This window comes from Pleurodeles waltl, chromosome 4_2 (genome assembly GCF_031143425.1).
Source record: "Pleurodeles waltl isolate 20211129_DDA chromosome 4_2, aPleWal1.hap1.20221129, whole genome shotgun sequence".
NCBI classification, from domain to species: Eukaryota; Metazoa; Chordata; class Amphibia; order Caudata; family Salamandridae; genus Pleurodeles; species Pleurodeles waltl.
Genome location: NC_090443.1, coordinates 175429056 through 175501144, shown reverse-complemented (window position 1 = coordinate 175501144; position 72089 = coordinate 175429056). Strand labels below are relative to the sequence as shown.

The 72089-nt window shown below is 42.2% G+C and overlaps 1 protein-coding gene and 1 non-coding gene across 2 annotated transcripts; both read right to left on the bottom strand.

Annotated features, from left to right (window-relative positions):
- Positions 1-15733: 15733 nt before the first annotated feature.
- LOC138294296 (U5 spliceosomal RNA) lies at positions 15734-15847 on the bottom strand. The gene has a single exon (XR_011203335.1). It is a non-coding gene; the product is annotated as a U5 spliceosomal RNA (small nuclear RNA).
- Positions 15848-45862: 30015 nt separating this feature from the next.
- LOC138292444 (twist-related protein 2-like) lies at positions 45863-48821 on the bottom strand. The gene has a single exon (XM_069231041.1). It carries the CDS (start codon positions 48718-48720, stop codon positions 48091-48093), a length of 630 nt encoding a protein of 209 aa, XP_069087142.1. The 5' UTR covers positions 48721-48821; the 3' UTR covers positions 45863-48090.
- Between the last annotated feature and the right edge of the window lie 23268 nt (positions 48822-72089).

Below are 72089 nucleotides of genomic sequence, written 5' to 3'. Positions count from 1 at the left end.
TACACTAACTTTATGCTTAGCACATCCCATCTCTACAACCTCATAACCTCATAACCTGATGCATCTTGAATTTCATCCCCTCCTACCTCACATGGCTGCTCAATATCAATCCCTAACTAAATGTTGGAAATTCTCTGTTTCTCGGTCTTCCCAAACACCTATTCTCTCATTTCCATGTGGTCCATAATATCTGGCAAAACTGGTGGGTGGGAAGAAACCAGTGGCCCGCAGTAAGCATTCAGGTCATACTTAAGTTCCCATAGAAAATCAGCGATACACTGTTCCAATAAAACAAAAAATATATAGTGACCAGGGTCCTAAATTCTAGGAGCAAGAGGCCTCACACACCCATAGGGTGTCATGCTTCATCATAGGCGCTGCTCCTCGTCAGACTGGCGCTGCAATGTCTGACGGGCACCACCCCTGATGGGGGGGCTCTTTGCCGGAGATCTTAATATATGGTGGTGCTGTGACCCCAAAGGTGACTAAAGAATCAACGGAGATCAGAAAAAAAAATTGTGGTTAAAATTGACTCTCAAAAACGCCACTGGGACTGTAGATTTTATTGGACCCAATGAGCGGTCAGGGCCAAGATTAAAAATTAGAATCAGAAGAGTGAATCAAGAAGTTAAGATCAATCACTCTTGTAAATTAGAACATATCAAGGAGAGGAGTCTGGGAATTCTCCAAAAACTAACCCCTCATGGGTCAACATGTTTGGCATCCTGGTGGTCCAAACGGATCCAGTGATGCTTCATCAGGACCTTATGTGACTATATGTATTTCCTGAATAATGAGGGTCACATATATTTGCAAGGAAGTTAATACAGATACCTCTCGACCAGCAATTAGTGGGGAGGCGTAATAATCACTTACATGAATATGGAATAAATAATTCCTAACTCGTGCCCTGCAAAAAAGAAGTACATAGGTTATACCACAATAGGGGCGAGTCATAGCATTGTACATATCATGGGAAAACAAGGCGGCCGTGATGTGCAGTGCAAGTATTACTTCGTGAGCAACACACATGCAAGTGCTTGTGGGTACAAGCTTACCGTCCTAAAATTGAAGGCGAGCATCCTAGGAATACACGGACCAATAGTCCAGCGCTAAACAACGTCTAAACATGGGGGAATATGAAACAACAGAATCAATTAAAAGAAAGGTCAAGTATCCACTCAAGTAACGTATATGTGTGTTGTCATAGGGGTCTCAAATGTAGTAATCATAGGTTCATAATTGGTATGATCACAAGAAGCATGGAAAACCAAAAATAATGAATGAGGCAGTGAATGTCAGTAAAATAGCTGTGGGACAGAAAGGTCCATAGGAGTCAATACAGGTAGCAGACTACATAGTGTGGCTAGACACAAAATGCTGTCTAACAGAGAACACTGGACGGTACATGGAGTAATAAGTATCAATAACTATCTAAATGAAACTTTTAAATGTAGAGTCCATCCTCACGGAAAACCGAGGCACAGGAAGAAGTCAGAGTAGAGGAGTAATTCTGGTCTCCTCGATAAATGTACTGTATTTACAGCAATGCGGCCAAAGGTCGCCGATATAGCAGAGTAAGGTGCTGGTGGATAAAAGACTCCATGTTGACTGTCAAATGGCAGAACAACGTAGGAAGAGGAGTCCGCAAAAAACACGGGTCCCGAAAGGGGGAACGGGACCTGTATAGTATAAACCGGGGGAGAGCGGCAGGGCACTTACTTGTTGAAGCAATGCTGGCCAGGCGGAGACCTACCCCGGTCCGTGGTTCCCGAAGAATAGTGGAACCCGGGCCGCTACGCTTGATGTACGTAGCGTGCCGGAAATTGGAGATTAAGAGTTTCCGGTCAGGCAGTCAGGCAACGCGGAACGCGTTGATCTAGGAGTTCCAGAAAGAGAGAAAAGACTCGGAGGAGGTCCCGGAGTCAACATAAAAAGATCTAAAAATAAAAAACAGCAATAAGCGTTAATCTGACAGTTTCAGACAACAAAAATAGGACTCCAAATAAATGAAAAATAATAAGAGGATAATAATCGTCTGCACATGGCCTCGTGGGGTAAGGGATGGTATCTTGAAGAGATACTGGATGTCCCAAAATCAAAATTATTGATCATAAGAGAAAAAAATTATTATAAATAAAAATAACAGAATCATGCTGGTTAGCTAATCACTGAGAAGACTGCACAAAAAGGGGAAAAGAAATTCAAAATGAATCAAACTCTAGGGAATTAGCAGTAGTAACTGCAACACTCTAAAAATACAGTGAAAAATCATTTTGAAAGACAATTCCAAGGAATCTCATCATTCAAGCCATTTAAGTGGGTGCGTAATTTAAACACCCATTGTTGTTCTAACTCAAAAAGTGAGTTCGGTGTGTTGCGTGAGTCAATTTGTAGCACGACCCACCACATGTGGTTAGGGCTATGTCTTTTGTCAAGGAAGTGTAAAGCCAGTTTGGTCGTGGCACGGCCACATCTGATGTTGCTGCGATGTTCGTTAATCCTAAGTTTCACTGCTCGTGTGGTCATACCTATATATTGTAAATTGCAGGGACAAGTGATCATGTAAACACAATTTTTTGTGTTGCAATTCGTGTGTCTGAGTAGATGCCAAGGGCCTATGGAGTCAAATTCGATGGATTTTAATCGTTTAGTCAGGGTGCAAACATTGCACGTGCCACAAGGAAAATGACCAGTTACTGGTGGTAAACCCCATAGTGTTTGTAAATGGGGGGGTGATAAAGTGGGGCGGGGTCTAGTATGGACGAGTAAATCCTTTACATTAGTGGTGCGTTTAAAGGCAAATAGAGGTTTTGGAATCTGCGCCCCACCAATACAGAGAATAGACCATCTCTTATTCACAACTTTTTGGATAGTGTTGGAAAGAGGAGTAAAGGTCGACACACATGTGAGTTTAGGCTCTGGGTCCACCGAATTAGTAGATAGTAAATTGTCTCTGTTACAGGACTTGGCCCGTTTATAGGCTGTCCTGACCACCTTGTCTGGGTAATGGCGATTACTCAGTCTGGTGGTCAAATCATCAGCTTGGGAGGAGAACATACGGGTGGTACTACAGTTCCGTCGGAGTCGGAGAAACTGACCGTACGGAAGATTGTCTCTTAGTGCCTTAGGATGGTGGCTCTCATACATAAGGAGACTATTGCGGTCTGTAGTTTTTTGGTAAGTATGAGTGTGTAATTTCCCATGTTCAATGCAGATCATGAGATCCAGGAAGGGTATCTCTGTATTAGAGACAGAAGATGTGAATTTCAAAAAAGGGTTCAATGTATTAACCCAAGTAGTAAAAGCTTGTACTACAGAAAGGGGACCTTGCCACACGATCAAAATGTCATCGATATATCTACGCCAGAGTTTAATGTTGGTATGAAAAGGATTGGTGTCAGGGAGTATAAACCTTGATTCAAAGTCAGACATGTATAGACACGCAAGGCTTGGGGCGAAAGTACTACCCATTGATGTGCCACGAGTCTGAAGAAAGAGAAGATCCTCGAACTGGAAGAAATTTTCTTTCAGGGCTAGAGATGCACAATGCATAATGAAATGTACAGGAGAAGTAAGTATCTGACTGACTGAGTGAAGGGTAGTTTCAACAACTTCCAAAGTGGCCTCTTGTGGAATATTTGTATACAAGGCTTCAACATCAAGGGTAATGAGGGCATGAACTTCAGTCGTTGAATTGATAGCTGAAATCAAGTTGAGGACATCTTTGGTGTCCTTCAAATAGGTGGTGGATGTCTGGACAATCGGTTGTAAGAATTTGTCACAAAAAGTAGAGAGGGGTTCCAGGATGGACCCTATGCCTGAGACGATTGGACGTCCCGGGGGAGGTATTTTACCCTTGTGGATTTTGGGGAGGCAGTAGAAGTAGGGGATACGCAGGCTTGTAGTATCCAGAAAAGAGGCCTCATTGCGTGAGATCCAAGTGTTCGTTAAGGCTTCCTCAATCATACCTCGTATTTCGGTTTGTAACCTCTTCGTTGGATCTGTGTTGGTCTGTGTGTAATAGGTCGAATCCCCCAATAGATGTAAACATTCTTGTCTGTAATCAGATGAATTCATTATCACCGTGGCTCCCCCTTTATCCGCAGGTTTGATGACAACACTCAAGTCTGTAGATAGAGCTTTTAGGGCATCTCTCTCAGCATTGGAGATGTTGGAAAAACTCAGTTGGGGTTGTAAAGCAGATAAATCACTTAGTACTGCTTTTTCAAATGCTAATACTTCGTAGGGCATAGAGGAGGTAGGGGGCATGAAAGTGGATGGTTTTCGAAGGCCCGTGTCAGTGGGTTGATCAACACGAGAGCGGTCCTCAAAGAAGAATTGAAGTCTAATCTTCCTGAAGAGATGAGACATTTCACAGTGGAGGCGGAAAGGGTCTTCTCTGGGAGTAGGGACAAAGCCCAGTCCTTTATTCAAGACTTGTAGTTCAATAGGGGAAAGTGATCGTGATGATAGATTGATCACTAGATCCGATTTGGTGGATTCTTCCCTTGACTGCGTGTCACCATTTGTGGTTCGTCCTGTGCCCAGTGTACCCTTCTGCCTCTTCCTCTCCTTCTGCCTCTTCCCCTGCCCCGGCCGCGGCCTAAAAAAGTCATGTATGGGAGCATGGGGCATGGTTGATAGAAGGGAAATGGTTGTTGCCATGCTAAGGGTTGTCCAGGTGGATAATGGGGGTGTCCGGGGGGATATTGGGGGTAGTGGTAAAATTGGTGGGTCCCATCATCATCAGTATTCCAACCGTCGGAAGAGGAACTGTTGCTATATTTCCGTGGTTGTTTTCTTGATGTGGAGGATTCATCAGAAGAGGAGGACAGTGTCTCAGTAGTGAAGTCATCTGTGATGTAAGGGTAGACTTTTTCACGGTTAAATCTTGTGATGTCTTTTTGTAGTTTCGTAATTTTCTGTTGGGTTAAGAACTCCCTGTTATCATTAAGTTCAGAGTTGATTTCTGCTAATCGGTTCTTGAAAGCAGCAAGTGAGACTGTAGATTTAAGAGCACCTTCCATGAGTGTAATCTGAACCGTGATGGAATCAGCCAAACGTTTGGAAGTATTGATAATGAGAACCAGCCAGTCTCTGGTGCATTTCCATGCTACTTGGGCCCAGTCTTTTCTGAAGGCTAAGTCTTGCAGAAAAATCCTGGGCATATTTGAGACGAGTAGACCATTAGGGGCTATATTCGCCCTCAGATATTCGGTCATAATGGTGCCGTGTAAAACAGTTTTAATCAAGTCTCTTTTGAGTGCAGACAACTTGTCCCACTCTTCTTTAGATGGACCCGAGGGTCCAGCGCCATCATTTCCCAAAATAGAAGGGGTCTGTAAAATAGTAGATACTATATCGTCATCAAAACTCAACCCTTGGAAATTATCCATATTGGGGGTGTTTTGAGAGGTAATGATAATCCCACAGCTAAGCTGCTGTACTGATATATTGAGAATAAGGGAGGGATCAGGAGGAATTATGGTCCAGTGTATATCCTCCTTAAGTGAACATAGAAAATCAGCGATACACTGTTCCAATAAAACAAAAAATATATAGTGACCAGGGTCCTAAATTCTAGGAGCAAGAGGCCTCACACACCCATAGGGTGTCATGCTTCATCATAGACACTGCTCCTCGTCAGACTGGCGCTGCAATGTCTGACGGGCACCACCCCTGATGGGGGGGCTCTTTGCCGGAGATCTTAATATATGGTGGTGCCGTGACCCCAAAGGTGACTAAAGAATCAACGGAGATCAGAAAAAAATGTTGTGGTTAGAATTGACTCTCAAAAACGCCACTGGGACTGTAGATTTTATTGGACCCAATGAGCGGTCAGGGCCAAGATTAAAAATTAGAATCAGAAGAGTGAATCAAGAAGTTAAGATCAATCACTCTTGTAAATTAGAACATATCAAGGAGAGGAGTCTGGGAATTCTCCAAAAACTAACCCCTCATGGGTCAACATGTTTGGCATCCTGGTGGTCCAAACGGATCCAGTGATGCTTCATCAGGACCTTATGTGACTATATGTATCTCCTGAATAATGAGGGTCACATATATTTGCAAGGAAGTTAATACAGATACCTCTCGATCAGCAATTAGTGGGGAGGCGTAATAATCACTTACATGAATATGGAATAAATAATTCCTAACTCGTGCCCTGCAAAAAAGAAGTACATAGGTTATACCACAATAGGGGCGAGTCATAGCATTGTACATATCATGGGAAAACAAGGCGGCCGTGATGTGCAGTGCAAGTATTACTTTGTGAGCAACACACATGCAAGTGCTTGTGGGTACAAGCTTACCGTCCTAAAATTGAAGGCGAGCATCCTAGGAATACACGGACCAATAGTCCAGCGCTAAACAACGTCTAAACATGGGGGAATATGAAACAACAGAATCAATTAAAAGAAAGGTCAAGTATCCACTCAAGTAACGTATATGTGTGTTGTCATAGGGGTCTCAAATGTAGTAATCATAGGTTCATAATTGGTATGATCACAAGAAGCATGGAAAACCAAAAATAATGAATGAGGCAGTGAATGTCAGTAAAATAGCTGTGGGACAGAAAGGTCCATAGGAGTCAATACAGGTAGCAGACTACATAGTGTGGCTAGACACAAAATGCTGTCTAACAGAGAACATTGGACGGTACATGGAGTAATAAGTATCAATAACTATCTAAATGAAAATTTTAAATGTAGAGTCCATCCTCACGGAAAACCGAGGCACAGGAAGAAGTCAGAGTAGAGGAGTAATTCTGGTCTCCTCGATAAATGTACTGTATTTACAGCGATGCGGCCAAAGGTCGCCGATATAGCAGAGTAAGGTGCCGGTGGATAAAAGACTCCATGTTGACTGTCAAATGGCAGAACAACGTAGGAAGAGGAGTCTGCAAAAACACGGGTCCCGAAAGGGGGAACGGGACCTGTATAGTATAAACCGGGGGAGAGCGGCAGGGCACTTACTTGTTGAAGCAATGCTGGCCAGGCGGAGACCTACCCCGGTCCGTGGTTCCCGAAGAATAGTGGAACCCGGGCCGCTACGCTTGATGTACGTAGCGTGCCGGAAATTGGAGATTAAGAGTTTCCGGTCAGGCAGTCAGGCAACGCGGAACGCATTGATCTAGGAGTTCCAGAAAGAGAGAAAAGACTCGGAGGAGGTCCCGGAGTCAACATAAAAAGATCTAAAAATAAAAAACAGCAATAAGCGTTAATCTGACAGTTTCAGACAACAAAAATAGGACTCCAAATAAATGAAAAATAATAAGAGGATAATAATCGTCTGCACATGGCCTCGTGGGGTAAGGGATGGTATCTTGAAGAGATACTGGATGTCCCAAAATCAAAATTATTGATCATAAGAGAAAAAAATTATTATAAATAAAAATAACAGAATCATGCTGGTTAGCTAATCACTGAGAAGACTGCACAAAAAGGGGAAAAGAAATTCAAAATGAATCAAACTCTAGGGAATTAGCAGTAGTAACTGCAACACTCTAAAAATACAGTGAAAAATCATTTTGAAAGACAATTCCAAGGAATCTCATCATTCAAGCCATTTAAGTGGGTGCGTAATTTAAACACCCATTGTTGTTCTAACTCAAAAAGTGAGTTCGGTGTGTTGCGTGAGTCAATTTGTAGCACGACCCACCACATGTCGTTAGGGCTATGTCTTTTGTCAAGGAAGTGTAAAGCCAGTTTGGTCGTGGCACGGCCACATCTGATGTTGCTGCGATGTTCGTTAATCCTAAGTTTCACTGCTCGTGTGGTCATACCTATATATTGTAAATTGTAGGGACAAGTGATCATGTAAACACAATTTTTTGTGTTGCAATTCGTGTGTCTGAGTAGATGCCAAGGGCCTATGGAGTCAAATTCGATGGATTTTAATCGTTTAGTCAGGGTGCAAACATTGCACGTGCCACAAGGAAAATGACCAGTTACTGGTGGTAAACCCCATAGTGTTTGTAAATGGGGGGGTGATAAAGTGGGGCGGGGTCTAGTATGGACGAGTAAATCCTTTACATTAGTGGTGCGTTTAAAGGCAAATAGAGGTTTTGGAATCTGCGCCCCACCAATACAGAGAATAGACCATCTCTTATTCACAACTTTTTGGATAGTGTTGGAAAGAGGAGTAAAGGTCGACACACATGTGAGTTTAGGCTCTGGGTCCACCGAATTAGTAGATAGTAAATTGTCTCTGTTACAGGACTTGGCCCGTTTATAGGCTGTCCTGACCACCTTGTCTGGGTAATGGCGATTACTCAGTCTGGTGGTCAAATCATCAGCTTGGGAGGAGAACATAAGGGTGGTACTACAGTTCCGTCGGAGTCGGAGAAACTGACCGTACGGAAGATTGTCTCTTAGTGCCTTAGGATGGTGGCTCTCATACATAAGGAGACTATTGCGGTCTGTAGTTTTTTGGTAAGTATGAGTGTGTAATTTCCCATGTTCAATGCAGATCATGAGATCCAGGAAGGGTATCTCTGTATTAGAGACAGAAGATGTGAATTTCAAAAAAGGGTTCAATGTATTAACCCAAGTAGTAAAAGCTTGTACTACAGAAAGGGGACCTTGCCACACGATCAAAATGTCATCGATATATCTACGCCAGAGTTTAATGTTGGTATGAAAAGGATTGGTGTCAGGGAGTATAAACCTTGATTCAAAGTCAGACATGTATAGACACGCAAGGCTTGGGGCGAAAGTACTACCCATTGATGTGCCACGAGTCTGAAGAAAGAGAAGATCCTCGAACTGGAAGAAATTTTCTTTCAGGGCTAGAGATGCACAATGCATAATGAAATGTACAGGAGAAGTAAGTATCTGACTGACTGAGTGAAGGGTAGTTTCAACAACTTCCAAAGTGGCCTCTTGTGGAATATTTGTATACAAGGCTTCAACATCAAGGGTAATGAGGGCATGAACTTCAGTCGTTGAATTGATAGCTGAAATCAAGTTGAGGACATCTTTGGTGTCCTTCAAATAGGTGGTGGATGTCTGGACAATCGGTTGTAAGAATTTGTCACAAAAAGTAGAGAGGGGTTCCAGGATGGACCCTATGCCTGAGACGATTGGACGTCCCGGGGGAGGTATTTTACCCTTGTGGATTGTGGGGAGGCAGTAGAAGTAGGGGATACGCAGGCTTGTAGTATCCAGAAAAGAGGCCTCATTGCGTGAGATCCAAGTGTTCGTTAAGGCTTCCTCAATCATACCTCGTATTTCGGTTTGTAACCTCTTCGTTGGATCTGTGTTGGTCTGTGTGTAATAGGTTGAATCCCCCAATAGACGTAAACATTCTTGTCTGTAATCAGATGAATTCATTATCACCGTGGCTCCCTCTTTATCCGCAGGTTTGATGACAACACTCAAGTCTGTAGATAGAGCTTTTAGGGCATCTCTCTCAGCATTGGAGATGTTGGAATAACTCCGTTGGGGTTGTAAAGCAGATAAATCACTTAGTACTGCTTTTTCAAATGCTAATACTTCGTAGGGCATAGAGGAGGTAGGGGGCATGAAAGTGGATGGTTTTCGAAGGCCCGTGTCAGTGGGTTGATCAACATGAGAGCGGTCCTCAAAGAAGAATTGAAGTCTAATCTTCCTGAAGAGATGAGACATTTCACAGTGGAGGCGGAAAGGGTCTTCTCTGGGAGTAGGGACAAAGCCCAGTCCTTTATTCAAGACTTGTAGTTCAATAGGGGAAAGTGATCGTGATGATAGATTGATCACTAGATCCGATTTGGTGGATTCTTCCCTTGACTGCGTGCCACCATTTGTGGTTCGTCCTGTGCCCAGTGTACCCTTCTGCCTCTTCTTCTCCTTCTGCCTCTTCCCCTGCCCCGGCCGCGGCCTAAAAAAGGCATGTATGGGAGCATGGGGCATGGTTGATAGAAGGGAAATGGTTGTTGCCATGCTAAGGGTTGTCCAGGTGGATAATGGGGGTGTCCGGGGGGATATTGGGGGTAGTGGTAAAATTGGTGGGTCCCATCATCATCAGTATTCCAACCGTCGGAAGAGGAACTGTTGCTATATTTCCGTGGTTGTTTTCTTGATGTGGAGGATTCATCAGAAGAGGAGGACAGTGTCTCAGTAGTGAAGTCATCTGTGATGTAAGGGTAGACTTTTTCACGGTTAAATCTTGTGATGTCTTTTTGTAGTTTCGTAATTTTCTGTTGGGTTAAGAACTCCCTGTTATCATTAAGTTCAGAGTTGATTTCTGCTAATCGGTTCTTGAAAGCAGCAAGTGAGACTGTAGATTTAAGAGCACCTTCCATGAGTGTAATCTGAACCGTGATGGAATCAGCCAAACGTTTGGAAGTATTGATAATGAGAACCAGCCAGTCTCTGGTGCATTTCCATGCTACTTGGGCCCAGTCTTTTCTGAAGGCTAAGTCTTGCAGAAAAATCCTGGGCATATTTGAGACGAGTAGACCATTAGGGGCTATATTCGCCCTCAGATATTCGGTCATAATGGTGCCGTGTAAAACAGTTTTAATCAAGTCTCTTTTGAGTGCAGACAACTTGTCCCACTCTTCTTTAGATGGACCCGAGGGTCCAGCGCCATCATTTCCCAAAATAGAAGGGGTCTGTAAAATAGTAGATACTATATCGTCATCAAAACTCAACCCTTGGAAATTATCCATATTGGGGGTGTTTTGAGAGGTAATGATAATCCCACAGCTAAGCTGCTGTACTGATATATTGAGAATAAGGGAGGGATCAGGAGGAATTATGGTCCAGTGTATATCCTCCTTAAGCGAACATAGAAAATCAGCGATACACTGTTCCAATAAAACAAAAAATATATAGTGACCAGGGTCCTAAATTCTAGGAGCAAGAGGCCTCACACACCCATAGGGTGCCATGCTTCATCATAGGCGCTGCTCCTCGTCAGACTGGCGCTGCAATGTCTGACGGGCACCACCCCTGATGGGGGGGCTCTTTGCCGGAGATCTTAATATATGGTGGTGCCGTGACCCCAAAGGTGACTAAAGAATCAACGGAGATCAGAAAAAAATGTTGTGGTTAAAATTGACTCTCAAAAACGCCACTGGGACTGTAGATTTTATTGGACCCAATGAGCGGTCAGGGCCAAGATTAAAAATTAGAATCAGAAGAGTGAATCAAGAAGTTAAGATCAATCACTCTTGTAAATTAGAACATATCAAGGAGAGGAGTCTGGGAATTCTCCAAAAACTAACCCCTCATGGGTCAACATGTTTCGCATCCTGGTGGTCCAAACGGATCCAGTGATGCTTCATCAGGACCTTATGTGACTATATGTATCTCCTGAATAATGAGGGTCACATATATTTGCAAGGAAGTTAATACAGATACCTCTCGACCAGCAATTAGTGGGGAGGCGTAATAATCACTTACATGAATATGGAATAAATAATTCCTAACTCGTGCCCTGCAAAAAAGAAGTACATAGGTTATACCACAATAGGGGCGAGTCATAGCATTGTACATATCATGGGAAAACAAGGCGGCCGTGATGTGCAGTGCAAGTATTACTTTGTGAGCAACACACATGCAAGTGCTTGTGGGTACAAGCTTACCGTCCTAAAATTGAAGGCGAGCATCCTAGGAATACACGGACCAATAGTCCAGCGCTAAACAACGTCTAAACATGGGGGAATATGAAACAACAGAATCAATTAAAAGAAAGGTCAAGTATCCACTCAAGTAACGTATATGTGTGTTGTCATAGGGGTCTCAAATGTAGTAATCATAGGTTCATAATTGGTATGATCACAAGAAGCATGGAAAACCAAAAATAATGAATGAGGCAGTGAATGTCAGTAAAATAGCTGTGGGACAGAAAGGTCCATAGGAGTCAATACAGGTAGCAGACTACATAGTGTGGCTAGACACAAAATGCTGTCTAACAGAGAACACTGGACGGTACATGGAGTAATAAGTATCAATAACTATCTAAATGAAACTTTTAAATGTAGAGTCCATCCTCACGGAAAACCGAGGCACAGGAAGAAGTCAGAGTAGAGGAGTAATTCTGGTCTCCTCGATAAATGTACTGTATTTACAGCAATGCGGCCAAAGGTCGCCGATATAGCAGAGTAAGGTGCCGGTGGATAAAAGACTCCATGTTGACTGTCAAATGGCAGAACAACGTAGGAAGAGGAGTCCGCAAAAAACACGGGTCCCGAAAGGGGGAACGGGACCTGTATAGTATAAACCGGGGGAGAGCGGCAGGGCACTTACTTGTTGAAGCAATGCTGGCCAGGCGGAGACCTACCCCGGTCCGTGGTTCCCGAAGAATAGTGGAACCCGGGCCGCTACGCTTGATGTACGTAGCGTGCCGGAAATTGGAGATTAAGAGTTTCCGGTCAGGTAGTCAGGCAATGCGGAACACATTGATCTAGGAGTTCCAGAAAGAGAGAAAAGACTCGGAGGAGGTCCCGGAGTCAACATAAAAAGATCTAAAAATAAAAAACAGCAATAAGCGTTAATCTGACAGTTTCAGACAACAAAAATAGGACTCCAAATAAATGAAAAATAATAAGAGGATAATAATCGTCTGCACATGGCCTCGTGGGGTAAGGGATGGTATCTTGAAGAGATACTGGATGTCCCAAAATCAAAATTATTGATCATAAGAGAAAAAAATTATTATAAATAAAAATAACAGAATCATGCTGGTTAGCTAATCACTGAGAAGACTGCACAAAAAGGGGAAAAGAAATTCAAAATGAATCAAACTCTAGGGAATTAGCAGTAGTAACTGCAACACTCTAAAAATACAGTGAAAAATCATTTTGAAAGACAATTCCAAGGAATCTCATCATTCAAGCCATTTAAGTGGGTGCGTAATTTAAACACCCATTGTTGTTCTAACTCAAAAAGTGAGTTTGGTGTGTTGCGTGAGTCAATTTGTAGCACGACCCACCACATGTCGTTAGGGCTATGTCTTTTGTCAAGGAAGTGTAAAGCCAGTTTGGTCGTGGCACGGCCACATCTGATGTTGCTGCGATGTTCGTTAATCCTAAGTTTCACTGCTCGTGTGGTCATACCTATATATTGTAAATTGCAGGGACAAGTGATCATGTAAACACAATTTTTTGTGTTGCAATTCGTGTGTCTGAGTAGATGCCAAGGGCCTATGGAGTCAAATTCGATGGATTTTAATCGTTTAGTCAGGGTGCAAACATTGCACGTGCCACAAGGAAAATGACCAGTTACTGGTGGTAAACCCCATAGTGTTTGTAAATGGGGGGGTGATAAAGTGGGGCGGGGTCTAGTATGGACGAGTAAATCCTTTACATTAGTGGTGCGTTTAAAGGCAAATAGAGGTTTTGGAATCTGCGCCCCACCACTACAGAGAATAGACCATCTCTTATTCACAACTTTTTGGATAGTGTTGGAAAGAGGAGTAAAGGTCGACACACATGTGAGTTTAGGCTCTAGGTCCACCGAATTAGTAGATAGTAAATTGTCTCTGTTACAGTACTTGGCCCGTTTATAGGCTGTCCTGACCACCTTGTCTGGGTAATGGCGGTTACTCAGTCTGGTGGTCAAATCATCAGCTTGGGAGGAGAACATACGGGTGGTACTACAGTTCCGTCGGAGTCGGAGAAACTGACCGTACGGAAGATTGTCTCTTAGTGCCTTAGGATGGTGGCTCTCATACATAAGGAGACTATTGCGGTCTGTAGTTTTTTGGTAAGTATGAGTGTGTAATTTCCCATGTTCAATGCAGATCATGAGATCCAGGAAGGGTATCTCTGTATTAGAGACAGAAGATGTGAATTTCAAAAAAGGGTTCAATGTATTAACCCAAGTAGTAAAAGCTTGTACTACAGAAAGGGGACCTTGCCACACGATCAAAATGTCATCGATATATCTACGCCAGAGTTTAATGTTGGTATGAAAAGGATTGGTGTCAGGGAGTATAAACCTTGATTCAAAGTCAGACATGTATAGACACGCAAGGCTTGGGGCGAAAGTACTACCCATTGATGTGCCACGAGTCTGAAGAAAGAGAAGATCCTCGAACTGGAAGAAATTTTCTTTCAGGGCTAGAGATGCACAATGCATAATGAAATGTACAGGAGAAGTAAGTATCTGACTGACTGAGTGAAGGGCAGTTTCAACAACTTCCAAAGTGGCCTCTTGTGGAATATTTGTATACAAGGCTTCAACATCAAGGGTAATGAGGGCATGAACTTCAGTCGTTGAATTGATAGCTGAAATCAAGTTGAGGACATCTTTGGTGTCCTTCAAATAGGTGGTGGATGTCTGGACAATCGGTTGTAAGAATTTGTCACAAAAAGTAGAGAGGGGTTCCAGGATGGACCCTATGCCTGAGACGATTGGACGTCCCGGGGGAGGTATTTTACCCTTGTGGATTTTGGGGAGGCAGTAGAAGTAGGGGATACGCGGGCTTGTAGTACCCAGAAAAGAGGCCTCATTGCGTGAGATCCAAGTGTTCGTTAAGGCTTCCTCAATCATATCTCGTATTTTGGTTTGTAACCTCTTTGTTGGATCTGTGTTGGTCTGTGTGTAATAGGTCGAATCCCCCAATAGACGTAAACATTCTTGTCTGTAATCAGATGAATTCATTATCACCGTGGCTCCCCCTTTATCCGCAGGTTTGATGACAACACTCAAGTCTGTAGATAGAGCTTTTAGGGCATCTCTCTCAGCATTGGAGATGTTGGAAAAACTCCGTTGGGGTTGTAAAGCAGATAAATCACTTAGTACTGCTTTTTCAAATGCTAATACTTCGTGGGGCATAGAGGAGGTAGGGGGCATGAAAGTGGATGGTTTTCGAAGGCCCGTGTCAGTGGGTTGATCAACATGAGAGCGGTCCTCAAAGAAGAATTGAAGTCTAATCTTCCTGAAGAGATGAGACATTTCACAGTGGAGGCGGAAAGGGTCTTCTCTGGGAGTAGGGACAAAGCCCAGTCCTTTATTCAAGACTTGTAGATCAATAGGGGAAAGTGATCGTGATGATAGATTGATCACTAGATCCGATTTGGTGGATTCTTCCCTTGACTTAAGTTCTTAAGTTCTCATACTTAAGTTCCCTCCACCTCACCTACAAGTGTATCCATGGAAAAGCTAAAAATGTGTTGCCAACAAGTGAGAAGGTATTCCACTACAGATCTGATGCTCATTATTGAACAGGTGCAGTGCATAAATAAAGCACTTGCATTGATCTCCATTTGCCTCGTCCATTTGCCGTTCACCGGATAACCCTTAATAACAAAGTCTTCAAGAAAAAAGTGTATACTGACCGATTGACATTTCCTTCTCCAATTAGATCACCTTATTGTTTTGCTTATAGTTCCTTTTGATGTCTAAGTTGAAAAAAATATTTAATCACAAAACTACAGGTTAATGTGTTCATTTATCCACTGTGGTATCAAATAGAGCATATCAGGCTACAGATAACTGACAGCACCACAGCCTTTTAAGGAAGGAATGGAGGAGGTTTTGCAAATATTCGAAGCTAGCTACAGAGCTACAGTACTTACCATATGTAGGAAGTTGGCTCTGTATATACTATTTCAAAGTGAGAGATAGTATGCACAGAGTCCAAGCGTTCCCTTTAGAGGTTGATAGTGGCAAAATTAGATAATACTAATGCTCTATTTTGTGGTAGTGTGGTCGAGCAGTAGGCTTATCAGAGGGTAGTGTTAAGCATTTGTTGTACACACACAGGCAATAAATGAGAACTTACACTCAAAGACTTAACTCCAGGCCAATAGGTTTTTATATATCAAAATATTAATTTCTTAATTTATTTTCCACAGAAATCCTTAATAAAAGGCGAAAGATTTATTCGTTTTGAAGAGAAACCCGAGTGTGTTAAATTTATTTTAGAAGCACAAGATTCAGAAGTTAGGTAAGTACATAAATTATAAGGTACTTCACACAGGTAAGTCTGGAACTTTGAATTAAAACAGTAATGTACACAGTTTTGGCAAAGATGGCAATAAGCTGTATAAAAAGTGGACACTGCAAAAATCAACAGTTTCTTGTGGAGATAAGTATTGGTTAGTCTCTCATGTAAGTAAAGCACTTACAAGTTCAGTCTCCTGGACATAGGCAGCCCACCATTGGGGGCTCAAGTTAACCCCCAAGTGAACTGTGGAGTTCATGCTTGACAAACTCCCAGACCATATACTCTTTATGGCTACCCTGCACTTACAATGTCTAAGGATTTGCTTAGACACAACTATACCCTTACTTGTGGTATAGTGCACCCAGCCTTACGGCTGTAAGGCCTGCTAGAGGGGTGACTTACCTATGCCACATTCAGTGGGTTGTGGGCATGGCACTCTGAGGTGTGTGCCATGTCGACTTAGTCATTTTCTCCCCACCAGCACACCCAACCTGTGAGGCAGTGTGGATGTGCTGCGTGAGGGGTCCCCAGGGTGGCAAAATACATGCAGGGCCCTTGGTACCAGGGGTACCACTTACAAGGGACTTATCTGTGTGCCAGGACTGTGCCAATTGTGGAGACAAAGGTACAGTTTAGAGAAAGAACACTGGTGCTGGGACCTGGTTAGCAGGGTCCCAGCACACTTTCAATCATAACTAGCATCAACAAAAGGCAATAAGTTATGGGGAAACCATGCCATCAGAGGCATTTCCCTACACCATACCTGTTACTATTACCTAGAAATACACAATAAACAATAAGCATAATGCTTTTTTCCTTCTTTAGGTTTCAAACAGTTGCATTCAAGGGTGACATTTGCCGCCTCATTTAGAGGTTGACAGATGCGAGGCATATGTTAAAAAACAGCCAATGCACTGGATGCTAACCTTGCAGCTTCCCTGCTTTGTTTAAAGGAGGGTGAACCATGGTGTTTCAACAAACGGAGCCTCAGCTGGCTCTTAGGGCCCTGGGCAGAGCCCCCTTTGAGGTCACGGAATATCTCCCTACGGATGTAGTGTACTGAAGCAGAGGAGTAGATAAAGGCATACACCAGGAATGAACAGCTATTGAGTAAAGCACAGGTTCAGGATAGTGAAGTCAGAGTAACCTTAGTGTGGACAAACAGGTAACAGACCAATAATGAACAAACACACTTGGTTACCACTAAGGTTGTACACAAGGTAAAGCTCAGAACTTCCCATAGCAACAGGGAACGCCAATGCCTCTGCAGATTACTCTTACACCCTGCAAGCCCCATAGAAAAGAGGTAGCAGAAGTAATTCTATCTCTGGACCCTTTAGGCACAAACAAGGATTGTACCTACACACACAAGGCAAGCCCTGGTGAGTCCAACTGGAGTCACAGTGGCAATTCCTTGAAAACAGCAATGGCACACTGTCACAAATAAGGCACTTAAGATTGCATACAACAAAAGACAAAGGACGGGGTAGGAATTTCCTCCTGGAGCTAGTACCCAACCTCTGCACAAATTAAAACACTTATGCACAGGTGAGGACTAATAGTACACTTAACAGACACAATAGCCCAAAAGGAAAATACAGAGCAAGTCCTAGAAAGGAGCCTAAGAAGTGAAGTGCTAGCGCGCCTGGTCCTTAGTAAGTAAACTTACAATGGGACGCGTACAGGCCAATAAACCTTTTGGATCGCATAGAGTATCCTAGCCATGGAGTGACCAATGTTAGCAATATTCAAGATAACTCAGCAAATAACCCCTTAGAGAATCATTAACTATTAGACAATTAAATCAATATCCCATGAATAATCACAACTCAATATACCTTTCAACACTTTTTATTTCCCTATTAATTCTAGTGCATAAGGTTAACTCAAGCTTTATTCAATCAGCTCAGAATTCGTTTATTAGCGACCGCCAATAACACAATCTAATCAGAACTTGAGAAAACATATACTCTAATGCTTCAGCATAAGCCAAAAAAGATGAATATGTCAACATCAACAGCACAGTGCAGCAATCAGTTTGTCAATCATTTGTTACTGTCAACGTCACCCAAAGAATCCTACCTAACCCAGCATGTGGGACTTCATGCAAAAAAAATTAGAAACGCGAATTTGGAAAACATCTAACTAAGAGAAAAACTATTAAACAGCGTGGTTGGTACCTAGAAGAAAAGGCACAAAGTTAATCAGTCACATTGTCATAGCTACCTATGCACAAAATAGATCAGCAGCAAAGTCAGTCTTTGTCTTCAGATCATCAGTTCATCAGCAACGCATCAGGCTCTCAGCGCATGAGCCCAATAACAGAATCTCGAATCGCGTCTTCTGGCATCAGCATTTCACCCCTCACATCTGAAGTTTTAGCCCTTGTCATGAATTTTTATTAGAGTTTTTCAGTCCATCCCCCTAATTCCTAATTGGTCAATTAATCACCAGTTATTACTCTACCCCAAAAAATTTATTTTGCAAATCAATGAATTCTAATATTTCACCGTTCTCAGTTCATTGAATGGTTCATTGTACGATGTCCTCATCATCCGGCTCATCAGGTATCGAAAATGTTGCATCTTCTTCTCCAGTCAGTGTCTCTATTGTTTGAGTCCTGGAAAAGTACATCGAGTCTGCCTTACACCAAATTGTAACAATTTTAGTTCCATCATCTCCTGTCCATTGGTATATTGCAGAAAACTCTAGCAAAGCAAATTTTATTAACACAAGTGGTCAAGGTTAGTTTAACCCGGTCCCTTTCCTCCAGCATGCTCTAATAATTCAGCTTCTGCATCAGGCCTGGCAACTAGGCCACAACTTCGGCTAAGTTAACTCTACAATATAATGCAAAACATAGGTTATACATCTCAATATGGCACATTACTACATTATTATTACATTTTTTCATTATTTCACGTATTTTTTAATCATTTTAGTACAACTTTCGTATAAGTGGCTGCTATTCTCCATGGGCACATTTTCAAACGTGCACATTATTTTCTCTACAATCAATTTCTCTATGAACTTTTTTTGATTATAACACATAAACATTTATTAATAATTGCTAATTAGCATATCTGCTTCAACAGAAGCTAATAGTCAGGAGTAGGCTATGCAAGTACAAACCGGAGAGCAGGCAAATATACACAATAATTCTAAAAAAACATAACATGCAAGAGACTTACTACAAGAGAACTACAGACTGCTAGAATCACAGAGAAAGGGTACGGAATCTGGGAGCAAAGTCTAAGTCACAGAAGGGAAATTACAGGAGCTAAGGTAGAAGCAAAAGGAATAAGTGAAGGGAAAATAATAGCAGGAACTGAAGGAATAAATTAGGAAGCAAACAGGATCAGAACTGGAAAATAGGACACATGCTCTGGCTGAAGCAAAGCAGGAACAGAACTGAAAAACAAGCCACAGGGTCTGGCTGAAGCAAAGCAGGAACTGGACTGGAAAACAAGACAACAAGAGGTCCGGTGCACAGAGGAACAAACACCAATGCACAAACAGGGAGCTTCAGGAAATGGCAACTAATAAGCAGTTACAGGCAACGGCAAGTCCAGGACAAAGTCACATGGCAGGGCAGCACAAGAAAGGTCAGAGGTGTGTATAATTCCAGTCTCTCACATGTCCCGGAGGCGAGAATCCAGCACAAAGGAACAGCAGGACTTTTCGCATATGAAGCAACCAGGTCTTACTAACTACTAGGCAGTGCATTATGGATCTTGAAGCACATAGAAACAAATGTAGGTTTTCGGTAGCAAACAATGTCGAAATAGGAAGCAAGTAGGAGTCAGAAATGGGCCTGGATGAGTTGTAATGATGATTCCCAGACTGCAGATGATCCATGTACAGGATCCACCAGAGGTGGAATGACAGAGTCATAATACTGGCTCCAGCAATGGATATTCTTCACCTGCTAAGTCACAACCATGGTTGCCCCAAACCAGATGACCCAGATAGGGAAAACAAATGACCCTGACATTCAGGGAGAATATCCCCTGCATGTCAGAGCCTCTGATATTTTGTCCTAGTATAACAAACTTCCAGTTTAGAATGGTGAGCACGCAAAAAAAAAACATGATGTCCACTCAGCTTTCATCTGGACCATCAGTGCATCCTCCGAACCACCAGATGAACTTATGGGATAGGGGTCTGTACCAGGCATGTGGGGATCCTGACATATGGAAAGTGATCCTCTGTCAAGTGAGTGGCCCCTACTAACATGGCAGACTGGAGGACCACCTGCCAAACAATGAATAATGCTCTGAGTTGGGAACAAAGTGAGTTTTCACTACTCCTATGATGCAAATAGCAACAAGGTGAACAAATGATTTGCTCTATCTTCAGACAAAGGGCCATCTTATTAATACGGCTCACTTTCCCTGTGTGCACCATGGCGCACCGCGCGCCTTTTAATGGATGAAACAGAGGAAGTTATAAAAACCCTCTGTGAAGCTGACAGGCTCAGCATTTTGACTTCCAAACAATGAAGACAAATTCCTTTCTGACCCAAATATAGAGTGTTTATTAAGAGTTTAATCTGAACCTACTTTGAGTTAAGAAGTTGTTCTGAAAAAAAGCTGTTTAAATGTTTCAAAATGTGCTGGCTCACAATCAGTCACACATACATCTTTCAACACTCCTCCAGCTGTGTCTCAGTGATTTCACAGGCAACTCTTCCTTCAATTAGCAGAGTCACGCATATGCACTCAGGCCTGATGTGGGATGTAGCAATATGGTCAGTGCTAGGCAAGTTTGTGTTGTGTTATGTTTTAATATATTATGCAAGGTTTTATTTTGGTAAGCCTTATGTATGCTAAAGTTTATTATGTTACATTGATTTGTTTTTATGGTATATTTTTGTGTGCTATATTATGGTAAAGTTTCATATGTTGTGTCATCTATATGTTGGAATGTCTTGTTCTGCCTCCTATACTATGTCATATTGTACCATGCATATGTAGTCCTGTGTTATGTTGTGTATAAGAAATTGAGTTACTGGGTGTGAAGAATATGGGTCATTCACAAGCCAAAGGTCCACAATTGTGTCCCTAATTGGAACCAAGTACCCCATTGCAGCACTTGACTTTCTCAGAGTAACAAAGCAGAGCAGTCCAAGGCCTAATTAAGGGATGTGGCATGGGCTAGAAATCCCAATTCATTGGCATGCAATAATAGCACGCAATAAGTTATTGTCCCGCCAATGTGCTTTCTTTGAACAAAGAAAAGTAATTGTATTACAGACACACTCTACTAATAACATGCATTAAATTACAAAAGTATATATCAAATAGATGGAAATACTTTGAAGTGGCACATTCATATCTCATTACACCCCTAGTTGCCCCTGAATCATATAATCAAGATACCTTTCCATCTATATCGGAACAACATCACAATATAAGGGGCTGTCATTAAACATAAGGCAGGCCAACTGACTTTGTCAGGTGTCACCACTTTAACAAAATAGCCATAATTTATGTATTATTAATATACCACCTTTAAATTTAATAAAAACCATATGAGGATTAAAAGGTACTCATTAAAATGGCAAATAATAAACAACATATACACTGTTCTGAAGTAACAACTCTTCACTATTAATTTGTGAGAGGAGAAGGGGGTCACCCAAAGCAAATGCCCTCACCCACCATTAGATGGCATGCTTCGTCGTCAGTTTTAAAAATTAGGGCCCATATTTATACTTTTTGACGCTAAACTGCGCTAACGCAGTTTAGCGTCAAAAAATTTAGCGCCGTCTAACGCCATTCTGAAGCGCCATGCGGGCGCCGTATTTATGGAATGGCGTTAGCCGGCGCAAGCAGACCGGCGCTGCCTGGTTTGCGTGGAAAAAAACCACGTACACCAGACAGCGCCGGCGTAGGGGGAAAATGGCGTATGGGCGTCTTAAAATGGGGCAAGTCAGGTTACGTCGAAAAAATCGTCGTAACCCGACTTGCGCCATTTTTTTTCGACGCCCATCCCCCATCAACATGACTCCTATCATTGTAAAGATAGGAGTCATGCCCCCTTGCCCAATGGCCATGCCCAGGGGACTTATGTCCCCTGGGCATGGTCATTGGGCATAGTGGCATGTAGGGGGGCACAAATAAGGCCCCCCTATGCCACCAAAAAAAATGTAAAAAAATAAATAATTATACTTACCTGAACTTACCTGAATGTCCCTGGGGTGGGTCCCTCCATCCTTGGGTGTCCTCCTGGGGTGGGCAAGGGTGGCAGGGGGGGTCCCTGGGGGCATGGGAGGGCACCTGTGGGCTCATTTTGAGCCCACAGGCCCCTTAACGCCATGCCTGACCCAGGCGTTAAAAAGCGGCGCAAATGCGCCGTTTTTGGCCACGCCCACTCCCGGGCGTCATTTTTGCCCGGGAGTATAAATACCACGTAAAGGCCTGGGAGTCATTTTTTAAGACGGGAACGCCTCCCTTGCATATCATTAACGCAAGGAAGGGGTTCACGCTAAAAAATGACGCACACTCCGGGCACTTTGGCACCCGAAGCGTCTAATGCCATAGTATAAATATGGCGTTAGTTGGCGTTAGTTTAGCGTCGGATTTGCGTCTAAAAAAACGACGCAAATTCGGCGCAACCAGAGTATAAATACGGCCCTAGGTCTCATATTAGTCGAGGTTTGCACACTGTCCAAGTACAGGCCACATTCCTAGTCAGGCCAAGTAAGATACAAACTAAAAGTTTACCTGTGCTCCCCCACTGGTAGCTTGGCACAGAGCAGTCTGGCGAAACTAAAGAGGCAGTGTGTACAATATTTATGCACACACACACAGTAACACAGTGAAAACACCACAAAAGTACTCCACACTAGTTTCGAAAAATAGCCAATATTTATCTGAGTCAAATAGGACCATAATGACAAAAATCTAACATACACAAGTCAAGTTATGAATTTTCAAAGATCAAATGGAAATGCAGTGCTTAGAAGACAATAGCTCCAACCTGGGATATCTGATCACGCTGGACCAGGACAAATCCAAAAGTGCAGTTCGACCTTGTGGAGTGTGAGCCAAGATACAGGAGCCACGCAGACCCACCAACAGTTCCTTTGTTGCGGCGATGCTCAGTGATGATGCATTGATCCAGAGGATTGGATGTGCCACACTTGCAGGTGATGCATTGTTTTCTGACTGGGCAATGTTGCTGATGTGTCGATGTCCAGAAGCGATGAGTGCTGGTTCTGATGCGTTGGAGTTGCATCGTGAAGCCCTGACTGCATTGTAATTCCTGGTCATTGTGTTGCAAGGTCAGCAAGCTGTATCTGTGGCTTCAGTGCAGGCGGCGGAAAAGTGGTATTTCAGCACTGGCATGTTTCGGTTCAAAGTGACACTCCGGTGTCCTTGTGTCAGTTCTTGTGTTGCAGCACCACACTCACCTCCAAGGTCCCAGGGCTAGATTTGGAACCACTTGGTAGAGCAGGACGCACAGAAGAGGAGCCCATGTGCTAGTAACAAGATGCAGGTGAGGGCTTTGATATTCCTGAGCCTTCAGAAACAGGAGGCAAACTCAGTCAGACCCTTGGAGAAACTTTAGATTGCAGGATGTAGAGAGTTAGATCCAGTCCTCTCACTCTCAGGCATGAAGTAGCAGGCAGCAGGCCAACACAGCAGAGCAAACAGCAAAGTGGCAGTCCCTCCTGACAGCACAGAGGCTCTTCTTCCTGACAGAATGTCCTCAGTCCAAAAATGTTCTGAGTATATGGTGTCATTTCCAGTACTTATACCCAAAAAGCCTTTTGATGTAGGAGGTAACTTCAAAAGAATGATCTGAAATGCACAAGGATCCGTTTCAGCCCTGTCCTGGGTCCAGACTACCAGTAGGGGGTAATCAGCCCTTTTCGTGAGGGCAGGACACAGCTTATTCAGTTGTAAGTGTGAACTGACTCTCCATCTTCCTGCCTAGGATGCCTATCAATATGCAAATGAATGCAGGTGTGTCTCCTGACACACCCAGCCCTTCTCGTTTGTGGCTGTCTGGAGAGAATGCACACATGTAGCTGTACCTAAATACATACATGTATTCAGTGACAGGCTAAAGCACAGAATGGTTAAAGTAAGAAAATATAAACTTTCTAAAAGTGGCATTTTCAGGCCTGCAATTTAAAAAGCACCTTCACCAAAAGATGTATTTTTAAATTGTGAGCCCAGAGACACCAAACTCCATATTTCTATTAGACCCCAATTGGAAATTACACTTATATGATATTTTGACGCAGCCCGATGCTAACCTATGGGAGAGATAGTCCTTGCAATAGTGAAAAATTAATTTAATAGTTTTTCACTATCTGGACATGGCAAACGCAAAAGTATGTCTCCAACTTTTTAAATACACTGAACCCTTCCCTTGGGGCTTACTAGGACCTACCTTAGGGGTGGCTTAGATGTAATGAAAAGGAAGGTCTGTGCCTGGCAAGGGGGTACACTTGCCAAGTCAAAGTGGCAGTTAAAACTTCACACACAGGCTCTGCAATGGTAGGCCTGAGACATGTTTGAAAGGCTACTGTAGTGAGTTGCACAACCAGTGCTGCAGGCAAACTAGTAGCATTTGGCGAACAGGCCCTGGGCACACATACAGGCAGATTTATGGAAAGTGGCGCTGCACCGAATGCAGTGCCACTTTCCCTGCACCCCTTAGCACCCCCCTACCGCCACCACGTGTGCACCGTATTCAAAATATGGTGCACCATGGCGCAGGGTAGGGGGCAATAGTGTCATCTTTCATGATGCTATTGATGTACTCTGCAGGAGTAGCGGCAAAATATTGGCGCTACTCCTGCACAGTACATAGGGCCCCATTCAGGCGTTAAAAGTGCTGTAAAAAATGGCGTGAGGAAATCTCATAGATTTCCTTATGCCATTTTCCAGCTCCCCTTACGGGGGAACGCCCCCTTCGCATACATTATGCCTGCCGTAGGCATCTTGTAGTGCAAAGGGTTAAAGGGTGGCGCAATAAATGCATTGCGCCACCCTGTAAATACGGCGAGGAGATTTTGACCAGGTTGGGCCACATTAATGTCAGAATAACTTACGTTAATGTGGCACAAGGTGGCTCTAGGGGCCTATGAATATGCCCCATAGTGCACCCTACTAGGGACTTACCAGTAAATCAAACACACCAATCTTTGAGACTCCAATGTTACCATGTTTTAGACCTAGAGCACATGTACTTTAGCACTGGATAGCAGTGGTAAAGTGCCCAGAGTCCTAAAGCCAACAAAACAGGTTGAGAAAAAGAGGAGGAGGAAGCCAAAAAGTCTGGGGATGACCCTGTAGAAAGAGCCATTACCAACAATCGTGCTGGCGCTGCAATGCCCAACTGGCTCCAGCGAGATGGCTCTTTGCCGGAGATTTTTAGTTGAAAGATGTGGGAAGGGCCCAGGAGTACTAAGTATTTCCTGTTATGTGATTAGTGAAGTACTGGAAAAATTGTGAGTTAAAATTGACTATCAGTGTCGATGCTGTAGTTTTACTCTAAGCGGTGGGACCTAGGTCAAGAATAAAAACAAAAGGTGGGATTTGTCAAAAATAATGGTCTGATATTCCCTAGGCGTGAATCTATATGTGGAATCCCTATATTACAGTGATACACTTAAGTAAGTGTGTGTGGGATTACTTACACTACAGTAATGTGGTCAACATGTTTAACGCCCTAAGTAGTCACACAGTATCTAATGGCGGTTCATCAGGACCTAAATGAAAAAAAGCCTAGTCCTCACCAAGATATGAAGGGTGATGTCAAGATGATGTGCGCCTACAACCTATTGCGCTTACATAGGTGTGTGTTGCCTAGTTGGTTAACCCTACTAGATTCAGGCAAGGCCCCCTCTGGGTTCGTGGATGACTGTTAGGTCAGTGGACCGCTGCTGCAGGACAAACATATTGTAGCAGCAGTAGCATCCACCACATCCCAGGGGGGCGTTGCCTGAATCTAGGATGTGTCTAATATGTTTGTTGGGTTTGTAAATTAGATTAATCCTTAGTTTGACAGTATTGCTTGTGTGTATTTGCTGTGTTGTCAATGTGTCTGTGTAGGAAATATTTGCTTAATAGGTTTTGTGTGCTAGTGTGTTATCTTGTGATGGATAGGGCAAGTAACAACTAGCGATAATAACGCATTGTGCTTTCAGACTGCATATCCCTGTTACATTGAATGTATTTGAGGAGTTCGATCATATGTGCTTCATTGCATTAGTGTGACGAGACATACGTGGGTAGTGTTGCTGGGTGCAATGACATTCACACGCGTTTGTGGCATATGTGTGCTATGCTGGATGCATGTGATATCTTATGTTCAATCTATGTTGTACATTTCACGTTTCAGTAAATAGATCCATGTTACAAAGGCAGATAGGTGCACATTTAGGAGATACCTTCAGCATGACGAGAACATCCCTGAGACTGGTGCAGTAGGAGAGGGACCGGGGTTTTATTTCACCACGCTAAGGACACTCTTGTGCAATGACTTTATCAATCGGTGTGGGAGCGCGTTTAATGTATGTCCACAGCGGTAGGAGCTAGAGAACAATAAAGCATGCACAGCAGGCCTGAGCGCAAAGGTAAATGTTACCAATGTTTACAAAAGGCAAGTTGTCATTGCACTCCTATTGTGTTGCCAGTGGTGGATTTTCAATTTAGTGCATGACAGGAGGAGTATTCTGATGTCCGAATGAATATAACCACTTTTAATTTGTGACTAGTCCTGTACTCAAACTCGAGTTCAGGTCAACGCACCGACCTTCCTAAATTAAGATTGTCTGCTTGGCCTGACATGTCGATGACAGACGACGAGTCGGAGGGTTCACTGGTGTTCTAGCCATCCTCTTTATAGTGGAATGTTTCTTTATATACATTTATATCGCGTGCGCAACAATGACTTCATCTTGTTCAGGTGTGCATGAAATTGTATTTCCACTTTTCTGCTTGACAGATGAAGAAACCTCTCCGATAGCTTGCCTTGATCTGGAGAATTGGTTTTGCGAGCCGGGGCAGAGCGAGCACCGTTCACTGTATTCTCCCCTTAAGGCGAGTCGGGGCAGCCACATCGAACCACATACACAGGGGCGGAGCCAAGTGCCGAGGAAGATGGCGGCTCAATTCTAGAGCCAGACAGAACGGAGAGAAGGAAGGGGACTAAACATGCTTTTTCCCCGTCAAACTACATAAAAAAGCCAAAAATAGATCATCGGAACCCCACAGGAAACTACTGAAACTGGAAAATTTAAATAAGACTCGCCTTATCTTCACTTTGATCGAAGTCTGCATGCACAGCCTTTACTGCTGTGGAGTTTATTGACGCTCCCTTGGAAACAAAGATAAGGAAATCGGAGCACCAAGACAGGAGCACCAAGACAAAACGGTATTTCTTTCTTTGCATTCTTCAATAACAATAATGCTTGCCATCTAGCTATCATCGGTTGTGCACTCCACGCTAACCCCATAATGCAAAAAATCTTAAAATATACAGTGCACAGTATACAATAGGGGGAAATGTGGACTTGAACGACGCTCCCTTCAAATCGAAAGTCACGAAAGGAAATTCAGACATGCAATGTAACTTTCCGAGCCATAACTTTTGGATAATGCAACCACGATGCACCAGATATCGTTAAATAAGTAAGAAGCACACACTCTGAACTTGTTTATTTGTATGACAATACTACTTTACTTTTTTTTTTTTTTAAAGGAAAGAGAAGAAAAAAAAAAAAACAAGGAGATGAGGATAGAAACGAAGGAACAAGGGGAAAAGATATAATTTAAAGCTTATAAAAACGAAACGAATAACGTGGACTTATATGCCTGAGACTTTCTCTCTCACCCTGGAAGGTTACTAAAATGTTCGGACATTGAATATAAGTGCTCTTCTTAATTTCAGCATCTGCAGTCGACATCTACTTGGGTGATTGTATAAAGGATTCAGTTTTTCCCATTTTTTTTTTTCCTTCATTGATCTCTTCTCCAGAGAAAAAGCGTACTAAGACTGCATTAAAAATCAACAAAGTTGCTTGTTCAGTTTCTACAACTTAAACAATACTACTGTAATGTAGTAAATCAAAAAATCTACATGACGATTAAACTTTGCAAAAATAAAATCCACTCCAGACTCGTTATCAACAAATGATATATCGGTTCTTTATTCAAACGTGACACAAAGCGTTGCCCAAGCAACCTCGTAGTTTTTTTTTTCTTTTCTCTCTTCCCAGCAGTAATGCTCCGTCAAATATATGGGGCTACACATCAAAAGTACAACTCATATTGAATTTACAAACTAAATCTGGAAAAATCTTGCTCTCTTTTCTCATTGAAGACACTACACAGTGGGCTTTACCTTTTCAAGGCAACTTTGATACCAATCATAAATAAGTTTCTGGAACGTAATAGTTATCACACATGTCAGATCCTAAAGTTGTGCGTCAACTATGATATAGCGCAGCCTTACAAGCTGTACCAGAGATTGCAAACTCACAGCACATAATGGCTGAATCCGCTGCTGCATCTACAACGAATATGGATGCTATCCTGAAAGAACTTCTAGCCATAAGATCGTCCATTTCCTCTTTGGAACACACAGTATCCACTAATACCATGGAAGTCCAAGGACTGAGGAATGAAGTTGTAAAATTCCAGATTAATATGCAATCAACGGATGCTCGCCTCTCGGCTGTTGAAAACCTCATCGACAAGATACCTGACAATAGTCAAGATATTGGATACCTGCAACAAAAAGTGATTGAGTTAGAAGACCGAAGCAGAAGGAATAATCTACGTATCATTGGTCTTCCGGAACAAATAGAAAAGGACAATATTTTGGACTTCTTGACCACTTTTCTTCCAACCTTAACGAAAATTACCTTTTCACAGCCACTTGACTTTCAAAGAGCGCACCGTGTACGTTCACGTGGAATCACATCATCTACGAGACCTAGACATGTTTTGGCATGCTGTTTACATTATCAACAGGCTCGTCAAATCATAATGGCCGCCAAAAAACATGGTCCTTATGAATATGACTCATCACAGATAATAATTACAGCAGATTTTTCTGCACCTACAAATTTCAAAAGTAAACAATTTCTAAATTTACGTACTAGGTTAAAGAAAAGAGAGATCAAATATGGCCTTTTGGAACCTGCCACCATGATTGTGACTTTTCAAGGGAAAACTAAAGAATATTTTGACCCTCACGATCTAGAATCCTTTTTGAATGACCTTGATGATAAAGGCACTGAAATGGAACACAAATCTACCTCAAATACAGACATTATAGAACCCACACCTTCTATCTCTGCAGAGGATACAGATCAAGGTGAATGGATACCTGTGCAGCGACAGTGGACACATGGTGGTAAATTTAAGGCATGGAAAAAAAATCACCCAAGAGACAAATCCAGATCTCCCATCAAACCATGAGTAAAGTTCAGTATATTAATCCTAGATGGGTGATTTGCTATATCTATGACGTAGGAAAATATACTCTGTGTCCTAACAATAGTGTTCCCTCTCCTTTTTTCCTCTTCTCTATCTTCCTTTCACAGCTTCCAGGCTTCTATCCCCTGACTAAAGTTCAATCACTCAGTGTACATACTGTCTTATCTATTAAGTTGGACAGTTCAGTAATAAACAACTCTTCTGATAAGTGATACTTTCCTGTTACTACATTTTCAACGAATCCATATTGGGTTAAAGATTCAAATCTCATATAATTACATAACTATAATCCTAATATTCTAATTTTTTTTTCTTCTCTCCTCATATTCTGTTCTCTCAACTTTTCTACTTCTTTTATCCACTTTCATAGATTGGCATTATATATTTCTATTTTTGGGGTTTTTTTTTTTATATCTTTTGATATCGCTATAATATGTCTTCTAACAAGTTAAAACCTCTGAATGTTGTATCTTTAAATGTTAACGGTTTGACGCACTTTATTAAGAGAAAAAAAATAATTAGTTACCTTGGCCAGCAAAAACCAGATATTGCTTTATTACAAGAAACACATCTTACTGAATCAGAAAGTGAGAAACTGCAGAGAGAATGGATAGGTCAAGTAATACACGCCAATATAACTCATAAAAATCCTATGGATACCGCCACACCCATCCGGAAATGTGGAGTGGCTATCCTTTTCAATAAAAACCTACCATATTAAATCTTACAAACCTGGACAGATGATGAAGGCAGATATGCATTCGTTAAAATACGTGTCAGAAACTACCATATGATTATAGGGTCAATATATGCACCTACTGATTCCAAAACGATATTTATTTCAAAAATTACTAGATTACTTTCATCTTTTGGACCCACCAAAGTACTGATTGGTGGAGACTGGAATGTTACAATATACCCATTTATTGACAAATCTGGTAAACCAGATACCCATCATTCCACCGACAGATATATCCTGAAAGATCTTATGGATGACTATGCTCTACAAGAACCTTGGCGTTTACTGCATCCGCATGACAGAGACTATACTTTTACATCCTGTGCACACTCCATTCGTTCTAGAATAGATTATTTTTTAACATCACCAACATTGATACAGTCAATTTCACATGCAGGAATTACTCCTTGTAGAATATCTGATCATGATTTAATAGATCTGCACATCAATATTGGACTTACTCAATCACCTAGAACTCATTGGAGATTTAATACTTCAATGTATAAAACACCACAAGCTAAACTAGATCTATGTCAACACGTGGATCAGTTTCTAGATGAGAATAAAGATTCCGTCACAGATGCAAGCGTATTATGGGGTGCAGGCAAGGCTGTCATTAGAGGAATGATTATGAGGGATTCTTATCTACTTAAAAAAAAAATGAACGCAGAGAGGATTTCATTGGAACAAGAAGCTCAATCGCTTACGAAAGATTATAATAAATCAGAATCACCTATCCTTCTAAAAAAATTATTATCAGTTAAGTTTAGACTTAATAATTTATATACCTCTCAAGCTGAAAAATGCTTATTCCTAATACGACAACGTCATTATGAAAGGGGGGAGAAAGCAGGACGTCTTTTAGCTTATCAATTACACCAACAAGAATCGTCTAGAACGATTTCTGCTATTAGGAACTCTTCAAATGACTTACTTACCCTACCTACGGATATAATAACCCAATTTCAACAATACTATGAAACACTCTATACCTCCTTGAACTGTGATGATACATTAGTGGAAGATGAATTCTTAAACAAATTAAAAATCCCAAGATTGTCTCAAGAACAGAAGCAAAGATTAGAAGAACATATATCAATAGAAGAGATAGCTAAAGCTATTGAATGTCTAGCTACAAATAAAGCCCCGGGAGAAGATGGCTTCCCCATAGAATTCTATAAAATCACAAAAACTCAAATTATTCCAATTCTACACTCCTTTTTTAATGAATCTCTGATCAAAGGCCACTTCCCACCTGAATTTCTAAGAGCGCGCATTACAGTACTTCTTAAACCCGATAAAGACCCTTTGGAATGCTCCAGCTATAGACCCATATCTTTAATAAATTCTGATATCAAAATCCTGGCCAAAATATTAGCGACAAGATTAAATTCAGTCATCACGTCTCTCATACACCCCTCACAAGTAGGATTTGTTCCATCGCGTTCCTCCTCTAACCATCTACGAACCATCCTGCACCTGTTATGGCAACAACGGAATAAACTAGACAAAAATATCCTTTTATCCTTAGACGCTGAAAAGGCATTTGATAGAGTAGAATGGGGATATTTATTCCGTACCATGGATAGAATGGGTATAGGTCCAGATTTTATTACGCTTGCTAAAGGAATGTATAACTCCCCTACAGCTGCGATTACTTGCAATGGCTTCACTTCCCCCTACTTTAAAATCTCACGTGGAACCCGTCAAGGATGTCCTCTCTCTCCCTTGTTATTCCTCATAGCATTAGAACCCTTAGCTATTGCAATCAGGCAAAATATCAATATACAAGGTATCGCTACTTTATCCGGTGAGGTAAAAGCTTTTTATTATGCTGATGATATTCTACTCACATTATCCAACCAAAATACCTCAATTAACGCTCTGATTGATTTATTAACACACTTCTCTGCATTCTCTGGATATAAGATCAACTGGTCTAAATGTGAAGCTTTGCCAATGAACACCTGTACCACTTCAACAACTTTAGGGGATCTACCTTTCAATTGGAAATCATCTCAACTGAAATATCTTGGGATCCTTCTCAATACGGGACTAAAATATATTGCGATGGATAATTTGAACCCCATTATAGACAAACTTAAAAGAGACTTTGTTAGATGTTCTCAACTGAATCTGTCATTATGGGGAAGAGTGCAGATTATTAAAATGAACACAATTCCGAAATTTAATTATGTTTTTAACATGCTATCACTCCCCCTTACTTCGATTTTTTTTAAGAATACAACCTCTCTAATAAGCCGTTTCATTTGGGGAGGGAAAACCCCCCGTATAAGTGGTGCGAAATTACACTCATCCTCCCTGAAAGGTGGCCTTAGACTCCCACACCTGGAATCTTACTGGATAGCACAACAATTATCTCACTCGACCTCCATGATATCTGAGAAAGATAAGATACCCATATGGGTCAAATTGGAACAACATTTATTGAAAACTACCACTTCTTTGGCCATTTATTATACTAAAAGTCCTAAATTCTCCCCATCCTCCAATCCAATCATATATTCATCCCAATTAGCATGGCAAAAAGCACATAAAATTATAAACTGTAATGTCCATATACATTTAAATGCTCCGTTATGGAATAACTCAGCGATTATACATAAAGGAGAAGAGCTAAATTGGTTTCTCTGGAAAAAATGTAAAGTCAACAACATATCAGACTTATATAATCAAAACAATTCTTTGAAATCATTTACACAACTTCAAGAAACACATCGACTCCCGACCTCACAACTTCATAACTATATACTACTAACATCGATTTTAAACACTATAACATCCTTGAATTCAGACCTTTTGATTCACTCATCCATTGCACGCCATATTTATATATGGAGAAATTTTAAAGGCACGGTATCTGGCCTGTATTCTTTACTAATTGATAAATCTTTTTCAGATAATACATCCAAAGATCTACAATCTTGGTGGTCTACACGACTTAACATTACCTATACAGATAAAGATTGGGCTAAACTTTTAGAGAATTATAATAAAGGGATTCGTGATGCAAGGATGAAATTTAATTACTTTAAAATTTTACATAGATGGCATTGGTCACCTTCGAAACTCTACTCTGCTAAACTTAGTAATGATTCCAATTGCTGGAGATGTGACCAAACCAATTGTGATATCGTTCACACCCTATGGGACTGTACTGCACTCCAACCATTCTGGATACAAATATCACAATATTTAAGGAAAGTATTGCCCAATATCTCCCCACAATCACCTCGCCTATTTTTACTACATGATACCCAAGGTCTAGGTACACTTTCCTCACATCTATATAGATGGCTTTCTACTGCAATTAGTGTAGCCAAAGTTAATATATTGCGTTTTTGGAAATCTAATGTTTTACCATCTACTCAAATGTGGTTAAAGGATATGTTTGATATTGCCCAGTTTGAAAGAATGCTATATAAATTAAACGATAACTTACAACAATTTGACCAAATATGGAATGTATTCTTGACTAGCTAATATTTTCACTTCTCTTGTGTATTTCTTTAAATGTTCAATAATTCACAAATAATATCTCATGCCATTATTATATTTTCAACATTATTGACAATAATTTTTTTCTATTTCTTCTCTAGTTAGGTTGTAGATAAGTGTAACTTTGTAATAATATATTTTATCATTTTGACATAATATATATTTGCTTATTATTTCTCAGTCAGGAATATCAGATATAATATAATTAACAATGTTTTATTTATGGAAAATATCTAAACATCTCACTGTACACTGGAATCTCTTTAATGTGAATCTAAGTTCTTTCTTTATTTTTTTGTACAATCTATAATTATTTGTTCACTTATAAAAGTTTAATAAAGAATTGAAAAAAGAAAAAAAAAAAAAAAAAGGAACCACATACACAGTGCCTCGACCTTCCTGTTTACCGGGAAAGGCAGACCGTACACAAAGCAGGAGATATTCGACAAGGCAGTACTGGCCTCTGAGAGGCTGTTGGTGCTGGGAACAGTAAATCATGCCAGGCACGTTCACGTCACATGGCTAACTCTGCAACAATGTTCGGGTGGCACGTGTCGTTTGTGAGTGGTTCGTCTAGCTTTTCCTTTGCATTGAAATACTGCATTCCCAGTTTGTAACCAAGCGTATTGGAACGGTATAACAGGACTAGAGGTCACACAAAAAACGAGTGTTTGTACAATCTATAATTATTTGTTCACTTATAAAAGTTTAATAAAGAATTGAAAAAAAAATAGTGTTCTTGTGTTGTGTAACCGGTGCTCATGTAAAGCTCTCCAATAATTTTGGGTCCAGCTCACGCTATATGAAACTTCCAAAACAAAAACATTTGACTGTATTAAGGTACTGCTAATTCTACACTCCTTTACTACCATGTCATGAAAACAGGACATTGGAAGCAACAATTTGTGACAAGAATGTTTAAAAACATCTGCTGCGAGGAAGTTTGTTGTGCTGGTGATGTGTTCTATATTATTTTGTGCAGCTGTCTTTTGTGCTGCATTATTGCAATGTCATCTTGTTTTGCTGAACTGCAGTGTTTGTATTGTATTAAGATTGGACTGTATTGTTCTGTTCTATGGTATACTTTAATTGTGGTGGTATGTTGTTTTGTGCATGTTATTGTGTTATTTAAGATGCGAGCAAATGATACCCTATTCCCATTTAAAAGCAGCACATGCCCTGAAAGTTCCCGTGACAAGTAACTATTTTAGCACTTAATAGGGTGGTAAAACAACACTGCTCCCTCTCTCCAATTACTTAGGGTGCCAGCAGCCATAAACAGTGATGCTGTCAGTGCTCACTTTATCTGATAGGACCCATAATATCTCTGTCTGTACCCTAGTTCTCCCCGAAAGTGGCATACCACTGATTCTGCTCAGCCCTTTGGCACATGACGTGGCAAGTGACTCTATCTTCCATAGTTGTAGTCATTGGGTATTGCTGTTCCTTTGGTTAACGGGATTCCATCTTCCTGCCTCTGTAGCCTGCTGTAGTCCACCGTAGCCTCTGCGTGCCTCATGGCAATTCCCCAGACATGTACTCACAAACAGTTCCACACAACCGGCCACAGGCTTCTGCAGACCATTTTGGAATTTAAAGCTCTTCTGACGAATTCTTTCTCCATGGATGTCTGCTTTGGAGATATTATGTTTCCCAATGCCTGCTAACATGATCTCGTGCTCATGAAAGTTGTTAGAGTTCTGATGATGATTCTGGTATTTGTTGATGATCAAAATGTGGTTGACTGAATACATTACAAACCTATTTTTGAATGTATGATTTTTTTGACGGGCTGGGTTGTTCTTGTTATTTTTTTGACACAGAAGGTGATCATGTTTATCACATGCAAGTCTCATTTATGGAGGAGCACAGAGCATGCTATTTTGCACTGGCACTCTGCATCATTTTTGTGACTTTGATTGGTTAATTGATTAATACTGGCATTTGACTGCACATACTTTCTCCATATTTCTTCAACTAAGGACCTGTGTTCCTTATTCTACTCACTTTTCTATTGCAATGAGCCATGATATTTGACTGACTCTTGAAAGACCTCGGTGTCTTTTAGAAGCACGATCCTTAAGGAGACAACTCACGATTTTGCTCCACCCCTCCAACGTGATAGATATGAATAATTTCAGAGCAAAATTAGTCAGCAGAAATAACTGCAAAATTATTATGCTTAATGTATTGCCTAACTATAATGACTGCTGCACATTTCTTACAATGAAAAATTTAATATTGGAACACAAACACGATTTGTCCAGCAAGCGTTTGTATCCTTTCCAATAGCTTCACTCTTACTAGTATGAGGTTCAAGTAAAACTTTGTGGTCTAGCTGCTCTGAAATGCACCAGTGTTGGTGAAATAGATCCAAATGGACCTGTGTCAAATGCAATCACTGTCCCAGGTAAATGAGTAAACCTGCATAGTAGCTCACATAAATTTAAGACACCATTAAAAATAATGGTACACATTTCCTAAGACTTTGCATCAGGTTTTCATCACTTTTGTAGTGCAGACCCAACACCAAATATTGTTGGGATTTACAAACAAATGCAAATGGTGATTTATGCTGGCTTGGAACAAAACGTAATGCAAAGACAGCACAATGAGCTGCCTTTTAGTTCTTTATGTCAGGGAGGCATTCTATGGGTAGTGGACGGATGTTCCCCTGCATCCACTCACGGATTTTAACAGAAATCCATATCTACAGAGACTTGTAGGCATGGATTTACACCAAAATACTGAAGGGCTGAGCTAATGAGCAGAAATACATTTATTCCTCCTTGTTTTTCCACTATACCTGTGTGTTGCATCCTGTGGCACACATACAAAGAGGAAATAGTCTTGCGGCATAGCTTTTGTGCAGGAAGGTACTCCTTCATGCACAAAAACTATTCAGAACAAAACGCTGACACCCTTGCAGTATGGCACAAGGATGCCTGCCATGGCACATGGATGCACAAGGTGTGCTAGTGCATTCAGAGAAAGGCACTGAGCCACTTCTTTGCAGATATGGAGCAGTTCAGCTCTCTCCAGTTCATGAAACTCTGCCACGCAACTTTGATTGCTGCCCTGCATTGCATGACGTATTAATACATTTGGGCTAATGTTTTCTACTTTGGGCGTATTTTTGTGTGCTTTCCCCCTCTGGTGCTCTTGCCTAAAAGTTTGCATGGGTATTGCTGGTTACATTGTTCCCCCTTGGTTAGTGAAATGCCGTACGTTGGGCTCTCCATTAAGGCAAATGAACTACAAACAGTCCAGAACAACATAGCCTATTGTATCCTTAGCTTGAGAACTTCTGACCTTTTACACCCTTATCCCAATGTCAGAGTACTGGTTCCTGATCAAGAAACTGCGTGCTTCAAAGACTTATGCATAGGCCATTGAGCCATTCATTGATGGGCCACTGGAAACCTCACTAGGTTCTTGCTGAACCCTAGCTGAAATGGTGAGTAATATATCATAAATTCCTGCCAATCCTCATGACTAGGTACAACCATTAATGGTGAACATCTCTTCACATAGGAGATTTACTTTTGAATTACCTCCATCCTTGAAATTGAAGTTGCTAAGAAGTCCAAAAGGCTGGAGTCAACACACTGGGACATTTTACCTGAGTTCTCACATTCAAAACACAAGAGGAGTCTGAACAATCCTAGTGCCAGTATTTAAGTACATTTATTATGATGAATGTTTGGCTCTTGTGTCTCGACCTCAAAAGGTCTTTAGAGAATCTTCCTGTAAAACTGATTGTGAAATACTTTAAGTATCATCCATGTGGGTACTGCAGTGTTTTGGGACCAGAGCGTGCCCCAAGCTCTGCCAGTCCCGATGTTGGAACATCACCTAGCTGTCTTCACCGCCACGATCTGCAGTTGATCATTTCCATTTGCCCTCTCTACCCTCTTCTGTTCCCTGGTTGAATACATTGAAGCAGCTGAGGGGCAGAAAGAACTCCATGAAATTATAGACATTTATACATACACTATATCTTTTTATAAATCTGAGGATTTTTATATAGTGTCAAATATGTTTTCTTGCCTCCTGATAAAGGTACAGTCCACATGATTACACTCTCAAACTGTTGAAGAAGGAGAAGAAAACACATGGATGTAGAATGATGGTGTGCAAAATTACAGAAATTTGTGGCGTGACTGATTATCTTCCCCCTTTGTTTGTAATTCTTAGTGTGAAACGTGTTATAAAAAATAAATATTAAAACCACTACGTTGAGGTAAATAAATTGACTTTCCAAAGTCACCCTACTTTTGCAGATGTTAGAAAAATTGGCCATTTAGCCACATCACTTTCCATTTTTTCAAACAAATCCTTAAGAGGACACTGCACCTTTTCTTTTTAACGTCGAAATAAAATGCCTTTTGGCTTGGTAGTAAAATGCTAGTGTATGAGGTGTTCAGATGGTGCTTGAGGTTTGTCTCCACTACTGATCATCATGATCACAAGTAAACTGCTTTTGCAGGTGTGATTAATTCTAATGTTTTATTTTTTAAAACAACTCATATCATAAAACCTCAACAGTATTGGAACCCTCAATCTTTTATCCATAAGTGCACTTGACTTATGGAGATAATTTGTTCGGTATTATTAAGATTTGAGTCATTTTGAGGATTAAAGAAATGTGCTACAAATGTTTTACACAAGGTGTATCTAAAAATGTTGACAGCAAACATGTCCTGGAACCAGGATACAGTGTCAAATATTGTGTACGAAAATATCAATATGGTGGGTTTATGTAGGTAAGTATAGATTTGCATTATATAACTCCACGTGTATCTTCAAGGTACGTAGATATGGAGCTAGGCTACATACACTTACCTTCTCGACATTTTGTCTCTCATCATTTTTAACATGATGTTCTGGTACCACGATATTTTGCAGTCGATATTAAGGTCTAAACCTTTTGAAGATGATCTGGCAATGCTAACAAGAAAAGAACTATGAAAACAGGTAACATGGCTATCCTCAACAGATAATGTGATTATTTTCTCTTTAGGGGGCAAGGAGCATATGGTTCGATGTGAAAAGCAGTGGAGCTTTTGCCGTAAGTAAATTAGGCATTGTCCTAGAGCCCCACACTCTTTCACCAGTGTCAGCTGAACCAACGGAATTCCCTAGTCTCACTATTCAAATTTATTTTCTGAGATTTGAAGCAGCTTTTTAACTAGGGATGGGCTCGGTTATCTAACTTCACCTGCGGTCTTTCTAGAAGATTTGTTTTTAACTGCGACTTTTTTGGTATCTTTAAAAAAATGGGTAACGTTTTTACAACAAAAGTGCATTAGAAAATGACATCAAAATCGGTTTCTTGTGATGCAACATTTCACACAATCTGTTTTCAGCAGAAGAATTGTCTCATCCATAAAAATGTTTTGAAGGAAATAAAGTCTGCAAAGAAACCTGACTCGTGACTGAAGCTGTAGAAACTCCAGGCAAAGCCACCAGATAGTTTTATATTTCACTTAGCCATACTTAAGCCAATGTAAAAAATATAAACTATTTAAAAGCCAAAAAATGTGCCAGATGTGCAGGTATAATCTCCTGCCTCTCCTACAAACCTCTCCTTGTTACCCCAGTGGTGTGTGTACGGTAAGGTGGCCCAATTTATTTTTTGTCTTATGTCATCTTTAATTATAAAAAGCAGCCTGGTATAGTTTCGGGGACACAAAAAGGTACTTGAAAAACTACAAAGGACGATGTTAGCAAGACAGTAACACTGAGATAAATGATCTTTCAGTATATGTGGTCTCTTGACATTCAAAGTAAATTCTAAGTAAGATGAATGAAAACTCTTTGTATGTTGTACTTGAGTGTATACTTAAGATATTTGGTAAAATCCTAATAAAAACTATGAATACTGGGTCTCCAAAAACATCACAAGTAGTCTCATGATGCGATCTAATGCGTAGAGGTCTACAGAATAAAATAAACCTACTAAACACGCTCACTCACTGAACAGTTAAAACAGAAATCGGTGCTCAGGCATCCAATGGCTTTCTCCTGCCCTCAAATATCTGCAAAGCCGAATTGTCCTACAGTACTATCTAGATCTGTTGATAGCAGAGGAATAGCGCCGGCAGCAGCTGCAGGATCACCAGCAGTGCCTCGTTTGTGCCGAGGGCTACAGGGGGCGGCCACTGGACGCATACTTTGACCAAAAGCAAAAGTAAAAAGACACAAAAGGTAGAAAAAAACCTGTAAGGGAAAGGCGGGAACACAGGAGCCATGAAAACAGTGCAGGTGGAATAGTACAGCCAAGGGTGAGATTAAGAAATATTAATTTGAGGGGTAATGGGAGAAAAAGCACGAAGTGAAATCAAGATTAGTCAATTTTGATACTCAGGAAGTCCGGAATTCTGCAGGCTGGTGGTTGGCTCCCAAGGAAAAATTTGGGTGCCTGAAATTATTGTTTTACAAATTAAGTACTGATCACCGGCATAGATACATACATAATATCAGGCTGGCATTACATATGGAATTTGTTTCTGAAAATTGTGTTCGCTTTTTTAAAAACAAAGCAGACGTCTTGAGCTTGAAGTTTGTAGAGATTAAAAACAATAAAATGAAAAGTCAAGTAAAAGTGGACCCTGCAAGAGAGACAATGACAAAAATGTATGTTAGTAGAATTGTTCAGGAAAAAGATTTTTGCAGGAAGCTATGCCTGCAGACAATTATTTTTAAAGTTCAAAATCTTTGCCAAGTGCAACATTCATCTCAGCCATCAGAAGTTGAATTCACCACACCCCCAGTTCTGAAGCACTACAAATCAATTACATTAATCATATAGATGGTTCACTTTTAGAGGCATTATAACATTTTAATGAGAGAAAAATTGTATTGAGCTGCTCTGTATTACCGACCGCCTCCCTAGTCCTCAGATCAGTTATGAAACTAGCAATTTTAGAGCTTTGTACTAGAGACTACAAAACTACAAGGCTATGGTGAGAAGCTGATTCGCAAAAAAAATAATATGCTACTTGACTTCTTGCCATAGGTATACCTGTAGCCTAAATTCCTCTTCTCACTCTCCTTGCCAGCCCCTGAGTGATTGAGCCACACCATGTTTTGAGCATGAATGGGGACTATGTCTAGCATTTACCATTTACCATTATTCTATATGAGGCCACTGTCGTTGCCATGCAAGCTTCAATATTTAAATCTTGTGTAAAGTCATGCACCATATGAGGGCAGGTACCATGACCCCACACTCATCTCCTTCCATGAACGACATGCCCTTGATGGGTGTCCAATGATTTCTTTAGTCTAAGACAGAAATGGAAATCAATGAAACTCAGAAATGTCCACCAGGATAATGCTAGACATACTGTGTGTGATAGATTGACAGTACCAGTATTTGCTCAAACATATATTTCTTAATTGCTTGCTTACAGGTAGCACATTAAGGCAAAGTGTTTTGTGCATTTGAATACGGGGTAGATTTATCAAAAACTCATGCAGTGCAGCGCTGCTACGCTGTGTTGCTTGAGAGGGAGACAGCAGGGCAGCGCCATATCTGTCATGCGCACTCCCTAGTGCTGGCGCACAATTAGCGTGCCTAGCACCACCCATATACCTTAGCACCATAGCGCAAAAGTGTCTGTGTTATGTCTACCATAGGTTTTGTACAAGAAGGGTATCTTTCGAGTACAAAATACAATGCACAGACAAACTTTAAAACTTTCCTTAATTTAGATGTGTGCTATTCAGGGCAGCACACATGAAAAGTCGGAAACGTTTGAAGAAATAAAAACATTCATGCTTTTTAACACTTTCCTTAAACAATTATAATTATTATTTTTTGAAGCATAACACTGTCTACCATTGTTGTACTATATGGCTTTGTGTCAAAAGTCATGTGTGGTTCAAAAGGAACATCCATGTACCACATTTGTAACACCAGTTGATGCAAAGTAAAAGAAAGCACTGCTTTGGGTTTCTTCCAGGCAACTTTTCAGTGCACAACAAGTTTTGCGTTGGAAACTAAATCCAAAATAAACATTTTGTGACAGTTTGTGTCTTTTTTGTGGAGCAAAGACCAGCAACAATGTCAGTTTCTTCCCCTTGCTGGCATGCCTTGGCAGTTGCAGCTACTTCTAAAATAACTCGGACCACTGGAAAGCACCTCCTACTCGTTTTGTCACAAATCAATGGCAGACTCCATTCCTTTGAATGGTCTCTACTGAACTGCTATGCTATCTCTTAATATATGTTTTTTATTTATCCACAATACTTTGAGGCCTTTATGGCTTTATGATTATAAATAAAGTTCAGTTAAGAAAGACAACGTGATCCATTTGTGACTTGTGTCCTAGGGACTGTGAGATCTAAATGTGTTCCCTGTCTCTGCACCTATTCGCAGTACCTCTAACGCTGTGTGCGTATGGAGGCCTTTGTTTTTAGTCTGTGTCCTTAAGGGCATGTTCTACATGTGGTTTTGATCTCATATTATATTACAACTGCCCTGTGCCAGAGGAGTATGGCAGGCCAATACCGCTCGGAGAGAGTGGGTGGGGGGGGGGGGGGGGACGAGAGAGAGAGAGAGAGTGAGAGAGAGAGAGAGAGAGAGAGAGAGAGAGAGAGAGGTTATGTGTATAGATAGTGATAAAGAAATATATAAAAACGAAAGTCTCAATTTTGATTTTTGATTCACTAGATGAATATCACATTGTTGTACAACTTCTTTCTCATGGAAATGATTGATCAAAATGATTGATGGAAGGGTGCTTTTTTCATGGGAATCGAGAATCTTTAGCGTAAAACATAAAGTAGTTTAATCTGAAGCTGTGTTGCAAATCTTTTAACTGAAATTGTATCCTTGAAGATTGTTTGAGTCGTTGTGTCTGGCAACAGCTTGAGAAGGCTATCTAACAATTACGAGGAGCGTAAAGGGAATTTCTAAGGTGGCAGACCATACAGTCTCAATACATTGTGAGTGGAGGTTGGGAGGGAAACAATCTCATTACGTTTTTCATATCACACAATCTGCCTGAAGCCCTTACCACCTGAATTAGGTATTATGGGCAGGGACTTTTAGATGTCAGGAGTAGAGTTATATTTGTACAGAAGCTGGTTGTGTGGCACCTGATGTGTAATGAATTTACTGCTGTTGATAATGTTGTTCTGTATAGTGTTATGTTTTATGATGTTAGTTATATTTAGCTGTGTTGTGTTAAATAGTGTTATGTTAATTTATGTTGGGTTATTTTATTTTTCGTTGGTTTGGGTTAAATTGTGTTGCCTTGCCTTATATTATAATATTATAGAGTAATCTGGCACGTCCTCTGGGCCTCGTTAAAAAATAAAAGGAACTCCTATTGTAGATAATTTAGAACAAAATTGTTTAAGAAATTTGAAACACTTGACAAAAGATATACAAGTAGTTTTTATGTATTATTTATGGATGATGGCATATGCTTCTATTGAATGCTAGTGAGAGAAAGCCCTTGATGATAATCATGATGAAGATAATGATAGTAATACTACACACATGCATACACACATACATACATACATACATACCTTGTTTTATATAGTCAAACCTGCACTCACTCGTGGTCGGCTTTGCTCTATGACACTCGCTTGCAACTGAAAGTGTAAATACTCTGTAGGAGTATTGCTTCCAGAAAGGGGTCTTGGGAACCCTGAAAGCTCAGTGATTAAAGTATGGGGTCTAGGTTTTGTTGGTAAAATAAAAGATAGCTTTATCGTCACAGAATCAGTTTCAAAATCGGGGCATGGAGGCTCTGTTTTGATTTCTTTCAGAGGACACTTTTGGACCATGTTAAAGAGGACGTGGGACTATGGCCTGGTTATTAATCCAGTGAGAAGACACAACAATGGTTAGAAAGTGTATGATGATGGGCATTTACGTTTGCCAACTAGTTTATATACAGACAACACTAATTCTCACTTCTGTTGAAATAGTTCAGTTTCTTGTCATGAACATTCAGCACCCCCCAGCGTTTATGTGCTCGAAATAGGTCTTAACCCTGAATATCAAGCCCAGAATATCGATGAGACACAATAAAATATTGGAAAAAATATTAACAGGTAAATCAAGATTTTCTCTACCTAACTTCACATACAATCACCTACACTGTACATGTACCTTCAAGGTATGTATAAGTGGAGTTAAAAATAGTAAATCTATACTTCCCTATGTGCACTTACCTTTTGACAACTTATCGTTTGATATGTTGTCCTCTATAATCTTGTGCCACGATATTGAAGGGGTCAGTATTCAGTACTACAGTCCTGCGAATTCCACCCTGAACATGCTGTGCCACTTACACTAACATAAATTACTGCAAAACACTGTGCAGTTGGCACTGTGGATATCTTGCCACATTGCTTTAAATCTGATACAATAAAGCAATAGTCACAAAGAGTTGCGGGCTTGTGTTTACATTACTGTCTTGGGGGCAAAGAGACCCGAAATGGAATCAAGGTCCCCCCCAATCAAAATGACTGGAGTGCGCGCAATGCTCTACTTTCTTGTCAGTTGCTTCCCTTACTTGCCAAAATTGACAGCGCTTAGATAAAGAACATGCAGCCTAATGCTATCAAACTGTCTGTATCAAACTACTGAAAAGTGGCATTACATAAAACCAGTTAGGAGTACTTTATCAAATGTCATACTGGAAATCAGTGCCTTTGTTGAAATGAGCTTTTGGAGTTGAGTGGGACAAATGGTTGCTGTCTATTTTTCTCCACTGAGAGATGATATGCTTTCCCTATACTTTCATCGTTTTGGAAGAAGAAAATCGTCAGATATGGCCCTAAAAGTAAGTTCTTTTCCTAGAATACGGCACTCATTTCTCATCAACAGCTCCTTTAGTTCATATAAAATATTTAATTGCATGTACTGTCTGAAAAATAGTACTACTAACTACTTCCTCGGGCAAACCCTGTATAAATATTACAACATGACAGCATCATTCACCCAGAACTCAATTATATCAGCAGGCTCAGCTAGAAAGATCCGAGGGAGGGCAAAGCTGTATCATTGCAGTATTGTAATAGAAAATAGTGCTATTCTGGCGTCTTACTTGTAAAAACAATATGGTTGCCATGCTTTATTGCTGCCAGTTTGTTATTGACTTAATGCCATGATATAGAAATACTTTGGGTCTTATATACATATACGTTAAAATGATGGCACAAAATGATCACTTCAGGGTTTCAGTTTAGAGGGCGATGATCACCATCTCCATGTGTAAGAGTACTTTGTGTACTGGTGTCTTCTGCATATTTCATGCACATTTTCATGGCCCATTGTTGCTGTTTGTGCAGATCAAAATGAACACTCTATTATTTTTCTAAATATGATGATTATGATTAATGTTATTTAGAAAAACGAAAACAAAGGTTCTCTTTATATGACTATTGTATCAAACACAAATTCGTACTAAATTTATTATCGATTTTTAAGTTCCTGTAATCAAGATTGAAAGTGGGAACGATTGATCACACATTAGACTTTTGACTTACATTAGTTATGATCCTAATGTCCCTTCTTTAAAATGGAAGCAATTTTTCCAGCACGCACTTAACAAGAAAACGCAAATAACTTAGAAAATACTTCCCCAGACGTGACCATGTCTTGCATCTGTGACTTATCTACTTGTCAAAATATTACGCTCCGTGGTAAAAGTTTCCTCTAGCTTTGGCTGCTTTGTTTGTATGCACTGAGCGACACATGGTTGCAGGACATGTGTATAGGTGATACAGTGTACGATACCCAAACAGCCCCTTTTAGTTGCATTGACCAAGAAAATGAAGAGTAAGATCTTTTCTGCAATGTAGTGGAGTCAATATAGACTGCGGCATCAGGGCCTTGATTATAGGCTATCCTGATTACAGGAAGTCTACTTCAGGCCCTCTCATAGCCCATAATTCCTTCCAGATTTACGAGGTTAGGAAGCTGCTTGTTTGTGTTTAAGAGGGGGCCCATGACCTCTCAGATGTGTGTGCCTGCAGAGGCTGACAGGCCCCTGGGGAAATGTGGGGAATTCCCGATAGAACTTTGGGTGGGATGAGGCAGGGTTTGTCGCACAGTAGGAATAGCCCAACAACCAACTGACTTTTCTCCAGCTCTACTGGACTCATAGCTTTTCTGTAGGCAGGTCCAGTGTGCATGAAAGCTGGACAGCAAAATGAAGCTAGATGAAAGTGACAGGATTCCGAAGAAGGGACGAAGTAAAAATTGAGGAAGAAAAACAAGGTATATATTTAAAATTATCTTGTTTTAATGACAGATATTAAACATCTAATAAAGTGGTAATGACCCTGCTCACCATGAAAGCATACTGCAAAAATGTGTAGCATTATTTGGATTTAACATACACAAACACAATATACTGGGACTAACTGCAGCTGTGCTTACTAGTAAACAATATGCGCAACGTTCGCAGTGATGCAGTGCCATGGTGCAAACCCTGAATTACAACACAATCTGAATTATGACCTAGAGAAACAGTACAGTTCTTGACAATCGATGAGAGATCATGAACAGAGAAAAGGTGAGAAATATAGATAGAGGGAAAGATGAAGTGGAAAGATAAAAAAATCAGGAGAATAAAGATTTATGAAATCGAAAAGGGGCATTTTGTAAAATGGCAATAAAGGGGGTCCAGCACATTTGCTTAAACAATAATTAAAATGTGGAGAACGGAAAAGAACTAGGAAATGAAACAACATACAAATGAATGGCAAACAGGGCGCGTGGAAAGATGAAACAAATGAGTTACAGATATTTATAGAGGTGAGTTTATGAAGTTTGAGTAAATCAAGGCAGTCAATTCATTTGGCGCAAATAGACACTGTGAGCTATGAAGGTTGGGCCATTTAGGTATTCTGGTGACACTAATAGGAAAAGAGAAACAAAACGATAGAAAAGAAATAGAATGCGAAAGAGGGTCTGAAACGGACAGACTGAAAGGGAAAAAAGAGCAAAAGGACAAAAGAAAATAGAAGCATGCCACAGGGATATTGTTTTTCCTAAAATATAAGCCTTATTGTGCATTGTTGGCGAATAAAAAGAAGAATGAGTTCTCACAGTGGACGCGCTGCCCTACATAGATGTACAGACATGTATTCTCGATGCAAGGGCAACTGGGGATGGGCACAGCATGCTTTGAGTGGCCTGATCTGCTTCCCTGGGAAAGTCAAATGTGCTGCACAACATTCCTTTTTCACTATATTCCTTTTAAGTTGATGGGAGGATATGGTCAAGACCTGCTTTCCCTCCTATAACTGTTCTTAAAAGTGTTTGAAAGTTTATATTAATTTCCAGGCCATATTGGTTTGCCCATTTCCAGATTCTTCAACGTTGGCACCTTGCAAAGTTCTGCAAAAAGTAATCTTCCGCCCTCCCGCTTGATTTCTGGCAGGTGAAATAAAAAAAATCATTTTCATAAAACTCCCAGACCTCGCTATGTCACGACAGGACTCCATTGTTCCATGCTCAGTGTCTGCCCCACAATCCTTTCTGGGTTGTCATTTTATTTTTTTACCAAGATTTAGTCCCTGGTACAAATAGGTTGGCACAATGTTATGGTGGAGTCAACTTGTGTCCAGCTTTTCACAGCTCATAATGGCTACCGTATCCCAGCCAATGGTTGAACAAATGTGTTTAGTTTGGTGTTCGTAAGCCATAGCAGTTTCTCTAGCAATGGAGTTAAAGGCCTTAGTGGAAAGCTCCTGTCTCTCCGGATGCGCCTTCCGTTCTCCAAACACCGCATTGCTAAGTTATATTGAATGTATGAATCGCAAGTGCAGTAAAGGTGTGTCCACTATTTTGAAAAGATGAAGGCTGCCGGTCACGTTATATAAAATGAATACAAAGTCGACAAACAAAATATTATTGGAGCAGGAACAAACCGCAAACGACAGCGAATACTGTTTAACTGGACTCCACTGCGATCAATTGCAGTCTCAATGGAAAGCCTCCTCGGCAGATATGTCCCTCAGTACAGAGCGTCCTGTGAGAGAACGGATTTACTCTTAGGAACTAGCCCCATTGTTCTGCTGCCCTGGACGCTTTTCGTGGGAGATGGTTTTTTTTGTATACTTTCTCACTCTTATGAGCTGAGCTATTTTTGACATAGGCCTCGCATCTGCTCACCATTTGTGAATGATACGATTGTCAAATTGGTGCACACGCAAGGCTCCCATCAACAGCCGCTGACAGTATGGCAGGGAAGCCAGATGCTGGCGCCAGAATCCTACTCCTTGTTCCCAGTTTAGTATTAGTTATATTCATTTCGACTCAATTTTAAGGACGCCAACTACCCCCTCCTGACAGTACTGTCTCTTTCTTGGACACAGAGCAAGCACCGGACAGACACAGCCGTGATTGCTTCAACTATCAAGGGATTCCACTCAAGATGGCAGGAAGGACAGTGGAGGCTTTGTACATACCATCTCGGCCGGTGTCTTGGTGGACACGGGGACTCAGTGGGAGGCAGACATGGACCATGCTCCTTCCATTCGCCAGACCGAGAAGGCGTAGCTTAGCCGCTCGTGGGCCAGGTAGTTACAGCTGGCAATCTTGTGGTCCAACTCATCACTCTGCAATACCTGGTACAAGAAGTCTATGTAGCGTGAGGCCAGCTTCAGTGTTTGGATTTTGCTCAGCTTGTCTGACGGAAGTGTGGGTATGATTTTGCGCAGCTCAGCAAAGGCGTCATTCAGAGACTGGGTTCGTTGACGCTCCCGCACATTGGCAATGACCCTCTGTGTGTGGACATCCTCATAGGACTGCGGCAGGGGGCTTCGCTTATTCCTCTTGCCTGATGGGGATGGTGAGCCTTGGTCATCAACGGCCTTGCCCAGCTGGCTCCGCTTGCGCATGCATTTCTTGTGTAGTCGGTCGGCCTCCTCCTCCTCGCTGGTCTCCAGGCTACCTTCGGGCGACTCAGGACACGAGCTCTCCTCCTTCATCTTCACCGTCACTAGCTTTCCAAGGTGCACACCTTCGCTTAAATGTAAGAAGGTGTTCCACCCAAGGCAACCACTGCTGGAGTCCAGGGAGGCGAAGTTACCAGAAAACACTGAGCCGGGACTGAACATAGGTGACACCATATGTCCCAGACACACAGGCCGAGCACTGCTCACTTCCAGAGCGCCTTAGACTTCCACATTTTTTACCAACACACCGGCTTTTTCTCTCTTCCCCTCTTGTTTCAGGAAGGAGAGGAGGAACCCTGGAAGAAATTGAGAAATTGTACTGCCTGATTGGGTAGCCAAGGGTGAGAGGGTGGGATTGAAGGAAAGGCCAGAGTTTTGGGTGGGTGGAGGGGGGGGGGGGCGAGGGAGGAGGCAGCGTCGAAAGCAATCAGTCACTGAAAGGTACTGTGAACGCAGCCTGAGTTTATGTGATCCAGATTTCATCCCCTGCAGCCCTTGAAGGTTCGCAGATGCACCGCTGCCCGGATGTCGGAGGTAGAGGAGCAAGGCAGAAGGGACGCCATTCCAAAGGCCTCCTGGGAGCTTCATCAAAGGACTGCCAACGGGCTAGGATTTCCCCAAGGAAAACGCACCGATTCATAGTATATGACTTGTTCGGAATTCGGATTGGGTGTAGCTCCACTGTGAACAACCTCGTGGAAGAGATTTAAAATGGCTTTGCTGGAAATATTGATTACCTTTTTGGCGCTTATAAGTAGATGAGCTGAACGTGAGTAAGAAAGGTGTGCTAAGTAGCCCGGAGGTCGCATGTAGCTTTCAGCTGGTGCAAAATTAAATACAAATAGGACAAATCAGTTTGAAACATCTTTGCAGCTGGTGTAACAGCGACACTGAAACGTTATATTTTACCAAGGCAAATATAGACCAAGTAGATTTCATTGTATTTATTCCCTGTGTTTATAAATTATTTAATGGGGAAATATATTGTCGTTCAAATGTGAAAGATTTGACTAAAGTTGAAGCAAAATCAATTAATTCTATTTTGATCAGATCTCTAGCAAAAACGTCAACTAGTTGTTTTTCTCTATTTTTTATTCATTTATGTACAGTTTGACCTAGCACAAACCAGAGCCATTATGGTATCGGAGTGTTTTACATGAGTGAGGTCATAGTCGTTTTTAGTAGGGTAGCAGTGGGTAACAATTTGTTATTGCTGAACTGGGATTGGTTTGGAGATTTCTGTATGGACCAGTACCCCCTGTAATGCTGTCAATAATATGCATCCTTCTTGCCCAGCTGATGAGACACGTGGGCCACGTGAGTCCGACCAGCGACGTGCAGGTTCCTTATATATTTCTTCAGCAAGTACATTGACCCACTGGGCTTTTCAGTAAGAAATGACAAGGAGTTTCATTTTCTTAAGAAACACCATGAGCTAGGTTGCTTCAATAGGTGCAAACGGTATTAAAGTTTGGCAAAACAGTGAACCAAAACAAACACATTTAATACATGTGGATTGACATATGCTTTTGTGGGTATTTTCACGAAGTACCTTCTCCCCTAGATGATCGGCAGGGGTAAAAGTGGGCATTAGTGTAAACGCACATGTGTCAACTAATTCACAGAAGGTATTTGGGGATGCACATTGGGAGGTTACCCAAACATACTTTACGAATTAATAAAATATTTTCTATCAAGAGTTGCAAGACTAAATATACACGTGGGAAACTGTAGCATCGTAACAATACTTTATGCTGCTTGTACACACCCACACTTAGGGCACTGACATGGTTCCAAACTACCCCTGCCCTTCACCACAAAAAAATCACGAAAAGCTCCAAATAGCAGAACAACTATTCCAGGATGAGCCATCTCTCTTGTAAGCTAAAAGATAGATCACAAATATAGTCTATAATGCAGCGAGAATGGCTATTTAATGTCCTGTCTGGGGCACCCCTATTAACACAACAGTAATTGCTAATATCTGCACCAAAGTTCATTACCAAGCCTTTTTTGAGAAGGTGAAATATGTTCTTTTCTAAAGTGTAACCCCCAAACTACAACAACATGCGGCCGAGCAGCTATTTCGTTCACAGCTCTACTTTATAAATGGTTGAGACTCCAAGTCCTGTTTTTTAGCCAATCAGGTTTCACCCATTAAAGAGGAAAAATGTGCACAGTCTTCACACGATTTTATGGAAAACATTTACATATTGCTAAGTTTCTCTATTTTTCACCTCTGTGTAGAAATGCTGGCTTTTTTCAGAAATGTAAGCTGCATATAGTCAGGGGCGTAGCTTGGTCAGTAAGGTGGGGTGTGTGCGAGCTTCAGATTACCCAACAATCACGGTGGCACATAATGTTGAAATACATTACTGGACAACAGGACTCACGTGAGGGGCTCCAGGGACAGCGCAAAGGAGATGGAATGCGTATTTGTATGGGTACTAAATGGGAGAAAGCGCATTACTTTGTGAAATAACCAGCATTTTTGAAGTCTTATTAAAAAGAGAGGGAAACTGTGAATGCGTTTTGGCTGTGTGTGTAAAAATTCCTGGTGAAATCTGACAGACACCTCACCATACCCGACGGAATATACCTGCACCCAAATATTTATCACAAAATACATTTATTAGGGGGCTGCAACACCCCAAACACCTCTCTCCCCAAAGCTACACCCCTGTACTATGAGCCCTAGCAAAATGGTTCGCCATAAGACATACTTAACAGGAAACATTTGTATTCCTCTCCTGCCATTGTACATCGAAAAGCTCAGCAAAAAGTAACATTTTCAAGACTATACTTATGACCTCACAAAATGTTTATTATTAAGTAAAAACACATAATAGCACAATGTCATTAAATCACAATAATTACTCAAACTAATAAATAATGCTAGATTTATAGTCATCCTGTTTTTAGCGTTAAAGTGCTATGTCATGTTTTCTATAAGGTTATATATGACATTTATGATATTTGTATTTTAATCTGTTGCATCAAGGGTGAGGTGGCTTGGTTAAAACTGCTCTTCTCAAATGTCTGTTTTTCTTGCAGTCTTTATAAGCATGGGATTAGCATAACACCATCCAGGATGAGGTAGAAAAGTGACAAAGTCCTTTGCCATCTTTGCAGCAAAGTCTTTAAGCCTAGAATTAGCTAGTGGCATCAAAGACACGCAAAAAAATGACAGATTAGAGTGTTGGCAGTGTTTTAGAGTGTTCCATCTAAAGGAGCTGCTCTCTACCTAAATCTTAGAAACTATCCAGAGTTCCTACCTCCAATTTTGATATATACATATATATATATATATATATATATATATATATATATATATATATATACATATATATATATATATATATATTTATATATATACGCTTTGGTAGCCTTTTTTGTTTTGCCAAACATTTTGGTGCTGTTTGACCAATCTTCATGAAGTTTTAAGAACTAGTTTGAAACTCACTTTAGCTGCTGTCTTGAAACTTTTGGGGTGATTCGTCAAGAAGGGGCTGAGAACACAGGAGGTCCTAAAATGCTTTTCTCCTATGCAATTTCCCTTAGGGATTTTGAAGATGACTACATTCTGAACCACTGGACGGAATTGTACTATACTTGGCAGAAAGGTAGCTCATGATCCAGATAGAGCCCATTTTGTTATTTGGTGTAAATCTGTTCAGTAGTTTTTGAGATATTAAAGAAAAAAGAAATATGGATATGTTGGGACTCAGATCCTCTACGGATCCAACTGTTCCTGTGCTGATTTCTGATTGGCTGCCAACACTTCAACCGGGAAGTGTGGGCAGCCATTTTGGGAATCAGACTCAGCCAACTTTGATCTGTTTTTCTGCCTGTTGTCAAGAGGGCAGGAAAACCGATGAAAGGATTGCTCCTGCATGCCGGAAACATCATTTTTAGCTGCTGCTGGCATGTGAACGCAATACTGGCTCCCACTGGAGACGGGGTGCCCGCAGGGAACACAGGGGCCTTGAGGCTCCCCCTGTGGTCCTCATCGCATATTTCTCACTGCTATCCTATGCTACTACTTCCTACCTTTTTCCAGAATGATGGACACCTTACAAAAAGGCCTCCTCAGCACTTTTTCTGCCAATTTTGGACATGCGTTCTTAATGCAGTGGAATATGAACATGTCTCTAGCAAACAGAGAAGCACTTACTACATATAATAAAGAGGAAGTGCCCTTGTTTGGTGGAAGTTCAATTCTTTGTAGTCACATCCTCTTCTCTACATGAGGATTCATGTCATTCTACATCTGTATGAAGATGCTTAAGGAATAATCACATTGACAAAATTAAAGACACACAAGTTCACTGGAGACATTACCTAGGGGTCCTTTCTGCAGCTGTAGTGTGGGATATGCAGTATACATTTACCCAATAAGGTAGCACTTACTAATTAGCCAGTACAAAGTATTCTAGCTGGGTGGATACACAAAACTAGCCTTTTCTTGGATAAATAAGCAGTCAGGATACATTCTGGCACCAGTGCTCATTTCTCAGAAATTAAATGTCAACCACCCGAAGGGTGCGTAGGGGGCGTTAAGAAAAACATGGACATTCACTGATAGTTATAGTTATTTCAGGTAACTATAACTTGTTCCTTAAGTTAACTATAACTTGCGGTCTCATCTTGTACAGCTAATTAATTACCCAACTATTACATTATTGATGACATCTTCTATGGAATCATTGATATTATCACTTCAACATTTGCAATAAAATTATTTTGAGGCACAAATTATAGTTACCTGAAATAACTAAGTGGGATTTTCAACAGCGATAGCATCAAAACTACTAGACGAATTACACCAGATTTGGCGGAAAGGTAGGTCTTGGTCCAGAAAGAGTGCTTTTGTGTTTTGGTGTAATTCAGTTCAGTAGTTTTTGAGAATTAAGTGAAAAACAAATTTGTATATATAGGGACATGAAGGATTCACAACCCTTCCTGATCTCGTGCTGAGCTCCGATTGGCTGATAAACTTCAACAGCAGAAGCTATTGAAGTGTTGTCAGCCATTTGGACTCAACTGAAGCAGAGTCCCAGAAAAAAATGAAAAAGATGGCCAGGTTATGAACACCCTGACCCTTTAGCTCTGGTGATGGAGTCCCAAAGAGACCTCCCCAGGGCTAAAAAGCACTTTTAAATTTTTTACAGATGGAGTCGTGGTGGATCCGCAGACCCACCATAAAATAAAAATAAATTAAGCACGGACTCAAGTGGTTTGTTATAAGTCCCAGAGTGGGACATTTGCTTAAAAATACAGGGGGGAGAGGGGCCTCCGGTGGCCCAAGGACCACCACCTCCCCAGGGTTTTGATTTATATATGGGGGCTGAGTGCCCCCACTGCCCTGGGAAACACCCCCTTCCCATGGCTATAATTCAATATGTGGGGTGCGCGTGCCCACCCTGCTGCCCCAGGGACCATCACTTCCCCAGGGAGTTAAAGTAATAATATGCGAGGGGTGCTCATCCCCTTCCTGGTGCCCCGGGGACCACCACCTCCCCAGGGTGATTAGTGTGATTTATGTGGGGGGCCTGTGTCCTCCCCACCCCTGGGGACCACCATCCCCTGGCGCAAAATTGCATCAGTTGTGTGGAGGAGGCCCATCGCCCTCCCCCACAGCCCTGGGGGCCACCACCTGTCTGGGGCTTCATTCTATTGGTTTGCAGGCAGCCACCCAGCCCCGGGTATCCCCACTTCCCCTCAGCATATGTAAAAATGTATGTTTAAAGGGGGTCAGTTAGAGGGGCGCTGCACAGCTACCCTCAAGGAGCCTCTGATGGCCCTGGATACCACCACCTTCCAGGGCCGGCTCCTGCTATGTTCCGGGGTACCCACTCCTGGGACATTGCTGTTTGCTACGGCATGGCTGCAGCTTTGCAGCTGCAGCTGCAGCCAAAGCAAACACTTCATTTGTTGACAGCAGGACCTGTAAAGCTGGTCTCGCTGTCAAAAACCACAGCTTTCAACTCTGTCCCCTGCGACAGAGATGAAATGCTTTAGCAAGCTGGGATTTGCTGTTAAAGCAGCCCCGTGCTTGCTGAATCAATGGTACAGTGAAGGAAGCCTTAAGGCTTTCCCCATGGTGCCAGATAACCTGTAAAGGGCCCTTTGTAAAATAAAAAATGATATAAATAAGGAAGGGCCGCGGCGGTGCCCTTGAGGGCTCCTTCAAAGTCCCAGATCTCCCATAAAGGACTAAAAAAAAAGTAATAAAAAAAAGAAATCTCTATTGGGCACATGTCCAGCTGGACTCGCTTCCCTCTTTTGTTTTAAATTAATTACAAATTAATTGCATTTTAGAAATTGACAGATATTTTTTTAAATGTCCTGAAATATCTCTTTCGAAATAAATGATATATCATATATCAAAGCCTAAAAAACTCTCTGCCTCTCTCTCTCACTTTCTTTCTCTCTCAATCAATTTCTCCCACTCACACACACACACACACTCATACCCTTACGCACCCACTCACAGACCCACTCAGACACTAACGCACCCACTAACAGACCCACACAGAGCCTCGTGCACAGACACACACACAGCCCAGGTCAGACCCTCATGCACCCACTCACAGACCCACTCAGACAACTAGGCACCCACACACAGACCCATTCAGCCTCTCGCACACCCACTCACAGTCCCACTGACAGCCTTATATATCCACTCACAGACCCACTGACAGCCTCATACAACCACTCACAGACCTGTGCAGACACTGACAGACCTACTAAAACACTGATGAATGCACTCTCACACCTACACAGACACGCTCAAAACCACTCTCACCTCCAGATACACCCTCTCACACCTATTCTCACACCCAGAGAGGTTGCAGCCAAAACCAGCCGCGCATGGCTGAAGGGCCATGAGCAGCGTGGGGTTGGGTGGTTGGCTGCAGGGACTGGCTGCAGGACAGGTCTTGCGGGTAACCTTCTCTGCGCACGGTTGAAGGCTATGTATGGTGCACGGTTAGGTGTTTATTGGGGGTTGGCTTCAGGGCCAACCACCACCACACACAAGTGGTTGGATTAATGTATAGTAAAGAAAATTACTATACGTTAAATAAAACATAGAAATTCACGGAAAAAACAAAGGTCACAGGGACATTGTAATTAGGCACACATTTTAAATGTACAAAGCCTAAAACATTCACCAGTTATACTTAGAGTTCTCTCAAATAACTATAACTCATGCTCTAAGGTAACTATAACTTGCGCCCTTGCCATGCACTGCTAATTACGCACAAATTATGACACTCAAGACATCTTTGATAACATCATTGATAATATCAATGTAATATTTTCAGTAAAATGTGTGACAAAAAAACTGTGCGTGGCGGGGGTTGCTTCAGGGCACGAGTTACAGTTACTTGAGAAAACTATAACAATAACTGGTGAATTTCTATGGTTTTGTACATTTAAAAGGGAGCCTAACTATAACTCCACGTTACCTTTCGTTTTCTCAGTGTTAAGAGCGCCGAAGCCCAGTTCATGAAAAACATCAGCTTTTATATCTGAAGTGGCAGTATTTCCTGGCTTGTTTCGGCCATCACAATACAGCTTTGTTCCCAGGTGAGCCAATTAGTGATGCAAAGGTTCAACTCCTTTTATCATACCTAACACGTGACTATGTGCATAATCATACAATTCCCACAATGCATCTGCTGTATTCGTATTTTCCAGGCTGCAGTGCATGTGTAAATAATGCTCAATAGCTTGAAGACACCGCAGTCTTGAAGTAAATCATCACATACAGGTGCATGTTTGAAACACTTTTCTATTACAAAGCAGCCACATGTGTTTCTAAATTCAGCCTGATATATAGTTGACATAATTCCTAAAATCCTTGCTCATCAGTTTGCTGCCACAACCATGTTAGTGTCTCTTCAAACTTCAGTGAACCAGGATCGCTGAGAGGACACATAATCCCCACGCCTCCCTTGCTCACCTCCACGCATCGTAGTGCCAGGATAAATCCATTATATTGCGTGAGGGCAAGTGGGTCATGCCCGTAATTAAATCCACAGCAACAGTCTCCATCTAAGGGAGTCCCCAACCCAGCAGGGCGGCTTCATCTGACAGAGGCGGAGCCTCCCATTTCAGATAGTCAGTCAAGAGAACTTTATTTCGGCTACAAGAGCCATAGAAGCACATAGCAGCAATAAATAAATACACATGGTAAAATAAAATATGTACAGTACGTGTGATTAGATAAAAATAATAAAATTAAATGCACTCCCAAAGTGAATTGATACATTCTTACTAAAACCATTATACAGATAAATGTTTTCCTCTGACAATCCACCTTGCCCCAATGAACTTGGCAACAGCAATCACTAACATCGGGCAAGTGTCCGTTCTTAGAATTTGGAGGGCTATGTCGGACCCGCGAACTCCCAGCAGTCTACAAGCCGGGGCCAGCCATTTCCTAAGAGAGGCACTGTAAGCAGGGCAGGCAAATAGAACATGAGGGAGGTTTTCAATGGGTGCTATGCAAGCTGAGCAGATGGTTGTTTCTTCATGTGACCAGCGACTGGTAAGTAATCTTAGTGGTAAGGTGCCAATGAGGAACTGGAAGTACAACTTCCTTTCTCTTGGCACCATGATTATATCCCAGAAAGCCTCATATTTGCATGTCTCTTTTAGGTTGGTAAAATCACATGATAGTGTAGAGTGAAGTGCAACCCTCAGATCTTTAGAGTCTACCAAATGCCAATACAATTTTTTGAGGTCGCTTATTGAAGGAAAGGAGGTAGTGGTTGAAGAATCCCAGATTTCTCTAAGCCCAAGCGAATAAAGAAGCCCCTTGATGTGTCTGTGCCACGGGATACTATGAGAATAGTCAGCTTCTAAAATGACCTGCAGGGCTACAGTAAAGGAGGCAAGCGCTGGGGTAGTCCAAAGATGCTGCAAGTACAAAAGGGGACGTAGGCGGGCTTTGTGGCAAATGCGTTTCATGCCTAGGTCCTTAAAAAGGGAGAACAGTGGAGTACTTGGCAGGAGGGACACGAGATTTCTTAGAAAATTATTTTCAGAAATCGTTATTTCTTGGGCTTTGGCATAGCCCCACAGTTCAGCCCCTTAAAGGGCTGAGCTCACAGCCTTGGCTTCATATATCTAGATTGCAGGGCGGATTAGTTTGGTATGCGAGAGGTTAAAATCCCTTATTAAAACCCCTGTTGTTTGCTTTAGTTTTAGTGCTTGCTTTGCGATATGTGATTTCCTAGAAATGTTTACAGTTAACATTATGCCCAGGTAACTAAATGTGCCCACCTTTTCAAGTGGGGTACCCTTAAGAATAAACTTCCCTCTGAACGATCTGTGGGGATTGAGCGTCATCAGGTTTATTTTACAAGCATTCAAGTCCCCGCATGGACCCAAATTCCTCAAAGCACATGAGGAGTTTCCGTAATCCACTTGGAGTCTGCGATATCAGGAGTGTATTGTCTGCAAAGAGCAAGACCGGAATTTTCTGTCTGCCTAACGATGGTGCGTCAGCCTCCACTCTGAGTACAGAGGGGACAATATCATTAAGGAAAACAGGGAGGGGGCAAGGACACACCCTTGCGTACATCCCTTGACACCTGGATTCTGTCAGTTAACTGCCTCTTGTCATCCCACCTGTCACGTGCATAATTAGCCTCATGGAGCCGAATTAATAGTACAAGAATGTGCTCAGGGTTTCCCATTAGGGAAAGGACTTCCCACAGCTTGTTACGGGGTACTATGTCGAATGTGGACTTAAAATCCACAAAAGCAACATACAGATTCCCTTTGCCAATAAAAACAGTTTTCCAATATAACAGCAGAAACCTAAGGGCTTGCTCAATGTTAGATATTTTTTTACGAAAACCTGCCTGGAGGGGACTAAGGATGTTGTGTTCCGACATTCAGTCTTTAATCTTGCCCAAAAGACAAAGACACTTTCTGCACACAATCTATTAAGCTAATTGGCCTATAATTACAGGGGAGGGCTCTGTCACCTTTTAAAAAAATCGGGACAACAATGGCCCCCTTCCAGGACTCAGGGACTGGCGCCCCAGATGCTATTTCATTCGCTATGATGGTGATATATCTTGACCAGATTGCAATATCGGGTAGGAATAGGTCTGCTGGAACACCATCCGAGCCAGGTGCCCTACCACGCTTTAAGAGTACCTAAGGAATATGCTATGTCCGCTTGGGAGAACAGTTGCAGCACTGGAGGGGTGAATGTTAGAGTAATATTTGAGCAAGGGTCTTTGTAGGAGGCTGGCCTGGTTTGTAGTGGGTACCTTGGGTACTTACACCTTATACCAGGTCCAGTTATCCCTTATTAGTGAAATGTAGTAGTGTTCTAGCAGCGTAGGCTGATACAGGTAGCTGTAGCAAGGCAGCTTAGGCTGAACTAGGAGACATGCAAAGCTCCTGCAATACCACTATAGTTACACAGTACTTATACACAAATAAAGACAATACTCAGTGTTAGCAAAAATAAAGGTACCTTATTTTAGTGACACAAGCCCAAAAATGTCTTAGAGGCAATACTCCTTCTGGAGGTAAGTATTATACACAATATATACACTAGACACCAAAATAAGGTAAGTAAATAGTCATAGGATAGTGCAAACTATAGGAAATGCTATAGAATGCAATAGGAGTAACTTGGTCTAGGGGCAACACAAACCATATACTAAGAAAGTGGAATGCGAATCACAAATTCCCCCCTGGACAAGTGTAGTGTGTAGAGACTCGCTTGGAGAGTAAAAAAGCCACAAAGGTGAGTAAAATACCCCACCCCAGAGCCCAGGAAAGTAGGAGTAAAGTACTGCAAGTTTCCTTAGGACACACTACAAGTTGTGATTAGAGTTACTGCAAGAACCAAGCAACACTGCAAACAACAAATGGTGGCTTCCTGGACCTGAAGACTTGTAAAGAGAGGAGACCAAGTCCAGAAGTCGCAGAAGATTCCAGGAAGGACAGGAGCCCCTGCCAACCTAGAAGATGGTGCAAAAGAGGATTCTCCGGTTGGAAGAAGTCTGCAGGAGAGAACCAAAGAAGATGGCTGTGGGTTCCTGCGTGATGCAAAGGATGTCCCATGTGGAGATGTTGGCTGCAGACAAGTTGCAGCGCTGGATTCGTCCAACAAGCCTTGGTTCAAGCAATGTTGTGGATTGCGTCATAATTGAGCTGCCTGGACCCAGGAGGGACCTGGGGGCCTCAACTCAGACTGAGGAGGCAGAGGGGACTCCCAACACTGGAGGGAACCCACAGATGACCAGGCAGCACCCACAAAGGTCCCAGGACACGGGGACAAAGAAGGTGCAAATTGCGGTTGTTGTGGCACTACAAAAGAAGGTCCCATGCCACCGGAGAACAACTCAGTGAGTTGAGCATCACAGAATAGAGTGCTGGGGACCTGGGCCAGGCTGTGCGCAAATGATTCTTGCAAATAGTGCACAGAGGCCTCAAGAGGTGAAGATGACATGGTGCACAGGGGTACTATCGCAAACAAGGAAGGCAAGCTCTTGCCTCCTCCAAATTTGGACAGCAGGACCTTAGGACAGTCTGTGTCGAAGGGGTCCACCACCTGTGTTTCAAGCAGCACGCTCGTCGCCAGGAGAGGAGTCCAAGAGAACCGGTCGCCTTCTTAGTAGGTACCTGCTGGAGCAGGGAAGTGACTCTGTCACTCCACAGGAGATTTCTTTGGTCCTTCTGGTGCAGGGTGAAGACAGGGAGTCTCCAGAGTGTGCACACCCTGGGTACTGTTGCAGTTGCTGGTTGGAGCTGAAGTTGCAGAGTCAAAGTAGCCTTTCTGGATACTTTGTTGCAGTTACAGCAGTTCCTGGAGCAGTCTGCGGTCGATTCGAGGTCAGAGGATGAAGTAGTAGTTGCAGAGGATTCCTGATGGAAACTTGCAAGCAGAATCTGAAGAGAAACCCACAGGAGAGACCCTAAATAGCCCTGAGAGGGTGGTTGGCTACCTTATCAGGTATGGACCTATCAGGAGGGGTCCCTGACATCACCTGCTGGCACTGGCCACTCAGAGGCCTCCAGAGTGTCCCCACACCTTGGAAAACAAGACGGCTGAAGTCTGGGACACACTGGAGGAGCTCCTGGCACCACCCCTGGGCTGGTGATGGACTGGGGAGTGGTCACACCCCTTTCCTTTGTCCAGTTTCGCACAAGAGCAGGGACTGGGGGTCCCTGAACCGGTGTAGACTGGCTTATGAATGGAGGGCACCATCTGTGCCCTTCAAAGCATGTCCAGAAGCTCTGGGAGGCTACCCCTCCCAAGTCTGTAACACGTATTTCCAAAGGGAGAGAGTGTAACACCCTCCTCCCAAAAGAAATGCTTTGTTCTGCCTTCCTGGGACTGAGCTGCTCAGACCCCAGGAGGGCAGAACCCTGTCTGTGAGGTGGCAGCAGCTGTAGCTGCAGTGCAAGCATCAGAGAGCTGGTTTGGCAGTACTGTGGGTCCATGGTGGAGCCCCCAGGGTGCATGGAATTGGCTCCCAATACCATATTTGGATTGGGGGGACAATTCCATGATCTTTGACACCTTACATGGCCATATTCAGAGTTACCATTGTGAAGCTACATATAGGTATTTACCTATATGTAGTGCACGCGTGTAATGGCGCCCGACACTCACAAAGTCCAGGGAATTGGCCCTGGACTGCGTGGGGGCACTTTTGCTAGTGCAAGGGTGCTCTCACACTTAGTAAGTTTGCACCTAGCCTTCAGTAAATGAAGGTTAGACATATAGGTGAATTATAAGTTACTTAAGTGCAATGAAAATGGCTGTGAAATAGTGTGTGCACTATTTCCCGCAGGCTGCAGTGCCAGTCCTGTGAAAGGGTTTGTCTGAGATCCTTAAGGGTGGCAAAAGAAATGCTGCAGCCCAGAAGCCTCTCCTGGTACCTCAATGCCCTGGGTACTTAGGTACTATATACTAGGTTCTTACAAGGGGGGTATGGTGTGCCAATTGGAATTGGTAAATGAAGTCACTAGCCTATAGTGACAAATTTAGAAGCAAAAAGAGCATAAGCATTGAGGATCTGGTTAGCAGAGCCTCAGTGACACATTTAAGCATACTGACAACACACACATTATGCCACAAACTATGAGCACTGGGGTCCTGGCTAGCAGGATCCCAGTGAGACAGGCAAAACACGTTGACAAATAGGGTTTTAACTATCATCACTGGGGTCCTGGCTAGCAGGATCCCAGTGAGACAGTAAAAACACACTGACAAACACTCACAAACAGGACAGAAACGGGGGTAACCATGCTAGAAAGAGGCTACTTTCCCACAATAATCCCATATGAATATCTGGTAAGGCATGTATTAAAAACAGATGTATGAAGTCACACTTTGATACTAGTTTTTGGTTTTTAGCTTTAGTACATTAGAAATGCTAAGCATAAAAATAGACATAAAGAGTACCATAGACATGAAGAGCAGACAAGTGTCAACAAATTTTCAAATCAAAATAATTCCTAAATTCAGTACACTACTACCACAAGGAGTAGCCAACCCGAGCCGTGCTGAAACTATATGATGAAGCAGGGTGAATGCTAAAGCTGTTCAGCTACAGATGGGCTTCTGTTTCGTGTGATATTGAAATACTCTAACATCAATAGACTTTTCCAGAAAACAAGCCAAAATATCTTGGGTAGTTCACAAACCTAGACGACTAGGCCTGCGCAAATGTTTTATTATACTCGAACCCTTTAAAAATGACTTACAGTGATTCTTTTTCACTTGAACTCGATCCTTTAGCCTAGTCTCGAGTGATTGTTGAACGCGAGGCATGTCCTCCTGATCATTTTTGATGACGTATGGCGCCAAGATAATTCTGTGTAATTTGCACACCCTTCCTGTAGATTCTTCACCAACTGTGATGCTGCAGTGATCAGTAATGTATAACGCTCTGCCTGTCACACAACTGACTGCATTTCCTGACAGGTGAATGCCCTGAAATAGTGCAGATTTGATCCAATCGTTTCTCCACCAGGCCGGAATATCTTTCAGAGGCCCTTCTCTGTCGAGAATTCTACAAATTCCGACATTCCAAATTGCATATTTTTTCGGTGGCTTCCTATGCACTGCGATGTGCTGTCTTCTTGGTGAACATTTTTTATGTGGAACCTGTAGATACCGATTCAAATCTGGTCTGCCCAGTTTATCAGATTGCCCAATCCTAGGCAGAAGAGATGTCCTGGCTGCCCCAATGATAAGCATAATAATATAACAACCTTCCCTTATAGTCGGAATTTTCAGCATAAAACTAAACCAAAGTAAACTATGAAGTACTGGGACCAATGTGTAGTAAGATAGACGTGAAATTAATAGTATCAGTGACACCTGTCTCTGCCCAGAGGTGACAGTATCCTTCTCCGATAACCACAATCACAATCTGTCAATACAAATATAAAATATCGGAACACAGGATCATTTTTGAGTATACATTGACATCCCGCATGCATCAGTAAAAACATAGGTAAGGCCAAAATCTGACACCTACTTGTTTTGCTAAAGTTTGTTGTTATTATTATTATTAGTAGTAGTGTTTTTATTGTTTGTGTTTTTATTGCATTTGACTAAAGTCCTTACTAAATGTATGCTTTGGCTGCAGACCGTGCTCCCAATTACACATGAATATGGAACAAATAAAGTTTCAATTGACAATCTATGAACATTTCAGTAGTTGTCAGGGCCTCGCTCGCTTCTGTAGAGTGATGCCTGCCATGTGGAGAGCAGATGCGGGTAGAATATTAAACACCACTTTGGAAATTAGTCTTGCATAGAAGTTTCAGGTTGGAGATTCTTCTTGGTCTGTGTGTTCCAAGTGGAACATGTCAGGTTGTAGCTGCATTCGCCTCTTATTAGATGGCTCCTGTAAGAGCTCTCTGGGGTACCCAGCAAGAGATGGAAAGTCACAGTAACATGTTTAGACAAAGGGGTTTCTCCAAGGGAGACAACACTGTTTTAACCCTATCTATTTGTCATAGTGGCACGTGTGACTCACTGACTGTGGAACCTGGGAGGAGAATCAGAACTCCAGGCAAAAGAAACATTTGCCCACTGGAGCGCTCTCTTGGAAAGGGAATTTAAGAGAATTTTACATAGGTTCAACCCTACAATGTCCCCTTCTCTCGAATACCTTCAGCTATCGATTTGGAATAGAAACAGAAACCCATTTCAATCCAGCTCTTCCACTTCCCATTCTCCATCCTACTATAATGTGATGCTTATAATATATATATATATATATATATATTTTTTTTTTGAGGTCCAAGGATACCCATCCATGTGAATGTGTTGTCCTACAATTAGATGATTCACAATCCTACCGCTGCACCTATGAAAAATACATGCTGTTCTCAGGAATGCATGGAAGAAATGAGCTTAAACAATACATGCATTAAGAGTAACTCTTAAGCTAATATTTTGTATCAAACAGCCCCGATCGATCATGCAAGTATGACATTTCCGAGTAAGAAAGATACAATATGGGACGCACTGGTCTGGAGACAGGTGGAGTGGGACTCCAAGTCCCATCATGCTTAGCAGCTAAAAGTGGCCGCATGACACTGCAGAGCGCCCGGAGGTGCTATATCTGGGACACTGTTGCCCCGCGGCGTGGGCCGCACTGGTTAGGAGCAGGGGTGGAGTGGGACTCCAACTCCCATCAAGCCTAGTGACTAGATGTGGCCGCACAACGCTGCAGAACGCCCGGATGCGCTATTTCTAGGACACTTTTGCCCTGCGGTGCAGGACGCGCTGGTTTGGAGCCAGGAGGAGTGGGAATCCAACTCTCATCATGCCTACTGGCTAGAGGTGCCCGCGTGATGCTGCAGAGCACCCGGAGGCGCTATTTCTGGAACACTGTTGCCCCGTGGCATGGGATGCCAAGAGTGGGCCCATCTGCGCCTGTCCACAGCTGGAAGAAGCTGGGTTGGGCCAACTCTCTTGGAAGTGCAGCTGTGAGGTTTGTGGTCAGTGAGGATGTATGTACCTTTGTGGTTTATGTTGCCAATTGCTGCTGATTACGAGTGAAACCTATTTGTTATAACAGCATGCTGAAGGCCCAAACTTAACATTGCTACGAAAACTGCCCCTGCCCTCCAGGCTTCCAGAGAATAAGTATGGATAACTTTATAAAGCGCTTAGTTGGTATTATTGACAATGAAATTGAGCTGGCAGAAGCGCCAAAGGGTTGGCATTACCCAGTCCATCAGACAGAAGGCGTATCAAAGGGGTTTGAGCTAGCACCTAAGTCTGTCCAGGGCGTGACGATCCACCAGCTGGAAGCTATGATACATACTTGGATTTTAAATTGAAACCACTAGTTGAGAGCTTGGGTTTAATCAAACTAGAACTTAAAAAGATTGGAACTGTACTGATTATCTTTCGCTAGCTCCATTAAATTGACTGGATACTAGAATCCGGAGCAGAGAGCAGCTACTGAGGCCCAGCTAGCTTGCTCAACCAGTGCTTTTGACTGGCTTTCTGGGTATTCCCCACTGAGAAGGGAGAGCAGGTCTCTCAGTGGTAGCAATGAGCCTTATGAGGGTATTCAACAACGATTATGCGTTGATCCCCCCATTAATGTAACTTGGGGACTGGTAGCAGCCCCACTGGTGGCATGGTGGACCCAGGGACCACATACGCCGGACCTGGAAACTCTGATGTTAGACCCCATATTCCACCTGAATGTACCTCATATATTATTGTTATTGAGAATGTTTCACCTGTCCCTGCAGCAATGCAGGAGAAGCATGCTTCACTTTTAAACAAAGTTGCCTATTGGTTATGGGAACATTCCGGTAGGACTTATGATCTTATTGGGGAAATCATTACCACTCGTAGGGTTTCTTGGGTGGGCCCCACTCGAAAAAAGTCACAGGGCGACAGTGTTATTGTGAATTTTAAAGCACCTAGCTGTGTTCGAACCCTGTTAAATCTGCTCAGATTATTTTGTCATGGCCTTAGCTTCTTTTACTCACCAGTAGCATTGGGAACAAGCACTGTCAAACAGCCTGCCCAGCAGAGTATTGTACAAGATCAGGGTCATAGTAATGCTAACTTTTGAATTGCCACTCACAATTGATTCTCTGATCTTGCTTTGTTAGACCAGCTGGATTGATTATGTCCTCTTGGGCAACATTTAGCCAATGGATGTATCCATCCATCTTTGGTCTCAGTAGATGGGTTGAATTATGAAGTTCCCCTTGTAGGGACTATTAGCTTGTCAGTAAACAAAGAGCGAATGGATGTCCCTCTTTCAGTAACGGCCATATCTAATTAGTCATCTAATTTTATGGAATGTGGCGGGGGTTAATTCAAAGTTGGTCGATAATAATTGGATCTCCTTTATTGGGAAGCATGACATTTGTTTGTTGCAAGAAACCTGGGCAGTAATTAAGGTCTTTGCTAGTGGATTTACAACTTACAATGTAGAGGCAATTCCTCCCAGGAAAAGGGGCGGGCGATTGGGAGGGGGGGGTGTCTTATGTCTTGGTAAATAATATTTCTTGTGCACAAGAACCCCTTAAGATAGATTTGCCCGATCTTTGGGTATTAAGTTAAAGTTTCCTACGGGCTTATCATTAATCCTATGGAATGTATATGCTCATTCAATGTTAGCTAAGTGTGAGTTGCCAGTCCTAAGTCTGTTAAACAGTCTAGTGAAGATCTTTAAACAGGATGCCAAAGTAATAGTCGCTGGCAATTTCAATACTTCATTCGAACCTTGTAATGTACTCAATCTGGTAACTAAGGAAAAGGACGAGTACTGGGGTGTTTCACATGTGGCAGGCAACCCGCAGAGTCACTATACTAAGGCTGCCTTACAAGCAGCCTTATTGGTGGTTGCGCAGGCATTGCGCTCCTGTAATGGGAGAGCCCGTTCAGATCCCAACAGAGCATTTAAATTCAGAAGAGACTACCAGAGGAGTGTCATTGACTATGTGTTGGTGGATGCCCAGTTGTGGCCGGATCTCAGCACATGAAGGTGATAAGCATTACTTTTAGTGATCACAATCCCTTGGTTACCTCTTCGGGGGGGGACAATTTTACAGGACATCCTGTTTGGATTTTGCAGTATTTCCAGATCCTATTGTGACTAGCAACTGTTGTAGAGTAGTATGGCCTAGAGTTGCAGGGGATCTGGAACAGCACGCAGAGGTTAACCAACTATTTGTTCAATACATGTCAGAATTTGAAGGCTCAATTGTGGATCCTGACCTCATGTTAAGTACCCACACAATATCTCTTGATTAAACTAAAAGCTATCTTTTACAGGGACTGTCAGTGCAGACCCAGGCTGGTCTGGAAATCTCCTAAATGGTTTACTCAGGACTGTAAGCGGGCTAAGCGATTCCTAAAGTCAGCTGTGAGGGATGTAAATGGGAAGATAGTAAACATGCCTGCATCACATATAAAAGGGGTAGGGATGTTCCAAAGGTGAATGGTACTGATATCCCTGTGCTGACGTACGCGGATGACGCAGTCCTCATGGCCTGTACTATGAATGGTCTCCGGGAAATAGTTAGAGCTTATACCTCCTTTATGTCAGCTTTGGGTTTAGAGGTCAATTTTAAGAAATCTCATTTTATGGTGTGTGGAAGACCCTTGAGTAGGGTGGGGGAGCTAAGGGGGGAGGATCAAATTATTACCAGGGTCCATGAGTTTCCATACCTAGGGATTATTTTTGATGAGAAAGGATCTTGGAAACCTTGTATTGCCAGAAGGGGTGTGCTTTTCCATGCAGCTGTTGGCGCGACTTTTGACTTTGCTGTAAGGGTATGCAGTAAACCTATCAAGTCTTTGCTTGAAATTTATAGGCGGAAATGTCTCCCTATCTTGCTGTATGGTGCTGCACTTTGGGGGTATAGGGACTCCCGAGCCCTCACGGTGGAAGAAAATCGGTTCTGTAGAAGGCTATTGGGAGTTGGACAAAATATCCCTGGTTTTAGCCTCCATTTGGAACTGGAGCTGGAGTTTGTGAAGGACACTATTCAGTTGGCTCCCCTTCTGCTATGGATCTCAATTTGGACTAACGAACATGCCACTCTGAATAGGGATATTTTAAAGGATTGTCTGGCTTGTGATAATGCAAAGAATATTCCCTGGTTGATGCACATAAGGAAGTTGGCTCATGATCTGGGGCGGCCTGAACTGGTTGATCATCCCGAAGGCCTGATTAGCTGTGACAAGAAATGGGTTAAGGAAAAATGTTTAAGGATCCAGAAGAACAGGAGGGAGGGGGAGGCCTTAGGGAAAAAATCGATCAGGGATTTCATTATGCTAAAGATGTGGGTAGGTCCTGAGCGCTATCTCTTAGGGATAAAGGATGTGAGGGAAAGGTCTCTCATAACCCGTTTCCGCTTGGGAATCATCAGAAGTAATCTGTGTTTCCCGTTAGGTCAGTATGGGGACAAATGTATTAGACCCTGCCCCTGTGATGGGGTGTCCCAACAGACCTTGCCCCATTTTACTTTGTTTTGTGTTTTTTATGCACCATTCAGAACTCGTTTTTTATTACCTCTTCTAAGGCCCAAGGGTTTTGTGCAATATCGTCCTGCTTTTATGTGGTTGCAGATGGCCTCAGATGTATTGGTGTGGAAGGGGCTGGGATCATTCCTGAAGGGAGCTATTACTTGGCGTAATAATGTGGAGTTTTTAATATGAATTTTCTATTTTATTGCTTCTATGTATGTGGTTATATATGTTTTTTTATTCCTGATGGGTGTTCTTATTATTTATGGTTTTATTGCTATTTTTAACAAATGTATTGGAGAATATTTATTGTAATGGATGAATTTTTTCATACCGAATAAAGTTATTATTATTACATATAAAAGGGCACTTAAAGCGGTGAAGAAAAAATGGGTTGAGGATAAACGGCAAGAATTTCTACAGTCTCTCAAAGTGAGAGAGTCGTACCTTCTGGTCACTAATCTCGCTTGGGACCAGAGAGCATGGTAATCCCCATGCTCTCATATCTCACCAGATAAGTGGGAGGATCATTTTGGTGTCTTATATTCTGTGAGTAATTATTATGAGAACTCCTTGGCAGAGGAGATGCGCACTAGTAATATTAGTCTGGCCTCACTTTGTTTTAGCTTGGAGGACATACTTGATGCAATAGATAGTCTGAAACCCTTAAAAGCCCCTGGCCAGGCCTGTACCCCAGGGGACTTACATAAGTCGGAACCTCGCCTGTGGGCCTGGTATATAAATACTTTATAAAACAGAATAGTTAGTGGGGGAAAAGGTGCCGGACCATGGGAAGGGGCTGAAATCATTCCAGTTTAAAAAAAAGGAGACACTTACTGCCAATTACTGGCCCATTAGCTTTATTGGATAATCTCCAAAAAATGTCTGTGAGACAAGTGCTTGAGAAATTACCTATGTGGGTAGCTAGTGAGGACATACTTTTCCCCTGCAGGCAGGATTCCAGACAAAGTTTAGTACCATTGACCAGGTATTTAGGTTTTCTATCCTATACTGGAAGCATGTTCTTATGCGACAGCAGAAGTTATATGTAGCTGTTGTCGATCTCCAAGCCGCCTTCCGATTTGATCCCGCTTGATAACTTGTGGAGGGTATTGAGGAATATGGGTGTCCCTAGTGACCTTGTGGATATTCTGGCTAGATTGCATCACAGGAATTATGCTCAGGTATGCTGGGGCGAGCATGGGGATCTGACATCCAGAATTCCAATTGGCCGCGGAGTGCGCCAAGGTTGTGCGCTGGTCTCCATGCGTTTCTCTTTTTATATGACTGACGTGACTGAGTTCCTCGGGCAGTGTGTTAATGATTCCCCACCATGAATTGGGGAAAAATCCCAATTCTTCTTTTCGCGGATGACTATTTGCTAATCTCTAAAGGCTCCAATGGGGCTCCAAAACCTGTTGACTAGGTTTAGGTTGCTCTGTGATAAAAGAGGATTAGAGATAAATTGCTCAAAAGCAAAATATATGGTTCTCGGCAAGAGCCCAGCTAGAACTAAGTGTGTTAAGGTGGGCAATGAAAATCTTGACAGGGTGTCGTGTTTTGATTATTTAGGAATCACCCTGTCGGACAAGTTCCAGTGGGACCCTCAAATTCTAAAGAACTCCCTGACGTTGTTGCACAAGTCTAATGCAATTTTGCAATTTTTTAGAGCAACATCCACTCGATCAATTTCACCTGCTCTTTAGGCTTCCCGTGATAAGGCCCAGAATGCTGCTATTTACTGAACTGAAATTTGGGGGTATATTAAGACATATAGTTTAGCTGTGTCTGAAAATAAATTTTTAGAGCTTTAGTGGCTGTTCCAGTAAGTACAGCGCTTAGTCCCCTGCGCTATGACTGAGGCTCTACTGGGGTGTCTGATCTTGTTCAGTAGAAACCCCTTTTTTTACTGCGTTCGCACTTGGTCTACTCCTGGATTGTTTGCATATAGAGACTGTTTAAGTGATCTAATAAGACTGCATCTTGCCATAAAAGTACCCTGGTTGAGGATCATATACACTTGGTGCAAGAGATTGATGCTTGATGCGCTCTGGAAGAACCCTGATCGAATCCGCAAATCAGATAAATAGGTAGGGAAGTCAGCATTGTGGCGCTACATCATGGTGCACCAACAATCCAGGTTCAATCAGGGTCACTTAATTGAAAAGATTTTTGGGTTAAACCAGCACCGATGTTTGAAGATTTTTTGGACAGTTTAACCCCCCCATTGGCCAAAAGCCTTTATTTGCGATTTAGATATGGCTGCCTTCCACTGAATGCTTTTTATAGCTTATGGTGCGAAGAATGCATAGCTGCCTCAAGTCCAATCTGTGAATTTGCTCCTGAGACAGTGAATCATATTGTCATTGTTTACCCAGGTTATCAAGAAATAAGGCAGCGTTGGTTTAGGCCACCTTTTCTAACTTTGGGGGTTGGGGATTACCAGATGGCGATACGCATATTCAGAAGAAACACAGTAGATCACACGTTTAATTGCAATCCAGACATTTATCTGACGTTAGAGGGAGGCACAGGTGCTGTGAAACTGTTGGGCGAGAAGATCCCCTGTGGAGCCGGGATATTTTTAGCTTTCACTGTTGTATCTCCCACCGAGATCATCTGCGGCGTACCTCAAGGCTCATCGCTCAGCCCGACACTCTTCAATGTCTACATGAGCCCCCTCGCCAACATCGTACGCAAGCACGACATCATCATCACCTCCTACGCCGACGACACCCAACTTATACTCTCCCTCACCAAGGACCCCGCCAGCGCCAAGACCAACCTGCAAGAGGGGATGAAGGACGTCGCAGACTGGATGAGGCTCAGCCGCCTAAAGCTGAACACTGACAAAACGGAAGTCCTCATCCTCGGCAACACCCCGTCCGCCTGGGACGACTCCTGGTGGCCCACGGCCCTCGGCACCGCACCGACCCCCACAGACCACGCCCGCAACCTCGGATTCATCTTGGACCTCCTTCTCACCATGACCAAGCAAGTCAACGCCGTGTCCTCCGCCTGCTTCCTCAACCTCCGCATGCTCCGCAAGATCTTCCGCTGGATCCCCGCCGACACTAGAAAAACCGTGACCCACGCCCTCGTCACGAGCCGCCTGGACTACGGCAACACCCTCTACGCTGGGACCACCGCCAAACTCCAAAATCGCCTGCAACGCATTCAAAATGCCTCGGCCCGCCTCATCCTCGACGTACCCCGCAACAGCCACATCTCCGCACACCTGAGACACCTGCATTGGCTCCCAGTCAGCAAAAGGATCACCTTTCGACTTCTCACCCACGCACACAAAGCCCTCCACAACAAGGGACCGGAATACCTCAACCGACGGCTCAGCTTCTACGTCCCCACCCGCCTCCTCCGTTCCTCTGGCCTCGCTCTTGCTGCCGTCCCTCGCATCCGCCGCTCCACGGCGGGTGGGAGGTCTTTCTCCTTCCTGGCAGCCAAGACCTGGAACTCCCTCCCCACCAGCCTCAGGACCACCTAAGACCACTCCGCATTCCGGAGACTCCTAAAAACCTGGCTTTTCGAGCAGCAGTAACCCCCCCTTTCCCCTAGCACCTTGAGACCCGCACGGGTGAGTAGCGCGCTTTATAAATGTTAATGATTTGATTTGATATTAGGAACTTTTGGCTTTTATTTGTTTTTTTTGTAATTTAGTGACTGTCCTAACTAGTAATATTGTCAGGGCCGGAACTTAGGCAAGGGGGTGCTTCAGGAGGCGGCAAGGGTCACGTAATTAGATATAAAAAAACTTAATTATGTTGTTTACCTAGATATGTGTGAATAACATGAAGATCAAAGTAAGGAATGAGTGTCCTTCGAATGGAATAAAAATGGTGTATAATTTTTTTAAATTTTGTAATGTGTTTAGTCAGTGTTTATTATATTTACTTCTTTATTTAATCTATTATTTGTTAACATTGGGTGTTAATATGTATTTGCTCAATGTTTTTACTGAATTTTAATGCTGTGAAAGTTTGAACTTATTGATTTTTTAATGTTTTTATATGCTTTT

Coding starts and splice junctions, on each gene's coding strand:
- LOC138292444 (XM_069231041.1), bottom strand. CDS start 48,720: ATGGTGTCACCTATGTTCAGTCCCGGCTCAGTGTTTTCTGGTAACTTC.